This window comes from Trichoplusia ni, chromosome 8, assembly GCF_003590095.1.
Source record: "Trichoplusia ni isolate ovarian cell line Hi5 chromosome 8, tn1, whole genome shotgun sequence".
NCBI lineage: Eukaryota > Metazoa > Arthropoda > Insecta > Lepidoptera > Noctuidae > Trichoplusia > Trichoplusia ni.
In genome coordinates, this window is record NC_039485.1 from 9,866,808 (window position 1) to 9,938,896 (window position 72,089).

General features: G+C 35.8%; 5 protein-coding genes across 6 annotated transcripts in view; 4 read left to right on the forward strand and 1 right to left on the reverse strand.

The window, feature by feature from the left end:
* The first annotated feature begins 8,053 nt into the window (after nucleotides 1–8,053).
* On the forward strand, nucleotides 8,054–10,509 carry LOC113496586 (protein bunched, class 1/class 3/D/E isoforms-like). Its single transcript, XM_026875858.1, has 2 exons — nucleotides 8,054–8,518; nucleotides 8,752–10,509. The coding sequence occupies exons 1-2, from the start codon at nucleotides 8,420–8,422 to the stop codon at nucleotides 8,965–8,967; spliced, it is 315 nt and encodes a 104-aa protein (XP_026731659.1). The 5' UTR covers nucleotides 8,054–8,419; the 3' UTR covers nucleotides 8,968–10,509.
* A 1,811-nt stretch (nucleotides 10,510–12,320) lies between these two features.
* On the forward strand, nucleotides 12,321–20,064 carry LOC113496363 (conserved oligomeric Golgi complex subunit 3). 2 transcript variants are annotated; one of them, XM_026875550.1, is made up of 12 exons: nucleotides 12,321–12,519; nucleotides 12,709–12,897; nucleotides 13,664–13,790; nucleotides 14,326–14,474; nucleotides 14,872–15,131; nucleotides 15,568–15,786; nucleotides 16,059–16,198; nucleotides 16,544–16,704; nucleotides 17,154–17,798; nucleotides 18,191–18,373; nucleotides 19,005–19,236; nucleotides 19,794–20,064. In XM_026875550.1, exons 1-12 carry the CDS (start codon nucleotides 12,370–12,372, stop codon nucleotides 19,796–19,798), a joined length of 2,460 nt encoding a protein of 819 aa, XP_026731351.1. In that variant the 5' UTR covers nucleotides 12,321–12,369; the 3' UTR covers nucleotides 19,799–20,064. The 2 variants fall into 2 exon arrangements, with proteins under 2 accessions (XP_026731351.1, XP_026731350.1); XM_026875549.1 differs by having other exon boundaries at nucleotides 19,005–20,064.
* A 34-nt stretch (nucleotides 20,065–20,098) lies between these two features.
* On the reverse strand, nucleotides 20,099–21,681 carry LOC113496365 (mitochondrial-processing peptidase subunit beta). Its single transcript, XM_026875551.1, has one exon. It carries the CDS (start codon nucleotides 21,577–21,579, stop codon nucleotides 20,179–20,181), a length of 1,401 nt encoding a protein of 466 aa, XP_026731352.1. The 5' UTR covers nucleotides 21,580–21,681; the 3' UTR covers nucleotides 20,099–20,178.
* Nucleotides 21,682–22,288: 607 nt separating this feature from the next.
* LOC113496897 (mitochondrial folate transporter/carrier) lies at nucleotides 22,289–43,768 on the forward strand. The gene is made up of 6 exons (XM_026876281.1): nucleotides 22,289–22,715; nucleotides 24,008–24,161; nucleotides 28,976–29,225; nucleotides 38,114–38,227; nucleotides 39,952–40,097; nucleotides 43,286–43,768. The coding sequence occupies exons 1-6, from the start codon at nucleotides 22,568–22,570 to the stop codon at nucleotides 43,428–43,430; spliced, it is 957 nt and encodes a 318-aa protein (XP_026732082.1). The 5' UTR covers nucleotides 22,289–22,567; the 3' UTR covers nucleotides 43,431–43,768.
* A 15,138-nt stretch (nucleotides 43,769–58,906) lies between these two features.
* Nucleotides 58,907–72,089, forward strand: part of LOC113496898 (ras-related protein Rab-44-like) — a 13,355-nt gene continuing 172 nt past the window's right edge. Inside the window, 5 exon segments of the mRNA XM_026876283.1 lie at nucleotides 58,907–60,178; nucleotides 69,457–69,670; nucleotides 71,526–71,570; nucleotides 71,573–71,706; nucleotides 72,069–72,089. The exon segment at nucleotides 72,069–72,089 is cut by the window's right edge and continues 172 nt beyond it. Of these exon segments, the coding sequence (XP_026732084.1) occupies nucleotides 59,306–60,178; nucleotides 69,457–69,670; nucleotides 71,526–71,570; nucleotides 71,573–71,706; nucleotides 72,069–72,089 (1,287 nt within the window). The 5' untranslated portion in view covers nucleotides 58,907–59,305.

Below are 72,089 nucleotides of genomic sequence, written 5' to 3' on the forward strand. Positions count from 1 at the left end.
CTCAGGGTAATCATTGCGAGCAGAGTTAACGAACTCTGAATACAAATCGAATGTAGGTGACGTGTATTACTTAGGTACGCACCGTACAGATTCCGCACTCCTTATTCAACGATGTCTGATACATTCCGTGTATACACAACTGTGTTTATTGATATTCGATATGCGTTACTCGAATAATATTACATTGATAATAAAATGTGCGCAAAAGTGTGTTTTAGGAGTTTTTATTCGGTTCTGTCAAGATGTTCGCTTTTATATGCGCCAATGAAATAGGCAGTAGGTATCAGTTACCATTGTACCGGTGTCGTAAGCTGTTATGTTTATTTTTCCTGCTACGTCATTTAATTCAGGAATTTTATAACATTGTCAAGTTGGTTCTGAAATAGAATGCTACAAGTGGTGTTAGAAAGAAAAATATTATTTACTGTAGTCATAGCTTGTGTTGCTCATAGGAAAATACAAATTTTGAATGTATTTTTTGTCTAGTGGTTGCAAGTTTGAATGCCAATGAAAAGGAAGAAATCCAATTAATACAATATACCAATACAAAGATATCCGCTTTTGATGTAAAAAACACTAAACCATGTTAGGAAGTTTGTTTTGACGACCTCCGTGGTCGAGTGGCGTACGCACCGGTTTCAAGGTGTCGCTATCTCTGAGGTCCCGGGTTCGATCCCCGGTCGGGTCAATGTAAAAATTCACATTTCTACATTGTCTCGGGTCTGGGTGTTTGTGGTACCTTCGTTGTATCTGAATTCCATAACACAAGTGCTTTAGCAACTTACTTTGGGTTCAGAACAATGTATGTGATGTTGTCCGCATTTATTTATTTATTAAGTTTGATGGCGTGTTTATATACTCGTACCTTAAAAATAACGTGGAGACAGATGTGCTTGGCGACACCAATGGGTCTATAGAAGTGCTTGTGGTTGTATGGAAAAACATTTACGTACTCGAAATATAATTAAATCATCAGATAAGTCATTATATTCTAAATGTAAGTTTCAATTAAGATGATGTATTGAAGAGAGCACGTAGTGTTTACATTGAATGTTCTAGCAAATTATTTCCTCTGTACGAATAAAATACTTTGAAAATGAACTCCGTCGGGGCCCACTGGAAATGCCGTTCAGTAGCAATTAAAACTTTCTTACTGATCAAACTTTTACAGTCACATCTTCACGAGGGCAAGTTGGCCGTGGAGTCTGAAGGAGCGTAAATGTGACTACAGTTACCTAGCAAAGTGACGTCACTAACATAACTTACTCGACGTACGCGCAACTACTAACTGGCTATTGTACTTCTTGTTCGTGAAGTACCCGCACCTTGTATATTATGGGTACATCGCATTTATTTGTAAAGACCTGAAAAATAAAAAAGGTTTTATTTAAAATTAATACGTGACCAGAATGTTTGTGCTCATCGTATTTTTTTTTAATTTAATGTGTCGTATAAAAAGATGCATCTGATAATTTATGAATACCGTGGTATACGTGCAAAATTTCATATAGGTACTCAAACGTGATCGTAAACTCTCCCCAACCAAATTCGACGAATTATATTGATTCCATATTAAAATTTCCTGTGCTCGCCGAATTGTCATGCTATAAATTAAATTTATTCGTTTATGTGAAATAATTTAATAACTCAGTTATAAAATGCGTATGACGATGCTTGAAACTAGCATAGAAACTTTAGTTTTACGAACTTCTTTATTATGTGTGAATACCGGTATGAAGTGTTTGCTTCATGCGTGCACACCAATGAAAATAAACACTTCATCATGCATGAGAATTCGGGGAGATAATAGAGTCGCATAAAATGCTTGGATTTTACGGCTGCGTTGTTTTCAAATCATGTTTTATTCGGTGGAACGTGAGCTCGTTAAAACTTATATGAAATAAATCCTCACTATATTTTGAGGTAAAAAATCGTTAGGGACGTCTTTGGGAGTATTTTAAGAACGTGACATTATACCAGATAACCGCTTTGTACTTATAAAACGTGGTGAGAAGTTCTCTATGAATACAAACCCATAACTATGTTGTTATAGTTAGGCACCTAAAGCAACCTTTATTTGAATATGCGAATCCCTGAATTTTAGTAAGTGTAAATAATAATTCAAGTTTATATAACTTGAACATCATAAAGTTCTCAAACTCAAAACTCAGGGGTTCAACTTTTACAGACTACGACAGGAACAAAAACTTTTCAACCCATTAGCGCAGCTAAAATAAACTTTAAAAATTCTAATGTAGGGTAATAAATAGCATGACGTTAATCGGCAAGTCACCAACTTAATTAAACGGGAGAAGAAATGTGGTCGAGAATGGCGCATCAGTCAAGTGAGGCGGAGCTGGTAAACCCCCTGAAATCCGTGTAAGCCCGACGTCGCTATAAGACGCGGCGCAGTCTCTGACAGATCACTTGTCAGTGTCCCCTGTTTCACTCGCTGCAATAACAATCCCATCTTTTATGCAGTCCTTTTGATTCTTTTCTGCATTATTCATTGTTATAGCTATTACGGTACTTTGCTTCTTTCGTGTTTTTCCTTGTTTGTCGACATCAAATCATACTTATTGGCTGAATAACAATATGTTTCTATCAACCAGTATTATGATTTCATTAGCATACAAGTCAATTAATAAATACGAGTTCATATTATGCACAATAACTGAACTGCAATGGAGCCCGCTATCGGTTCAGCTTATGCAGTATCTAGGCTGTTAATTAAGCAGTCTGCATGCAATTTGCATCTAGGCGGATTGGAGTCGCGAACTTCTGATTATTTGAATAAGATTTCGCAGAGCAATATTAAGGAAATTATTCGTGCCACGGAGCACTAAGTAGACTCGGCGCAGAATAAAGTAAGGTGCCTACTGTCGGAACTATTTAACGAAGACGTAAAGTGCTCTGTTTTCAGCATTGTATTAAAATAATACATGTCTTACTGTAACCAAGAACGTTAGGAGTTTATGCAAAAACAATGGTTGTATGTTAATTCATGGTTGGGCATGAGCAATGGTTAGCTTATTTCGCGATTTATTCCTATCGAATATGTTGTTCTGTATAAATAATTTATTTAACATAAATATTGAAGACGTAGTCAAAGGCCGGCCAAAACACGATACATATTATCCCGGTCACAATCAAACGCTTATCTTTGTTTTACGAGTGGGCGCCGTTCCTATGTTTCATGTGAGCTCTCGTCTCATTTCGCTTAGCTTGACATTTTGAGTGCCCCTGACCATTCTCTTCTTAGATATAGGCCGTCATAAATATAATCTTACTTAGGGGTGACATTGTGTGTTCTTTTTTCACTTAATATTTTTCCTGCTAAAGGTCCCCGGCGGCGATTACATAAACAGGATTCAACCGCGACCTTAATGCGCCTAATAAAGTTTTACGATGGACCCTTGGCAAAAACGTGAACGTTTCAAGGCGACAATGCTTTTATCTTTTCTGTTTTACTGATTGTTTTGTTCTTTACAATTAGGATTAGATATTGTATATTGCACATAACGTATAATATATGGCACACAAAGTTTCCAACGAACAAAAAACAACAATACTTTTATTGGTTTTATACGTCACTGTCCTTTGCTCTGTCTGGAATGTTTTTGTTTAAAGTTAAGATACAAAGTTTATATTGCTGAAACAAAATTGTTGTTCGTATATCGAGGCTCAGAGCTGCAATCAATTGTCTTTCTATCTGACTTCAATCAACGCGACTGTTGCGGGACACACTTCATCAACAAATGTCTACAGCTCCCGTCTATCGAGCGAATAAAGAAGTTTTGTTTTCAATTGCTAAAATGTAAACTGGCTCGGCACAAAGGACTGGCTTTGTATATTCTATTTTATAAGAAAGTTTATGCAATGAGTGTTTCTACTTCAAGATTTTTGATTATATTTTTCTAACTGGAGAACATTTCTAGAAATCTAAGATGTGCCGTATACAAAGTTTGTTAAAAAACATCAAGTCTGTTGGAAACGTGATCTACGTAGAGAAGTTGAATATAACATAAATTACCGCATGTTGTAGTGTGTTCTTGTGTTACGTAACTTCCAGTAATTAGTTGTTACACGTCTCTGATGAGCGAGCGCCGTGATCGCAGTTGCTTTACATTCCTGAACGCCGAGGTTCGTTCGGAAATCACTTCTCAGCTTTCCTGCTTCTCTGACGTTGATGTATGGTCCATTTCTTTCACCAAAGTTAATGTCATCGATTTACCGTACCGTGCAATAGCACCATGTTAAAAATGTTAGAACATTAACGAAAAATAAGTATGAGAGCAGCTTTACGTGGTGTTCATTCCAAAAATAAAATAAAAAACAATTTTATAACACGCAAACAAAGTATTTAAATCACACAATTTCGGGCGTTAATATGAAATTAAGTAAATGCCTCCCTAAAACACTTTTAACAAATGCGACGTCTACGCATTTTATAAACATTTGTTACAGTTTATACTTTATTCATGCAATTCACAGCGGTAAACAATTTTATTTACTTAAGTGATTTATGTAAACACTTGTTTCTAAATGATTATGGCCTGGAGTCTGGAATTAATGCAATAAATCAATGTCAGGACATGTTTACGAGCTAACAGAGTTAATTCCAGTGTGACATGACGTTTATATTCGTGAATAATTGTTGATTGCTTGTACCGTGATGCCACATCTAATGCAATAAACTTAATATAATTATCATAATCATGTTTATCAGCGTATTGCCAGTGATGCGCCCTTAATTTAATAATTATACGATTTATGGGGTGGGTCGTACTAATATGTTTTTTTGTGGCTTAGATTTGTTATGGTCTTTAATTTTTAGCTCAGTCTGTATTAAGAGAATGGACCTCACCCTTCTCTAAAGTGTCAGAAGGAAGGTAACGTTTTAAAAACCTTTTACACATTACCTTTTAAGTTAGTGTCATATGACTGCAAATAGCAGTCATGGTCCACCATTCATCACCATGTATGGTGTATTTTTCCTCTATAACAAAGATCGAGGTTAAGCTAAGGTCGAGGTCATAAATTTATTGAAAAATAAATTTGTCGATAATAATCAAATATTTTTGTTACTCAACCGATTTGTATTTATTTCTTTTACCGATTTGTATTTGAACCCTCAGTCTTGCGAACCCTACTCGCACTTGACTGATTTGTAGAGTGCTACTAAGTCACTATAACACACATTAGCATACACATAATCGATTATACAGCAATAATTGAAATGAAATTAATTATGCTATTAATGCTATTAATGAGTAGTAACGGGGACTCTCGCTGGGGACTACACTGTTGAATGAGGCATATCATCAGAATGTCGGGAATGTTTAATGAATGTAATGGAAAATTATCGGTTAAAAAGATTTATTATGCATGAAATCAGAACAAAAGTACAATGGAACTTATTGTTTGCTTTATGCAATTGATGATCATTATCAACAAACTGACTAAACAAACTGTTTGACTGCTTCTGTTGTTGTTGTGTACAATGACTAAAGTTGTTATTGTCACCTTTGCTGCGTGCTTAGAAGGTGCGAATTGAGGAAGTCGTTAAGTCCTTAATTTATAGAGTCTTTTTGCTGTAAATGGATTCGAAGTGTTTTTAGTCAACTACCTAAACCAGCTTATTCACTTTTATGTTCCTTATTTTTAGATAAAAATGTAGGTGAGAGGCAGTATCGGTTTCCATGTTTGTTTTTTTTTTAATAATTTGATATGTTAAATGTATCCATTAACATTCAGTAACATTCTTATAAATTTACATTGAGGAGGTCTTAAGAAAATATACACGAATTAGGGAAAAACTTATGTTAAAAATAAAAGTCGTAAAACTTCTTGAGTACGCCATAAATGATTAAATTACCAGCTAGTTTTAGGATTTTATCTTTATTTAGACTAGGTTTATGTAATATCCTGCCTGGATTTGAAAGGACATTACAACTGATCATCAGCATAGCATGTCAAAACTGGGGGCACAATTTATCGTGCCTTCCTAAACTCGGAGAACCTAGTTATGGCATTGTTGGTCACCCACCCAGGGAAGGACCGTGTCAACCGTAGCTTAATCTGTGATCGATGAACTTCTGCAGTAATAGATTACCCACGAGCTTCTCTGAAACGACATTCCAAGTAAATACTCTACATTTTAAACATTTTGATGTGATTCTGATTAATTCAGTGATTTATTTAAAATATTTTGAACTCTCTCATACTTTTCTTATTGAACCTAACTAAAACTTAAAAAAAATACCATAAGTTTCTCAAGGAATAAAAAAATGCGATTCTCACAAACAGCCTTACAGATACTGGTCAACAAATCTGTAGGTGAAAAGTGAAGAACCTTAAGACACATTTTATGAAGTATTCAGTAGAGCTCATTAAAGATGTTCATACCCAAATTCATGTCTAGGGACATAATGTTATTTAAAATTTTACATCTGCGAAATAAGCGGCTGTTGGACTTAATGTCTTTTACCATTTGATAAATGCTGGTTTCCTGAATAAAAATAATTTAAAACATAAAAATGTCAAAAAATTGACTTAAGGTCTTTTAGCTTTCACCTACAGAAATAGCTTATTATATATATTTAAATATTTTCTGTTGTCAAAGCAATGACAGCAATGTTTCTCTTTATAGCCAAAGAGATAGACAGTAAATAAGGCAGATTCTGTAACATAATAATATAGATTTTTGGGCTTTAGCGGAACCGACGCGTGACGGTACAAATCGTTGCAGATATTTAAAAGTTTATCAGTCCGTTCACACGAAAGCTAAATTATTACACCGTCAGATATCACCCTGAAATCAGATCGATAAAAGCTGTGTCGTGTATAGATATTTGTTGTTATATTTATCTTTCGTTGACGTCACAATCATATCAATAAACACACCCCCGATACCGATACTTTTTTGTTATTCTTTAAACATCGGAAGTAAAAACAAAATGCTACGTAGCGATACTAACTTGTATGACGTCACGGCTCGATATGTTGGTTTGTTTAGTGCCTACCCTACGACGCGGCCGGACGTTCTGTCAGTAAGACTAAATCAATGCTGTAGGTCAAACAATTATCTTGCGTCTCATTTCTCGCTTTAAAGTAAACGAAGCCAAAGGTCACATCGATAAAACTTTATAACGTTGACACAACACTTTTTATCGGAATCGCGTTTTGTAATTATCGAGACACGAGTCGAGCGTTTTTACAATCAAGTTATGGGAGTTCTTATCAATGGAGGTTTAATTTACATAACATTTTAATTTGTCCCCTTTGATCAATAGGATGATGAAATAATGATGTGATGCAAGCAACTGAAATGACCAATACATATTGTGCTATAGTACCTACTTATCTACCTATAGGTATATATATATGAGAAACTAATCCATAATAATAATATCATTCGAGAAATGAGTATCTAATGTATATCATTAATAATATGCCACTACTTTCACACAATATCTCAAACTAAGCACTAAGCAAAGCTTGTATTATGAGCGCCTACTAACTTGCATTATGACTTTGTACTAATAATAATATTCTGATTATACTGACATATTTCCAAATACATACAAATTCATGACATAGATACATACCACCCAGGCATAGAATCGAGTTTAATCGAATGATCGTGCTCACCACACAAACGTTTGCTCTGGGTGGACTACAAAGTCTACAAACCACGACCACCAGTATAGCAGTCAGCGCCACTATCCAATGTACTGGACAACATGTTAGTCGCTAAAACAAAACAGATGTGTTTTCGAAAATTAATTGGTGCAAAGACATTAACAGAGAGATCGACATTGATAGCTACGTGATGTTAATGAGATGGCTTAATGAGCTTGTTGTTCTTATGATCGACAGACACAATCGTATTAACTCCTTGTTTTACGAGCACATTGTTCCAACATTATGCATTCATCTTTAATTCCTATCCATTTAGTCTCGAAAACGAAGTAATAAAAGACAAACACTTAACATTGAGCTATTTAACGCGGAATATGGCAATTAACTTGTTAATTGTTCGTTGGTCGTATCATAAGATCGATCAATTGAAAGTAATTTTCTTCTTTAACTTTTCCTTCTTCTTAAACCAAGTTTTCTTCTGGTTTCGCATGTATCAGAGTAAAATCTAGAAAATAAGGGCTATGTTGATATAAAGTAGGTTGTGTCGTTGAGTTCAGGGTGCACGGTCGGCTCGCGTGGCGCGGTGACGTGTTCGCCGCCATTTTAAATAGGGCGAGCGCGCGCGCAGACCATCAGTCGCCTGGTAGGACGCGAGAGCGCAACTTGGTCATACGAGTTCGCGAGCTTTACGTTATCGTCAGTCGAGTTTCAGTCGCCGTCGCCGACGCTCATACGTTTAGTGACCCTGAAAATAAGTTTGTTACTCAGTTTAAACATGATCGACGTTATTCAAAAACCGAGAGATGGCTGCCTGTACGAAATCAGACAGAAAGGACATAAAGATACCTGTTACGTGGTCGTGCCTAATACAAAAGTACGTTTTGTTTTTAATTCTTTACTTTATTTACGACTTAGCCTCGTGATAACGCAGTAGCATATTATTATCGCTTCGGCTTTTGATAAAGATACCATCGCGTGTTATTTAATTTATTACAACCGGTTCAGTGCGTATTGTAAAGTACTATTTGAATAGTTCTTCAGAAACCTGTAAGATTTTCCTGATTCTCTATGAACACTGTTTAACATAAATATTTTGCATTGTTTCAGGATCTGGTTAAGAGCCACTTGATGTTCGCGGTGCGCGAAGAAGTCGAAGTACTAAAAGAGCGCATCGCCGAACTCATGGAGAGGATCAACCAGCTCGAGGTGGAGAACACATACCTGCGCGCGCACGCGAGCCAGGACACGCTGGCGCAGCTGCCGGCCGCGGCGGGCACGAAGCCGCCGGCGGCGCCGCAGGGCCCCCAGCCGCCGGTGTCGTAGGGCGGCGGCGCGGCGCCGCTGAACACGCCCGCCGGCCCCCGCCGGCCTCGGAGGTCCCCGGCCTCCCCTCGGCGCGCGACCCCGCCGCCCGCCCGCTCGGAGTCACTATGGCTGTGCTATGTTAATTCGTAGGTTAACAAGGAACGAGTGTAAGTACACCGGTCGAGCGCCGAGGGACGCTGCGCGCGCGCACCGCGCCGGCGCGTCTGCTGTCCTCGTATAAATCACACAAGTGTCTAGTTAGAGCTGTCCGAGCCGCGCACCGCACCACCAGACATTATGCTTCGGATTCATACATATTATATATTTTTCTGTTAATAATGTAAGGGTGCAGAATTTCGTGCTAACTGCCATGCTTTTGCTACGCATCTCAGCAACGAGTCTTAGTGTTTTGATGTACGTCGTGTATATTTTTTATTTGGTTTGACGTTTAGATATCGCTATCCACGTAATGTATTCCATTTAAGATAACTATAAGACGTGTGTTAATATAGTAAAATGTAATGAAATAATTGAATATTCCTATGCATTGAACAAGGACTGTGTGTTAATTTATTATCTATCTATTTTTTTAATTGTAATTTAAGTTATTTATCACTATTCTCTGTATGTATACTGCGTTGCATTAAATTGCAAGTGTTCCTGTAGGGCCGATAATAATGATCTGTCGATAGTAAGGTAACTGAATGCATCGTGTGCAGTTTTCATTTAGTTGGTACTCTTAAAATAATTACATATTTACGATAAAATATAAATGTTGGAATGTATGTTATCCGCAGTCGTCATGTATAATGTTATACCGAGCAGTCGTTTAGAATTAGAATCGTTGCGAGAATGTGACCTCGTGCGATGCTGGCTTTAGTGGATTTTGCACGCTGAAACCGAAAAAAAAATACTATTTTTATTCCAACCCTATGATAATGGAGTTATATAGTAATTTAACATTGTATTTTTTTAATAATTAAATTGTTTGTATATAGTACAAGTTGTAATAGAATTGTGAGTCGGAACGATGTATATAACGAAAGAATGTGATTATAGGAACCGATTCCGTAGTCTGCCTTCAAAGGATGGTATCAGATGTTATCGCGAGAGGTATATCTAAAACGTTATAATTTAAAATATTCGCTGTATTTAAATAGCTTGGTTGTTTAACATTAAACAAGCGAACAAAGTGGCTGGTGACTGATTGTATGGATTGTAACTAGTGGGATGTGACGTGATAGTCAGGCTCTATGTTTGTTTCAAAGCCAAAGGTAGGAAGGCGTGTCCCAGCGACTGAAGTGTGACTATTTTACCTATAGAGTAGTATTTTGTACAACGCTACTACATATGTATGTGTATAGACGATTTTTGTTAGGTCTTCATAATTATTGTGAATATACAGTAATTTACTCCTAGACGCATTACTCTAGACCTAGATATGATAATATGAACTATATTATATACCGAAATTTGTAAATATACTGTAAACAAAAGTCCATTGTAGCTTATGTTGACCAGAAAGGTTCCTCATACCCAATAAATGCAAAACTACTCAAACTTTTGGTGTTATTTGTTATACCCTTGTTACTCTCCTGAGGAAATGAAGCAGAGTTTTCGGCCTTATTATCCCTGCCTTACCGGTAATTTCACCAAACCTGTTTTACGAGACGAGAGTCTGAGAGAAATATACTAAGAGACAAGGGAAAATAATGAGTAAACGTAAGTATATTGAGAGACAATAAAAAATAATCTAAAAGTAAATTGCACAAATCTTTAGCAAATCGCAGGGTTGTAGGTGCAGAAATGGTATTAATAATTGAATATTAAATTGAAAAAGAGCATAATTATAAGAGTACAAATACCCCGAAAGTTTTTGTTTACATTGTGGTATCAAGCGTAACACGCTTCTCTCTGTTTTGGGACAGAAAAAAAAAAAAAAAAAAAAAAAAAAAAAAAAAAAAAAAAAAAAAAAAAAAAAAAAAAAAAAAAAAAAAAAAAAAAAAAAAAAAAACAGATCCTCTGTTGACAGGACCAGGATCACGATTCAAGGTTTCAATGTTTATTGGTTTGATTCAATGTTTATTGTTTACTATTTTCCCTGTCGAAACGTTGAGCGTAACAGCGCCATCTAGTAGTTGTCAATATTTTGAAATGTCCACGAAAATTCTGTATCCGAATACCCAGTAGAACTCACTTCTGTTTGTGAGCGCCATCTGTTGTTATGGTAAAGTAAATACAGATCGGGCGAAGACCTTTAGCTTAAAATTGTTAGTGCTGGTAGCAATAGATGGCGCTGTTTTCAGTTTACTTTCGATATTCTCAATAATGATTTTTGAGAACTCTTCTTAAATAATATAATAAGTATGAAGACAAGTTAATTCGCTTTTATTCTCACAATAATTCTGGATATTGCTTTGGTCACTATTTTCTTATGGTTTTGCTTCTGTCTCTTCCGCTACTCACCGAGAGATGGCGCTATTAACTATTTATCGTCGTTGTTTCATTCCACTTCTTATTCATATAACACAAACCCAAACAAAAAATCTTATATCGTTTAAACATAAAATCTTATTTTAAATAAAAGATTGAACTACAATGTATGCATAAAAATTTGTCTGTTTAATACCTAGATCAGGTTCACTTAGTTCCTCCGCTTGCAATGTTCCCGGACACAAACACAAATCATGCTAATATCAAAACCCTATTACTTTTTAAATAGGTTAATCCTTTAAAAATATATTATTAGAAATTTATAACTGTAAAAAGATGTAAATAGCATTAAGTTTAATTAGAATACCGGATGTATTGCTTGTGTGAATGCTGCGATTTTACAGCAGTGTGCGAGAATATTGTAAGCACCGCAAAGCTTTCATCTGCTGTACCACATTTTAAACAAATAAATACTTGATTTGAAGCTATGTTTTGTAGTCATCGTATAAAATTCCTAACCCCTTTGTCTTCGTGGTTTTCAACTACATAATACATACTAGAATTATTCTACATTCGATAAAATCGTAAAAAAGGTAGAAACTTTAAGTACAATGATATCACTTTGAAGAAGTTTTGTAGTCAATAAAAGAAAAACTTAGCATTTTTATTTATTTATAGCCTATTGTAATAAAGATAGAACATAATATAAAAACTATACCTGCTGAGACAGAAAAAGTTTTAAAACGAATAGTGCAAGTGTCAGTTGTTTTAGCGTTTCATACCTGATTCACGGTATGTCATGTATTAAAGCATTGCTGTAACCGATCGAGTTCTGGAATGAGCTAGTGTAAACAAGATAACTAATTCTCACATGCTACAAATGTCATATACGCGTTCTGGTTACGTGGATTTGATTTTATCTGTCACTTCTCAGTAATGTCATAAGTACTGAAAAGAAAACAGAAATTTTATAAACATTAATAAATAATGGATAATATGAGTTTAAAAGAAATACAAAGCAAGCTATTGCTTTGGGAGGCATCGGAAAATGCTCTAGCGCCTTTAACATCCGATCAAAGAGAAGCAATACTTGATTTAGAGTCGTTAATACTAGGCGGATCAACTGACATAGATAATGTTTGTATTATTCGTCTTATTATAAAAATTTGGTACAAACATACTTATGAACTAAATTTGCTCCTTGATTTTGTTTACGATGTTCAACAATAGTTTTATACGTTTGTCAGTTGGCATCAATTTATTTCTCTCATCATTGTAAAAGTTTGTAGTCAATAAAAATACTGTAATCAGATTGCATTTTTTTAGGAGAAAGCACAAGTTAAAGACTCTGAAGAGGTAGAGAGAGCTATGCCCCCTGTGGACACGACTTATGATTTCCTAGAGTGGTATGAGAGCCTCTGTGATGGTAATCTGAAGGCTGACGATACACCGTATGAAGCTTATCACAAACAACTGAGTGACCGGCGAAATGAATGTGTAGCTTTGACTGACCAGGTCTGTTACTTGTTTACTGTTTGTCTTTAAACCTAGCCTTCTAATAAATTTCATAAAAGTCAAAAATAATATATTGTACATACTGTATATGACCGAGTGACCGATAGACAGCTGAGCCATAGTTATAAGGGCCTGTTTCACCTTAAAAAGTGTAAATATTAGCAAATGAACACTTGTTGATATATGTGGTGTAAACAAACTAAGAGTCTGAATTACAAAAACTGTTAAGAATAGACTGTATTGAGTTGACTACCAATGTACAATGATAGAGATGTACATTTTTCTGGAACTACCCAAAATGCATCCATGCATACTTATACTACTTAAAAAATCTCATCCTACTACTATTATAAAGGCGAAAGTTTGTAAGTATGGATGTATGGATGTTTGTTACTCTTTCACGTAAAAACTACTGAATGGATTTTAATGAAACTTTAGCACAATATAGCTTATACATCAGAATAACACATAGGCTAAAATTTTTGAGGTTTCTAATGTGAGGTCGTGAAAAAGCACATTTTTTGCGCTTACATTGCAAACGCTGACTGAATCCTACAAGATAGATAGAAGGCAGATAGATAGATAGAAGGCAGGTATAAATTATAACTTATATCTTCTAACCATGCGGACGAAGTCGCGGGCAACAGCTAGTACAAATATGATTTTACTATTTGAAGTGCCTAAATAAGTGAAATACAGTTGACATAGTGGAATGGCTAATATTGGCTAAGATAACTAAAGCAACATTATATCAAATATTTTCCAGATCGGTGCCACCATGTCGGATCTAGAGAAACTGTCAGAGCAATACAACTTTGTATCAAATAAAACAAATGCATTACACATGATGAGTGAACAACTGCTCGCTGATCAGAACAAGTTGTCCAGTATTGGTAATAAATTAATGTTTTTATTATTCTTGTAGTAATTAGCATGTTATGTCTGTATAATAGTCTGGTCCCTTCTTCCATTCATTTTTCGAAGAAATTAGCGCTGTTTATGTAAGTTCTTATGTGTAATATGATTTTAAGGATATTTTGGATATAATTATGCTCTCTTTATAAAGACACATTGATGTGTGGCTAAAAATTCGTTTTCACAGTATTATTATTATTTCTGTAGTATGCGTGTTTGTATGTTTGTTACCACATAACATAATGGCTGGACCAGTTCCATTAAAATTTGGTAAACAGAGGTAGCTGACACCTGGGATTAAAAGATCTCTTACTATCCTTATCTTAATTTTATCCAACTGCATTTAAGACGGGTAATGTTTTTTTGTAGCAATAAACAACTGCCAGTAAAATCCAGAAGCCAATGACTAGACATAAATAATAAATAATATGAATTTTATATTATATCTAAAGAGTATAACTTATATAACAAATTATAGAAACTATAATTAAATATAAAAAATATATATTCCAGGTGACGAAATCAAGCAGAAGCTGCACTACTTTACACAAGTGGAACATTTGTCACAGAGGTTGAATAGCCCGACAATGTCTGTGAACAGTGAGACATTCTTCAATGTGCTGGCTAAGATTGATGAGTGCTTGGAGTACATGAGGAATAATGTAGGTATTATACTCGAAAAACTTGTTAGTTTACAAGTTAACATATTGGTTTTGAGAGATTTGGAAGAGAAAGGGGAGGCTTTTGCCTAACAGTAGTATCTAAAACAGGCTATATAGAAAAATAGAATGAGTTAGGTTGTGTTTCTGACTTGAATGTTTGTTACCCGCTACACAAATATTCAGTTCCTAAATGTAGCAGTTGTCTTTTCGAAGAATAGTACTACACGAAAGGTTAAGTGGTAACACTTTCTGTTCTTCAACTCTCTTAGTCCGTTAAAATGTGATATCCGCACCAGAGAGAGAGCGTATAAAACCCAATTTTGTCCATTCAAACACTAAAAATCAGATTCAAACCAGACATAGTTCATTCAAACAACATATCATCCTCACCTTTCAGAACAACTTCAAGGAATCCCACACATATCTGGTAAAGTACCGTCACCTTCAAAACCGCGCCATCTCTCTCGTCCGCTCCTACGTCACACACGTGCTGAACCACGCCACGGAACAAATGCTGGCGCCCAAGGAAGACGAGCAGAACGACCAGGAGAGCATGGATACCGCTTATGCAGTGTATTTCGGTAAATTTCAAGCGGCGGCACCTAAACTAAGGATGGTTATCAGTGAGATTGAAGCGAGGGCTGAGAAGAATGATGAGTGAGTTATTTATCTATTCTTTTTTGGTTTCTTCAACTTGTCTCATTTTATGTAAAGGACTTGCTCAGAGAACTGAATATTCTTTCATGATAATTCGCTCATTCAAATTACACCTTTGAAGAAAAACTTTCTACAAAATAAAAATCCATGTAGTATACATTTAGTGAAAGCTGAATTTTTTAAGTATTCATTTCAAAATTTATCAAGGTAATGTTTCAGAAGTAATCTATAAACTGCATTTTTTCCCAATTTCCACCTTTATCCGTTATAAGTCAAAGATCGGATTTAGGTTGGACATCAGGGTGGATTGCAGGAATGAAATGACGGGCATTCTCTATATTACTTTAAAAGTAAATATTAAAGGTTGACCTTATAGAGAAAGTCGTATAAATATTTTGAAAAACTAATTTGTAAACCCTTTGCAAACCATTTCCAGCTACGCTTCCCTTCTGAGCGACATCCAACGTGAGTACGCCCAGCGTAGGTCTCGCGTAGCGGGCGCGGCTACGGGCGGCGCGCTACGAGCGGCCGCTGACAAACAGCTACGCGACCACTGCTCACTGGCGCGGGCCGCCTGCTCGCTACTGGCTCATGCCTGCAGGGACGAATGCGCTTTGTACAACCACTTCTTTTCTAACACGTCACCGGCGCTAGAGTAAGTAACTTCTATAAAGTTATTAAATTGTGTGATAACTGGCGGACATTACATTGATTCAGACCGTCTGTTACCATCTCATAAACAATGAAATGTGGCCGCTGTAACAACTAACAAATAATAACTGATAGTAAATATTTTAAGTCAATCTTGTACAGCAAAAGTTTCCTTTTTCTTTCGCCTAGATGGATAAGAAAGTATTGTGCGCAAGTCCGATTCGTATTTTGGTCGGTTTTTATTTATTACTAACAAAATTTGTTCAATCATTACAGTGAGTACCTGCAATCACTCTGCACCGGGTTGTATGAAACGTTACGGCCTCACATCATACATATCAACCACTTGGAGACCCTTGCAGAGCTCTGCGTCATACTCAGGGTAGAAGTCATTGAAGAACAGGTCAATAATGATCGTGAGTATATTACTGATATAACATACTTGATCAGAAGCATGTTCAAATAAAGTGGTTAAACATAAAAAGTTCAAACTTCAAGTACCCCATAAAAAGAATCTATTAGCTGATCCAACTTTTGATTAGAAATAAGTTTAAACCCCTGACAAAAAGAGAGGGGTGTTATAAGTTTGACGCGCCTGTCTCTGGCATCATAGCTCTCGATCACATCGAGTCATTTTAATGTAGCTTATTTTATACAAAGACATGTTTGATAAAAAGTAGTCGAGCCAGTTATAGAAGAAGTTCCCCTCCCTTGCACGGTCGCTGAGTAAGGATCTCTGTTGCCCTCTGTCCCGGCCGCAGCGGCGCGGCTGTGCGCGCTGGGCAGGTGCGCGCGCGCGCTGCTGGCGGACGCGCAGGAGCGCCTCGTGTTCCGCGCGCACGTGCACCTGCGCGCCGACGTGCTGCACTACCGGCCCGCGCTCGGGGACCTCGCCTACCCCGCCAAGCTGCTCATGATGGAGGTGCGTCCGGCTTGCATACTCATTGTTACGAGAGGATATCCTCATGTTTTTGCGTCTTGGAGAAGGCAGACTGGTATGCTTCGATGAGCAAACTTAAGAAAGAAGCTACCCTGAACTGGGAGCTGTGTATGAGAAGCTACGAAGAATATGATCGCAAAGTCCTATATGTTCATCCTAAAAAGTAGTAAGGCCTTCTTACCCCCACCTTTTTAGGAGATATCAACCAATGATCGAGTCCAGTTCGAGCAACTCAGATATATACACAAACAAAAACTTAGCATAGCTCTACATGACCTAAAACAATGAAAACCACCCTACTGCTATGAAACTTGTTTCAAGCTTAAACATATAGATGGCGTTGACAAATAATAGTACTCGGTTACTAATAATTCTTCATTTTTCATTATTTCGATGTAATTTTGATAATTTCAACTTCATTCCATTTACAGCAAATCGCGATGTCCATCCAAGAGCAATCACTAAAGCGGAGTGACTCCCGCAACTCAATGGTGTCCGATATATCAGCAACATCGCAAGAGGTGGCCAACATCAACGTAGAAGCCCAGAGAAGGCCCCAGGCCTCTCCTGCAGACCTGCACGGGATGTGGTACCCGGGCGTTAGGCGAACTCTAGCCGCACTCTCCCGGCTCTACCGCTGTCTAGAAAAGAAAGTCTTCCAAGGATTAGCTCAAGAAGCGATATCCCTATGCATCCAATCCGTTGATAATGCTACCAAACAAATATCAGCCAACACAACTAGTATCGATGGCGAACTCTTCCAGATAAAACATCTTCTGATCCTCAGAGAACAGATTGCGCCTTTTCAGGTTGATTTCATAGTCAAAGAGACAACTTTAGATTTTACAAATATGAAAAATGCAGCGTATGGCTTGATGCAGAAACCGCGGCAAATATTTTCACTGAATAGTAATAATGCGCTCTTAGAGTTCTTGTTGGATGGTACCTTGTTGGTTCGGGAACATCTGCTAGATTCGAGGAAGGAGGTTGATAGGCAGCTCAAGTATTGCTGTGAACTGTTCATCAAGGATGCCACAGAAATCCTGGCTGGGCCTATGATCACTTTTATTGAGAGGGTGAGTTGTTTGTATTTATTATTACTGCGCAGTTTCTACAGACCGGTCTAACCAAGGGGTATCGAGTTGCCCAAGTGACTTGGTTGAGGAGGTCAGATAGGCAGTCGCTCCTTGTAGAACACTGGTCCTTGGCTGCATCTGGTTAGAATGGAAGTCGACCCCAACATAGTTGGGAAAAGGCTAGGCAGATGATGACCAGTCCAATTATTAAAAAAAAAATACTTTCAATCAAAGAACTGGTTGTTTAGCGTGTAACAAACCTAATTCAAATATCAAATAATATAAATTAAGTACAGAAAAATAATTATTTTTAAATCTTTGATTCTATTGCGGTTTCTGTAGACACTCGAGAACATGTCATAATGTTAATGAAATATGCATCATCTTTCCAGGCCCAAGCATTTACTCCAATAGAGCAGCTAAAGTCCCAGCCGTGGGCAACGCCTGAAGAAATGGCGGTGGTCGTGAAAGAAGCGCAAAAGAGGATTCGAGCACACCTCGCCCCGCTGCAACGGTCCATGCAGCTGTATCTAGCGAATAAAGAGACCGAGTTCATACTATTCCGACCTATAAGGGTATGTATAGCAAATTCTATACCTCTAAATTTCAGATCTTAAGGGAAAACTATAAAGCTGAATTTTTCAAACAAGTTTGAAACGCACTTTAGCCAACTGCAAGAAGGTAAGAATACATGAAGGTTAAATCTAATTCGGGAAGTGGACTTTTTTTCATTATTTATGACATCATTAATAGTAAGAAGTAGGGTCTATGTTTTGGAATTAATTTAAAGCGAATGTTATAAAATTTGAATAGATAGTTTAATACAATAACTTACATAAAGAATACGCCTTATAAGTTTTAATCTTTCTATTATACTAGAGATATTCATGACCAAATCTTATCATATCAAATTTATACTATGATAAATTCTTAAATGTTTTCGGTCGACTGGTGTCACACTTCAACACAGTTATTTTACTTAGTATGCGTAGATCCAAGTGGTATAGGTCCACCAAATCCAATGAAAATGTCGCGGGTTCGATTCCCGTGTAGGACAAGCATTTGTGTGATCTACTAATGTTTGCTCTCAGACTGAGTTTCTTTGTGCATATAAATTGAGTGTTTCAGAAACCCTCCGCGACATGGAAAAATAATTCCCTAGTGTCTTACTTCTATTGTAAGATAATAAAATTCACCTTTTTCCAGAACAACGTGGTTGGCTACTTCGTACAAATTGAACAGCTGATAACCAACGCGGGCTACTCCTACGAGGACACTCTTATCGTGGCCTGTCCTACACCAGAGCAAGTCTCCGTCTTCATATCCTCAGCCAGCCTCATCAGCCACAGCGAGCCAGTACAGCCGTACGGCACTAAGACCAAGCCAGGGGTTATAAGGAAACCTAGCGTTACTAGTGTACCCGAGAAAGAGGAGACCGGTAAAGACTCTGCCACTATTACCGTGTAGTAGAGATATGATAAATAGAATACACTTTTTGAGGCTACCTGCCCAAGGATCAGAGCCCGGTGGGGGAGCGGAATTATAGACCAAAAGGGTTACATAACTAGTTATTTGTACCGTTACACTGTATGTTATTAGTTTCGCTGATTTAATTATATGGTGTAGAATAACGAATATATACTATTCTATAATATAATTCTGTTACTTCGCTCTAGAACCTTGCTTTGGTTCCATGGACAGCTTTAAAGTTGCATCAGCCATATTGGTTACGTCACTGGCGAAAATAGGTCGGATATCGATTAAGTTTTCTTTGGGCATGGAAGGATCCATGTTGGATATGTTTCATTCTATGCTCTAGTATTTTTTTTGAGTATTTAAAGTCTATTCTCCACCACTTCGTAATTTGATGATGAAATTAAGAAAAACCTTGACAAAAACATTGTATGTCTATCATGTTCATTTTAATCCTTTGAATTTTTCTTAAAATTAGTTTTGTGAAAAACAACCAGCCCACATGTAACATTGATTTCACAGACTGATTTCAACTGCAACACGATTGAAGAATGCTTTTTGAAGTCTTCTTTGGTAAGAAGTGTATTCTATTATTTTCTGTAGGACATAATGTTCTGTAACTATATAACTATGTATATACTACTCTTCTAGTAACTATAATACTATGTTTTAGCTGTTACTTAGGTACCTATGCTCATGCAAATAAAGTAAATAACATATATTTAAAAAAAACTCATGTATATTTACATATTTATTTTACTTATTCGCCTATAATAAATACAGATTCAACCAAGACATTGTGTTTTATTATAATAAAACGACAGACATTGGGAGGAAAATGTTTAATTTAATCTGTTCCGATCTTAACTGATTTAAATAATGTTTCTAAAATGTATACTACAATTGTTTACACCCTAAGCCAGTACATTCCAGCGCGGAGCCTGGTGTAGTCTGGCAGACCCTCGGTAGGTCCGACGGCGGCGACAGCGGGGCAGCGGTCATACAAATACTTATAGCACACATCACGAACATTTTGTACAGACACAGCTTCAATACGGGCATCTAACTCATGGATGGGGATACGGCGGTTGTAGCACAGCATTTGGCGACCAATGTCCTCACACACTGGGGTGGTGCCATCAAGCTGCAGGAGCATGTTGGTCTTCAGCAGGTTCTTGGCACGCTCAACCTCACCATCAGTGACTGATGTGCAGAGCTTCATCCATTCCTTCTGGATGTTGTACACCATGTCGTCTAATTGCAGAGGCTCGGCTACAAAGTAAATGCCCCACAGTCCAGTGTCTTTGTAGCAGGTGTTGAAAGACTGGAAGCTGTGGCACAGGTTGCCAGCTGATGCAGCGCGCGCCAGGAATGAAGCATTGTTAACGCCACCACCCTGAGAGCGGTCCCAAGCTCCAATAAGAGTGTTAGCAACCATCAGAGGAATGTTGTCAGCATCAGTCCAGCCTGCACCTTCAACAGCGATGGCAACATGAGCAAGAGGCATAGAGTCGTCTCTCACTCTGATTTCAGAGCCAGTGTAACGGCATGGGGTCAACTGCACATCTGTCACAGTGTTTTTCAGACCACTGAAGTTCTTGTTGGCAAGGTCAACTAACTTCTGGTGGTCAACTCCACCTGCTCCAGCAAGCACTATGCGTGAGGGCTGGTAGTGGGTCTTGATGTAGTTCTGTAGGTCGGCCTTGGAAATTTTCTTAATGTTCTTGGTGGGTCCCAGGATAGTCTGGCCTAGGGGTGTTCCTTGGAAGGCAGTGGCATGTAAGTGGTCAAATACAACTTCCTGCAGGTTACTTTCTACATCCTGCATTTCACGAAGAATGACACCTCGTTCTCGTTCGATTTCGGGCTCTGCGAGCGATGAGTTCTGAATGATGTCAGCAAGGATCTCAACAGCGGCGGGGACGTCGTTGGCGAGGCATTTCGCGTAGAACACGGTTTGCTCTCGAGATGTGTAAGCATTCAAATGGGCGCCCATGTTCTCAACAAGCAGTTCTAAGTCAGTTTGAGACCTCTTGCTGGTGCCTTTGAAAGCCATGTGTTCTAGGAAATGGGCGACTCCATTGTTTTTGGAGTTTTCGTACCTGGATCCGGCATCAATCCACAGTCCTACGGTGGCTGTCGCAGAACCGGAATCTTCAGACGCAACGCGGATTCCATTATCTAACACGGATAGTTTTGTTGGTGGGACGTTTACTAGTGCCTCTTTGTAACCAACATTAGTGGCCAAACAACGAACCTGATTGCCCTGTTTTGAGATTAATCTCAAAGTAGTCGCCACCTTCAACATTTTTGCCGTGTTTCTGATCCTTTTTTATAAGAATATTTGCTTGCAGATTTACGTAATAAATGGGCAATAGTTCCAAGATGTCAAAAAAGGGTAAAGTAAAATGTTGCAATGGTAAAAGTTATAAATCCTACTTGATAACGACTTAATATAGATGTCTTAAAACTGAGATTTAACATATCCAATTGATCATGAATATTGGTTTGAATTTTAAATCATGGGCATTTTAAATACTATTGTAAATAATTATGTAGGGAACCAATTTATTCTATTTTTTAGGTTTCTACCAATACAAATATTTTATTACTTGCAACTTCGTCTCCATGACCAGCCTGACTAAAATTGCTATAGCTGAAAAAAATTAAAAACACATGTTTTGAGATATAACTTTTCTAACTATTTAGTAACATACTATATAAATATATTTTATTTAAAGTATTTTTAATTTATTAAACTAAGCCGTTTAATAAAATAATATATAAAATTAAATTTAGCTGTATTTGTACCAAGTTATTTTATGTGGTAAGAACCATAGGTCTTACGTCATCTTTAGACGTTCCAGTTTACTTTCACTATTTCAGTGAGCAATCTTTTCAGTTTTTTCTAAGATTGATAATAAAGCTATTCGATTTACTATAGAAACTTTTTGGTACCCTACTATCACCAGGATAAAATTTATTTTTACGTGACAAGCATGTCAATGTCATATCTATTCTATGGCCGTAGATTTATCAACTCATCGGGTAAAATTTAAAAGTCACATATCATTCTGTAGAAAGGAACGGTATGTCCAATTACTTTGGAAATCGTTCATTTTTTATCGCACGTAATTCGTGGGATTATTACGAGAGCAACGATGTTTAGTGAAGATTGTATTATATTCAGTTTTGCTAAAGATTTCTGGGAAAGTGTGTGCCGGTAGACATAGGTGTCAACAGGGGGCTCCGCAAGATGCTATCAAAAGTTTTATCTGTGATTTAGTAAATTCATCATGACTACAATGAAGAACCCTAATTCGTCGTCTACAAAGGCATTATTTAGCCACATTAAGTACGAGCACCTGGTAGCTGGTATATCAGGTGGCGTGACTTCCACACTCATATTGCACCCGTTGGATTTAATCAAAATCAGATTCGCTGGTAAGTATTGCACTATGTATTCACGTAATTACCATGTGAGATCTCGTGATTTTATAAGGTTAATTATTATCGTTTGACTTTGACGTCAGGCTTAGAAAGTTGTGAATAGACAGAGAATAAGATAATTAGCAGTGCCCTTTATAATTAGTGTCAGCCTTGAACTTCATGCAGTGAAAGTAACACAAGTCCGCTTTGTTTACATTGCACAGATAACTTCCCTAATGATGCAACGTAAAACTCGTTTGTTATGGATCTGTTGCTTAACATGTTTTGGTCTGAAGAAGTTTAAAATCAATGGCAAGGTTGAAGTTTTTCCCTTCACAATTTCGACACTTCTTAATGGTACACCTGGTTTTGATACTAGTTTTTCTAGTGACTTACTTATCTAGGCAGCAATTATTTCTTAAAGGTTTACAAAACTAAGGCCTGTAACTACTTTCTCTATTGGCTAATAAAACCTTATAGGTAAACCTGGGTAGTTCAGCAAGGAGGTTCAATTCACTGGCTGTATGAATATTCTGTTGAAGTAAACACCACATGCAGTAAACAGTAATTTGTTTACATAATGCAAAAATATTTAAATGCATGCATTCTTTGTTGATAAAGACAAAGAACAAATTGACTTGGTAATATTTTTTAGTCATGTGCTGTTAGAAAAAGTGTGATGTGTTTAAGTAAATTCTGTTTGGACACATGATTCAATCAGCTGCTTTGATCCCTGCCTATTTGAATCCAGATATAAACTTGAGTTTGTGTTAAGGAAAAAGTAAATGTAAGAAATCATTGAAGGAAGGTAGGCATTAGGCAACAAAAAATTACACTAGTAACTGTTATATGTGTAGCAAATAAAAAAAATATTCCGGGACTATAAACTTGAAAACAAGAATAAAGAATACAGCCAATGTTATTCTCATAGTTAGTCAAAACAATAAAACTGTTATTGCTCATTATCATAAAGAGAATGCATGTTAGGTTCATACCTTTCCTTTATATATAATTTCCTTATCCATTGCTTCTTTATGTCCTATTGTCCCATCCCTGAATAGTGACTGAGAAATATTTAATTTTTGTCTTTTATTTATTGTACGCAACAATAAATATACATTGATTTTAGGATATCCAGCCAAAAACACTCCACCAATATACAAGTAATCTAACATATAGATATAGTTTTTGGAGTGCTAACTAGAATTTGACCCTTGTGTCACATCATGTACTTATTCCATGCAAGTATCAAACCATTGCCCCAGCAACCACTAGGCTTGTATACTAACAGAATGATTATTTTCCAGTTAACGACGGCAGGACCGCAACAGTTCCTAGGTATGATGGGCTCGGCAGTGCATTTGTCACCATTGTGAAGAAGGAGGGAGTCAAAGGACTATACAGAGGAGTCACACCTAATGTTTGGGGCTCAGGCTCCGCTTGGGGCTTCTACTTTTTATTGTAAGTACGCTCAGAACTACTACCTTCAACATTCAATGTTGTTTACAATTTCAACTCAATTTCACAAAGCTAATAGAATTATTCTAATATGGAAAATTGCAATAAAAGCCATAAAATTTAGAACTAAATCATATAATTAGGTAAGACTCATTACGCACTGTTGCCATGTGCGCTGATACCTCTTATCGGACGTAGCGTCAGCTGCGATGCATAACATGGGGTTTCAATGAGCGCACGCGCAGTATTAATTACCACGTTTGACAGACGGGTCACATGCTGATAGCATTTCGTACGGTAAATAATTGTGTGTTTTAGTTTAGACATCCAAATTCCAAACTGTCAATATTTTATATAAAATGAATATTTTATGGGAAGTTCTAGCCAAAATCAGAGGTGAAATTAAGATTAAGTCGCTTTGTATATTTTAGAATAACGTTTCGTAATGCTTTGACTTTGCGCAGTATGTAACTGTAAACTAAGATCCTTATATGAATGTATACCATAGAACCTTGTTTAATAAATTTTCGTGGAAAAACTAACTTAATTGACTAAATGATAACAAAAGTGACTTGCAATCCGTCCCACGCTTAATATTCACGCCAAATATCGAATAGTTTCTAATATTGCTTAGAAACGCACTCTTATCAACGATACTTTTTATCAATCTGTCGATCTGGGTATAATGGCACATTCTGGTACGTTATCACACTTATCACTCGCCCACGGCACGTCGATGACGTTACTTGGCCCTTAAGTAACGGGGCCGAGCCAATCGCCGATCACCGACTATGCAAATATGCCATGTTATGGCATTCTATTTCTGATTCGTACCGCAACGTGGCACTTTACCCTAAATGCTTTATGCGTCCGAGATAACTGTAGTTTAGACTGAATGTTTTTTTTTGTAAATGGCTTTGTTGAATTATAAAATTGGGTTCCTTTAATAATGATTGTGACGTGAGATAAATTCCCATCAATCGCATATGATTAAAGATTTTTTCTAAATATTCTTTTACTATTCTGTATATTCCCATTCCGCCCGAAGTGATTAAAATTTCGTTGCATTAAAGCGAAATTTCATTCTATATAATAAGGGGATCCCCTTATCGGCCAAATTCCCTTAATTTTAGGAATCTCCCCTTATTATCGAGAATAGAACTTCTCATTTCACACTACATCTACAATTTACGAGTAGGTAAAACACATTGTGGGTTTACCTCTCAAGGCTAGCTTTCCCAGCAATGACCGGCAATTGTATTCTCAATCGGTCCCCCAGTCCCCTACACAAACACATTACGAACAGAAAATAAACCATGCAGTTTATACGTCACCCGCACTCACATAGAAAACTGGAATTGTGCCCGGTATCGTACATACTCTACCGGGCACATTTCCAGATAATTCAAGTATCGTGCATTAAAGAAATCTTAATGAAATTTCACCTCATGACACGATGATCGGTTAGGTCAAAGTCTGCGATGTAACACTAGCCTAATAAAGGTTGGTATATACTGAATTTTCGAGAAAAAACAACAATGTCATAATTAAGTGGCACGTGTATCGCTTTTGTTTCATTGTGCGTCAATGTTTATTTTAAAACCTCTTAGTTCTGTTGCGTTTGAGCGTTTAAGAACTGCGTTATATATATTAATTATATAGTACTTTTTAATTGTTATTTTATGCAATCATCAGTCAAAAGCTGTTCTACGGTGTTTTCTATACCTGAAATGTTTTGGATTTTGCTATTATGAATGACTGAGTAGAATGCGGTTTTTTTAATTGGCATGTTTCCGACTTTACGGATATAAATACTCTGTATTGTGTGGTTTCCGTTAGTGGTAGTTATTTGTACATTTTGCTCAGTGTTTTTTAATGATTATGTAAACGAGTACTATTGCACCCTATACCTATTTATATTATTGAATTATGTCTTTATACTTTCATAAACCCATATTATCTTTGATTTTGGTTCTTTGAACTGGAACCTCAAGAAATTTCCATATTTTATCAGTACAAAACATTTAAGGTACATAGGTATATCATTAATAAGATACGTTTATACACACCAAACCAAAAGTCGAAGCTAATCATATAACAAAATGAAGCTAAGTACACACTGTTTCACTGATTTCCGTATAACAGTTGCCTAGCAACCTTACAATTACGAATAATTTATCATCTGATTAATATATTACTGAGAAGATTGTCATTGTTCGTCTCTGGCCGAGTTACACATACTGCCATCATACCAGCTGTGTGCCCATAGCTTTATTTCCATATTTTACAGAACTGTAATGTTTGATAATAAGACGTGGAATTTACGGAGAAAGGCTATTGTTACGATGTTCTCAAAATTAATTCAGTGAAGCTGTGATTAAATGATGACAAGCCTGCTTTTTGCAGGCGCCAATGTGTCATGGCTTCAAGTTCCTTATTAAGTCAATCAATACTTCTTTCATACAGTAAGTATTAGCTAAAATTGCCATGCAAATACATATAAAAATATGTTGCTTTTTTCATCAGGGATTATTGTCCTTAATCCCTATTGTTTCGGTTTAGTCCATTTTGAAACGATAATCGTATTTGAGCAAATGGATCAATTAATGTGAAACATCTGAATGACTTGAATTATGTTAGTGTGTACTCGAATATTGTTAGTTTTAATGTTAGCCCGTAACGCTGGTGATCGAACCCGTGACACATCGCGCACAGTGAGTGACTACTACCACTCAGCTATCCGATAATTATGAATATATATGAATAATGGTATGTTGATGTTTTCAGGGGTGTCTAGTGATATAATCTTGAAACACGTTTTTTTCGTCAAAAAAAAACGCTTTGATAAGAACAATCATTCATTTATTATTCTTACATAACATGTTTGGCAGAGTTTACAATGACTTGCTTTTTAAAGTTTTTCTTGATTCAATTTACTTCCATGAGATCTTCATGAAATAAATAGATGCTTAATGTTGATAAAATGTATTACTCATAATTATATCACTATTTTTTTAACTTCATTGCCTCCTATTGCGAAAATAAATTTATGTTATTTTACTCAAATGGTTGACTTATAACTTTTTTTTTGGCGCCGTGGCATCGCAACCAATGAGGCTGATGTACAAACTGATAAAAGATTTTTTTAAACTAGTGATGACTCTGACCTGATTTACAAACCTTTAGTTTTTGTTCATTATCATTAGACAACCATGTATCTCGATTTGTGTTTTGATAAAAATTCTATTAGTCAAAACAGAAACAGAAAATTCAACTAATTAAAGATCATTATAATCGGTCTTTCCGCTGTAAAAATTGATAATGGTGTTAACACCTTAGCCTTTTAGCTCGTGTATTGTTTTTTTTTTTTAATATTTGAATCAAGAACACAAAATTTAAATTACGAATTTAATCGCTAGGCTGTGAGTCAATGTATGTACCTACACTTGTACAGCCGTAGCTGCAAACGTGACTTCAGACTCACGTTTCCCCGAGCACCAAGTCAATTGTTCCGCTGAATATATCCAGTTTCTGATCAATATATTGCTTTATAAACATTACTGTATTGTGTCCCCATCCATGTGATCGTTTCATATAAACTTTATACTAATTCCATCAATATAACCTTTATAAATGAAAGAGAACCTCTTTGTTGCACTTTCACAAGTAAATACGGAACCAATTTTGCAACGTTGTTTAGGAGGATAGAGGATATAGGGAACAGGTCAAGTGCTATTAAAAATAATTAACATGTTAAAATTTGCAGACTACCTTGGTCGGGTAATAAATTGATATGCTTTTATCCTTTAAAAATTCAACTGTCTTAGTAAAAGGGTTCCTTTTTTATCCTTTGGGTATGGAACCGTCAAAATAACATAGGCTGTTAGAATAGGATAACTTACTTCTCTATTCAATAAATATAGTTATTTCATGATTACGTATTGTGTACAGAATCCCGTCAGTACTATTTATAAATTAGCTGTTTATTTGCGCGTTTTGGGGAATGCATAAACTTAAACAATTATGAAATCCACTGACGAAATATGCAATGCACACATTCGTTTTGACTATTTTATTCATATTTTAGCTGGATATTTTTGGAACCAATGTAACATGTAAAACGATAACTTTTTTAACCACGAAAAAACAATTGAGATGACTCCTTCAAATCGTTTTTGCCGTGACATTAACGCTGATATTGCATACTTATCAAGTAATTTATGCTAATTATGTGTCGCTTTTCATATCTACGTAATTGTCATCACTTTAAAAATGTCCATTCTGTTTTTCATTCAGTCGCTCTTTAGCTCGTCTCTTTTAGTAGACAAGTTTGTCGTTTCACAGATATCTTCCACTTCTTGTCACTTCTATTAATAAATTACTGGTTTTCAGTGAGTTTATATTTTGAGGATAAACATCGTATACTTCGGTAACTGTTTAAACCATAAACTTAGCTAAATCCATCTGTTTGAAATCTGGATTAAATCTATCATTCATTGTCATAAATCCGTTTATGAGTAAGTCGTATAGACCTAAGAAACCACTAACTGTGTTTATTGACAAATTGTCTTAGATGTCGACGATTGTAGAGTCTTTAAAAAAGTTTAAGCTTGCATTCCTCATAAATACTTATTCGTTGAAATTTAGACTAGTGGCAAGCAAGGAAAATGACTCTTGTACTATACCGTTCATATCTCCTCAATAAAACCAAAAAGTTTTATATCATATCAGCTAATTGCAGTCCACGGCTGTGTATGTGTGGGCCTACCAATGAAATGGCCATTATAAATAGTCATTTCTTTTTCTTTTTTCTACAGTTATAACGCAATAAAAACATGGATCCAAGGCGGGAACGCGCGCACCCCGCTGGGCCCCGGCCTGCACATGCTGGCGGCGGCCGAGGCGGGCGTGCTGTCGCTCGTCATGACGAACCCCATCTGGGTGGTGAAGACCCGCCTCTGTCTCCAGTACAGCGACGAGCATGTGTCCGACAACAAGCGCTACAAGGGCATGATCGATGGCCTCATGAAGATCTACAGGACTGAAGGGATCAGGGGTCTCTACAGGGTATGTTACACTTATGTCAATCTCCATTTCTTAATCACCTTTTAGTTGAGGTATTTTTGCGGCAGTGGGATCTTTCCAGCTAGGTAATAGTCGCGGTCCACGTACTACTGTAAAAACTATGACCAAAGATTAAAGGAAGAATAGTGATGTAACTGAGTCAAATGTAGACTATTTAATTTCCTTGCCGATTCCATAGGGCAGACACCGAGTATAAGTGTGCGGTAAATATGCACTGGTTCTCATTGTAGGTCTCATCTTACAGAAGTTGCAATCAAAGCCCTGGGTGGTATTCTAGTAAAAAAGTAGGGTAATTCCTTCGATTAGAGCGCTCAGTTACCATTTGAGTTTCGTCTGATTTTACCGTTCATTTGCTATTTGAGTGTCTCGTTATATTTTTAACTTAAACTTTATTGATATGGCCCGATTGCTTTTGTCATCAGTACATATTTGTTTAACATAATTCTGTAAGCATGAATTATGCTTTGCTTTATAGTTTAAACAACCAATATATTTTAGTTTCCGTAATTAGGTCATGTTTTGCGTTTGTATGGTAATATAGCAAAACATTTTACTCGTGTTTCTTTAAAGGCAACAAACCTTCCTCTTTCCCTGCAATATAAACTACATATGATAACATTATAAATTAGAAATTTTTTATAGAAACTTGTCATATAGTACATGGATCTAACTAATCATAAGTACTTATAACAAATATAGGTCTTACGTGGTTTCAAAATGTCATTCTTATGGAGAAGAACCGGCACGAAACTAAGATGACTCACCCATAACATAACATAAAAAGTTGTTTACGTGTTTATATTTTAGAAGTACGATACGATATGATATACATTCCATAAAAAAGACACACAAATTTTCCATAACAGTCGCCACATAGTGTTAATGTTCCTGCTAATGTGTATGAGTAGATAATACGTTTTAATGCAGGATAGAGCTTGTTAATAATATTTGCACCATTTAACGATGACGTCACTACAATAGCTATTATTAGCGATCGCTATCGATAACAGTGCGTTAAAGAGTGCAGAGATAGTTTTAACGGAATCTGTTTGAAGTAAATATTATGTTTTGTAAAAGAAGACTTTGTTTATGTCTTTAAGGGTTCTAATTTGTGAGACATAACACTTTCAGACTTCAGATAGACCTTTAGTGCTTTAAACGTTTTTGCGACCTTTTCTGACAAATTTTACGGGAACTTTATGAGTGTTGTTGCTATTGCAACGTGGCTCCAGTTACTTCCATCAAAGATACATTATAGTACGGAAAAGAACACAAAATGATTTGTTTAATAAATGATTGTAAAAACGTACCTACTTACTGAGTAATACTTTCGTTATAAATCTCAGCGCCAACAAACAGATGCAAACAGTCGTAAATGTCTTGTTTGTTTGCATGTTTTTTGCATAATTTACGTAACCAAAGATACTATATTGATACGAAACAAGATTGATGTTGTAGATTGATCGCTTAATGATTCGACACACACGTGAGGCGATCGGCTTGTTGCTTTATCGCGTAAATACGATATTTTGAATGGAAATGTAGAATGTCACTATTTACAATTAGTTTTTTGCTAGGAGTAAAATGTTCTTTTGCATAATGTTCAAGCAGTTCCCAAAAAAAGGATGTGGGCTTTGCTGCTAGTTGCAAAATACTAGTATTTAGCAACTAGCAGCAAAAAATCTAATTACTAAACAACATAATGTGACAAAAAAAAATCAAAATTTATTGAAAACAAAGACCCTTTCCATAATAATATCAAAAGAAATGAAATTAATTAAACATACTGTAATTGTAATAATAAAATATTCAACACCTTGAAATTGCATCTAAGTTTATATTATACGTTATAAATTGACCATGAATTATTATTGTAATAATAAATAATTGACGTCAACAGTAAATAGTGTGATATGTAACAACTGTCACGATGATTAAACAGCAACACCTAGCATGAAACTACTCTAGTTGTGACGTATACTTTCGTATAAAACCATCGTTACATTTAACAGAATAAGCCCATGCTGTGCAGTACAAATACCATAATTATTCGTTCTTTTTATACCTAGTGGACGATCTAGCCGGTTTTGATCAAAATTGCCTTACTATTGACGTCATAGATCACGCTATAAAAACTAACTCTTTTCATTCTAAACTTGTTTCTAATCAACCTTTTTCATCCGTTTTTTTTTATTTGGAACAATTGTTTTCCAAATAAATAATACCATAGCTGGGTATAGGCCTTCCTTCCTTTCTCATAGTTTTCTATGTATTTTGCATCCTTTAGAATAAGAATTAAGAAGACCTCATATAATATTTTATATTCCTATTCATCCGGCTCACACCAGTATTGATTGCCTTGCAATATATTATTAAGAGGTAAACACTTCCCGACAACCAGAGAAATGTTTTCCGTATCACGGATATGATAATAATCAACGCACTATACCATGTTTTTATAGATAAACCGTCATTATCTTGCAATTGCAGTAAATGTGTATATAACATTGTGTTCCGAAGAAGGATTTCCGCAACCCGTTCCAATATTCCATCGGTAATAACACCAGACAGCCAGTTTATGATAACTGCGATCGATGAGATTAGATACTACATATATAAGGCCATATTTAATGAAAAATTGTCTGACACAAGTTATTTCAACCGATTCAAGTCTATTTTCGTAATCAGATTAGCTGTTTCTTACGTAATTTGCACGTGATTTAAAGTATTGTACCGGATTACTCCGATTTTTAGATAACATAATGCTTTCACAGATAAATGAATGTCAAAATACGATACAATATCCAGAATTGGTTCGTTCATATTTTTCAGTAATAGCTGAAATAAACGAATTTAAGGCAGCTAGTTTTTATGAGTCTGAGTCACGGTAAAAACGTCCAGACAGAAAATAAATGTTAGTATCATGATTTAGATGCTTTAATTTTACCTGAGACCACTCGGTTCAAGGACATTAGAATGTTTGACGTCACAAGGCACAATGTTTATAGAAACACGATGGCACTTCATTATTGATTATTACTTCTGAGTCAGCCGCTTGCTGTTCTAGCTCTAATGAAACTCGTCCTTTCTGTAGGAAAGCTTGTCTTCAAGGAGGTTTGATATATTAATAGTAGTTGAGGAAGTTGCTTGTGAAACTGTTGCGAGAATATTAGTTATTATTTTTCAGAATGTGTACTGCAACTGAGCATGACCGGTTTGATCCCCGCGTGGGACAAGCATTTGTGTGGTCCAGGAATGCTTGGCTTGAGTCTGGATATTTGTACATGTGACTTAAATGTTTGTGAAACCCCCTGCCACACAAGGACTAAAAAACTTAATACGACAGCAGTTTAAAAAAAATGTAAAAGAAGATAACCGTCCATTAAAATCATCATGCGGTATCGCCAGTACATAACTCCTGTGCACTGCCTTAACAAAGTCAAGAAAAGCTAATCGAAATTCCATAACTCAGGCCATAACTACATGTCTCTCGACATATGTTAGAAAGGTCACATTCACACTATTGCTGTTACTTTGTACGAAGGCCAACATCAGACCTTCGTGTCTTCATCCGAGGTCATTTAAGGGAACACACATCTGTGTAGAAAGTTTGATGATGGTGTTGCAAGGTTTTATGTACTAGTGCTATTTTAAGGAGATGTTGTAACACTGAATGACTCGGTGTAGGTAAGAATTTATTTAGAACAAGTAGAAAGTTCTATAAAGATAAGTAATTTGTAGTAGGTATGCCTTTCCACTGGTTTGTAATAAATCTTTAATATCAATGTTATAATATTAATTGGGACTGTTTTGAATACCAAATGTTCACACCAGTACGAACCGGACAGATGTTATTGAAGCCCGATCAGAGTTCACGAGATATGGAATTCGGATTGCGATACGAATTCGTAATATGTTCACTATATTGACTAATACAGTGCATCCGTTGCAAAATGGGTTCTAGTCAGTAAAAGATAAGCTTCAGATTTCGTTACCAGGGTTATAAGGTATTAACTTTTTTGGATGGATTCATTTTTGACCAAAACGCGGTACCTCGTTAAAACCTTTGAGATATTTTGTCAACAGTAATAAATTAAGTATGCGTTGAAGTTCTGCAAGGTACCACAAAGTTATGCAAATATAGGTCTTTGAGTTTTATAAAAATTAATTGCTTTTACGTAATATCAGCTGTTTATACGTAGGTTTGATTAGAGTGATCAGTTTTAACACTTGATACTAGTTTTTATCAAATAAGGCGTGTTTAGACCAATACTGATTTAAATCAAGTTCACGACATAGTTTGGTATACAATTATCATAGTTAAAAGTTCGGTAGCTGTTCAACATTAAGTTAATTTCGAGCCGGTCAAAGGTACCACAAGCTGGCCACGGGAAAAGACGTTACTCTTGGTACTTGGTACTTGGTGATGGGCTCCTTTTTCCGCACGTAGGCTCTAAGTCGGCCCATTGTGCGTCAGGTGTCTTTGGGAGGCTGTCAGTCCAGCCATCCCAACTCCCTCCAGAAGCGCAGAAGTCTCCTGGGACGTTCGCAGGCTTCTGTGACGGAGCTCGGTGAACCGAGGATCCCTGCCCGGCATTCCGCGACCCCCGTGCACTCCAGGAGCACGTGTGCCGCTGATTCTTCATGTTGAAGACAGCCTCTACATAGTGGACTATCTGTAACATTGATGGTGAAAAGGTGTTTATTGAGTGGAATGTGCCCGGTCAGCGAGCCCACCACTATTCGTAAGTCGACCCGCTTTAGCCCAATCAGGCTGCGAGACAGTTTCGGTGAACGGATAGGGACCGCCTCCCTTGACTGTCTGCAGCCGTTAACTGTAGCCCAGCGATCGTTGTGATTGTTAGTAGTCTGTCGCCTTAGCCATGACCTGCACTGGCCAAAGGGCACAGGCAGGTATGGCCGGGGGCCAAGGATCCGCGTGTCCGATCCCCTCCTTGCTAGCTGATCAGCAGCGTCGTTTCCTAGGGATCCGCTGTGGCCTTTTATCCATTGCAGGGTCACCATGTTGCTTGCAGCAATGCGCTCAAGTGCTTGGTGACACTCTTGTATCAGCGACGATGTGATGATGTAGTTGTCCAGTGCCTTCAGAACCGCCATGCTATCGGAGAGGATCCTGATGGCTTGGTCCTGGATCCCTCTTCTTTCTATAGCTCTGGCCGCCTGGGTGATGGCTACACACTCGCACTGGAAGATCGAGTTATCTGCACCCAGAGGTATTGATATGTTGATGTTCAAGTCCATTGAGAATACTCCTGCGCCCGTGCTTGAGTCCGTCTTTGAGCCATCTGTGTAGACGCGTACCTCGTGTATTCCCGAGGAATCTTGTTTGTTTTCTGTAGTTTGTATCGTGTATGCTTTGTTGAAGACATACATCCTAGGTATTCGGTCACATGGTGCATTCAGCATTGGTATGGACTCAAGGCTTTTGTGCCATATGTCACCATGACCTCTAGATTGTGCGCGCCACAGTCCCGAGTGTTGTAGTCTTGTAGCAGCCACCGCTGCCTCTTGTTGTATGAAGAGATCCAGCGGTGGCAGTCCAAGCAGCACTTCCAGAGCCGCTGTTGGTGTTGTTCTCATGCATCCTGTGACAGCACAGCATGCTAGCCTTTGGAAGCTTTGTAGTTTATCCATGGCGGTGGTTAGTTTGGTCCTGGGCCACCATACTACCGCTCCATATGCGATGATTGGCCTTATTACGGCTGTGTACAACCACAGGGTAATCTTGGGTGAAAGGCCCCATCTTTTCCCCATTAGTCTTTTACATTGCCAAAAGGTGATGCAGGCTTTGTTGAGTTTTTGTTCTACATGTTTATTCCATAACAGTTTGTTATCCAGGGTCACTCCCAGATATTTGACGTCACTGGTCAAACAGAGTTCGGTGTTGAATAGTTTTGGTAGTTTTAGGCTTGGCAGTTTGCGTTTGTTGGTGAATAGTATGAGTTCCGTCTTCGTTGGATTTACGGAAAGCTCGTGGTCTATGCACCATTTTTCGACTGTCCTTAGAGCAGAGCTCATAAGATTGCACAAAGTACTCTCACATGGTCCGCTGATTAGGACGGTGATGTCGTCCGCGTAGCCCACCGTGAAATGGCGTTGTGCGTTGAGTCTTGTGATGAGCTCGTCGACCACCAGGTTCCACAGAAGCGGCGAAAGGACTCCACCTTGAGGACAGCCTCTCGCCACCATGGCCCTGGTTGTGTCATTTACGGTGAGTTGTATGGCCCTGTTCCTGAGCATGTCATCTATCCATCCGGCTACCGTTGGATCAACGCCATGTCGTACTAGAGCCTTTGCAATGCTAGTAAAGTTGGTTTTGTCAAAGGCTCCCTCAATGTCTATGAAGACTCCCAGGGTCGACTGCTTTGCCGATAAGTCTCTTTCGATCGTGCTGACCACACGTCGTTACTCTATTCAGTTTGTGATTTTTGGAGTTGTCTTCAATAATGCCGTATGTCGAAAAATGTATTGTTCGCTATAATCACTTGCTTAGGAATTTACACATTTGTTTTATCAGCATCGAATGATATCACACAAATCTGTGCTCATGCCATGAATACGGAAATAAGATCATCACAGAGATGTCTGGAATTGATTGATTGTTATGCGATAGCTACGTTTCTTGAATTAAGAATGGTGCAACATCACCATGTCATTAATATTCCTGTCTAACGCTGCATTATTTATATTATCCAAGGCATATGTTTTAAGCGAGAATCATATTAAAAGGTGACGTAGATTGATTTCCTGAAAACTAGGTCTTCGCATCTTGTTACTTACATTACGATGCGTACAGGCTTGCCATTATCAAAGAAATACATTATCAATTTAAATAGTACATCATTTTTACGACGGTAAAAGTTTTTTTATGGTAGTTTATTTTCTCAGTAAGTTAACACTTATTAAGTATTAATAAACACTATATTGAGGTATTTATTCCTAAAGAACAATTGCATTTCTAAACGTCTATTTTGCGTGGTCGTCTAGCTGGCCTTTCCTTCCTGAAGGCTGTTCGCAATACCGCGGCTGCCTTAGCGGTTACGTGGCCAAATTCCAGTTGCCAAACTGTCTGAATCTATGCTGTTGTTATTACCTATTATTAGCTATAGACTGACTTACATACATAGCTGTCAAATGCGGCCATATCTTTAATCTATATGGGTGTCGTATTGGGTTTTGACTTCTTTGTATACTTGAAAATATTCCTTTTTTTACCTATATTATAATGTCCGTGACGCCTTGCCGTCTAAAAAAATAAGTAACGTCAATATTTAATATCATGTTCTGTACATTGACATGAAAACAATGTATTATTTTGTTTATTTTGGTAACATTCCACATAAGTTTTAATCTTTTATTTGGAAAATCTCATCACTTATCAGTTATGTAGTGATATCATTGATAAAAGTTACGTTTTCACAAATATTTACATGAAAATCAACGGGAATTTGAATGTGACGCCCTATTGCAACATTATTATTGTATAAACATTGGCTTTTTAATACTTAGTAAGTATACATTGTCAACAGTCTCTCAGTTAGCAAATTATACCTAAAATTATTGTTCCTTATTGTATTTATTAAGACAAATAATCGATTTACGATAAAATAGGATTACCTTCTTTTCCAATGCAGGTAAAATATAATTTTAGACCGAATACGAATGATGCCAAAAATTACATCCATGAAACGGATGTTTCGAGCGCAAAATTATTATTTAGAATTCTCTAAATGCTACAAATATCGATGTAATTGCAAAACACATGTTTGATGTTTTTTAAAGGTGACTTTTCATATTTGTCTGATGATTTTTATATTGTTGCATATTCTTACCAAATCGACTAAAATGTCTTTAACTCATTGTGTTAAAATATTTTAGTATTACGGTAGGTAAAAACTAAAGTACTTCACATACAGATGAATAATGATTGAAGCAACCTTGACGACGCATTTACTGCATCATATTAGAAGAGCACTCACACCAATTTACCTTAAATATTATAATGTCGTATGTATATCGTACGTATATTACGTTTCTGGAGTTATGTGTTTAATTCTATAGATATCATTCAATATTAAAGCAAATAATGCTTCAAACTACGATAAAAAAGTATTCACAATTGTCATTAATAAAATAAATGAGGTAATTCAAAAAAGTATTTAAATCGGTACAGTAGATAAAATTGTTTTGCGATCGCGTATTTCTGCAATAACGTTTTCACACCTCATAACATTGTGTAACCTACATGGAAGTTACACTGTAAAATCTTCTCTTAACACAATAATATCCTTTGTTCCGAACCCAACAACAACCCTTTCAACATAAACAGTAAGCAGATGTTACAACAGAGACCGCGGTCCGCAATGTCCCAGATTCCGTCTGGAATACGGGCACGATCAATACTTGTAACAGCTGGATACAACGAGTATGCATGATAATGTAGAATGAGTAAAACGTTATAGTACGTACGATTGTTTGTTTTCTTTGTTCGATATTAAACCTTTTTGGTGGACGTAATGCTAATAATGATGAATCGATTTCGCGATTCCCGGTAGTTGTCTTTTTAAAAAAGTGCATTTTTTTTGCAATGAGAACACATAATAGGGATATTATGATGTGTTTGTAAAAGTTTTGCTACTGTTTACTTGTAAGTCGTTCTAAAAAAACTGCAATCGTTTGTGCTGACACCAAACATTTTCTCAAACTTGACTATTGATGTACGTCACTTCACGTCTTTCGGACTTCTTCACATCGCTTCATCATTAAAAACTAAAGGGACAATGCTGAAAAGATTTTCTTTTATAATTTATGAAAAGTTTTTATTTAACATACTATTTGTCACGTTCCAGGGCTTCGTTCCCGGCATGTTCGGCGTGTCGCACGGCGCCCTGCAGTTCATGACGTACGAGGAAATGAAGAACAGGTACAACCAGTACAGGAATCTGCCGATTGATATCAAATTGGTGAGTTTATTACCGATTAATATAACCGCGTGTTCGAAAGGGTTTGTTGATAAAAATACTATAATTATATACTAAACAACATAAATATATACTACTAATCAAACTTTATGCAAGACGCATAAAGTTTGACAGCTCATTTTTATTAAATCAAGTAAACCGTCTGGACGTTATTAAGTGGCAAGAATGGCGATTCTAATATTTTTAGAATATATCCCTATCACGAGAATCCGGTTTTATTCCGAGGGTCTTTTACCCAAAAATATGGCTAAGGTTCCGATTTCTGTCCGTTCAAATGCCACCAGGCCCATGAACTGTGATGTCAGTCAGCATGGCGTACATATCCGATAAGCCCACTGGTCTATTCTTCCTAAAATTAATTTTATGATCATGACTAATAGACAGTTTGGCTATTATATTATTTTAAGTAGTTATCCATGTTGTTTTCTTGCCATTTCGAATATATTAAGGAAAAATCCATACCAATGACCTAGAATTTCGTGTTTTGATTCAAATCTGTCAAGGACAACTCACCTCAATACAGTTATCTATATCAACAAGCCGAATTGTAATTTTCCTTTTTCCATAGAGGTAACTTATTTTGTTTTGAGGGTATTTTCCTATTTACTATACACTAATTACCTTTAATTAATTTGGTGCAAAAATACGTATACGCATTAAACATATATTTCTTGGAAATCAAACATTTTTAAATTAATTCCATATCCGTTTGCAGTCGCTCTTACGGCTGGATATTTTTTTTAAATCTTTCTTTGCCCTTCGTAGACTATAACAAAACCTCATAACAATTATGTGAAGTCCTAGAATTAACCTTAGTAAATAATAAAATTAGTAAAATCGTTAAGGAAAATTACATGTCACATGTCCATACAAGGTCAATGCCAGAGTTGCCATGACATCGCGTTGCACCGTCTGGCTATTGTTTCTAACTATATTGCATATTAAATGTAATAAATGTTTTCTATCGCATTTGTTACCTATTGACCGAGTAATGGAGACTGTTTTATGTCTCACAGTTCAGTTCCATCTTAAAACTAAATTGTTGTATTGTAGACATGACAAGTAATGTGCCTTCTGTTTCCCTTTATTTTGCTTTGAAAATGAGATTTTATTTCTAACAACTCCTTTCTAGGTATTTAAAAAGCTCAACAATTGTGTGTCACACACTATGTCTAAAAACTCAGTTAATAAAATAAACGGAACTAAAAAAGCAAAGTAAAATAACAATAAAGATTATCAAATCAAAGATACCACTGAAATTATATCAGTTGTTTATTTATTTAATATGTGTAAAGACACACCCAGATGGTTTATCTTCTTTATGTAGGCCTAGACTTTAGAATGTTTTGAAGTTTAATGCTATTGTTTCATTGAAAGACAAAAACTTGTGATGGGTTTATTAATGAAATTGTGGTGACACTTAAATGCAATATAAATAGGGAAAACTAAGTGTCTGTTAAAGACGCTTGATTTCTAAAAAGCAAAAAATATTTGATTTAACCTATTGTATTTCTTAAATTAATCAAGTTTACTATTTAAATAACTTATGCAAAGCTTTGTGAAAACCAACCACCGTCACAGCAATATCGCTGCCAAAACCCTTTTTTTTTTTTCAATGTTCAAAAGCTCAGTCCCTTTGGCTTTGAAAGTAACCCCTTTAGTACCTGTTAGTCGAGTTCCAGCGTGTAACCCGTTGTATATCGCAGACGTCGCTGGAGTACCTGACGTTCGCGGCGGTGTCGAAGCTGCTGGCGGCGGGCGCCACGTACCCGTACCAGGTGGTCCGCGCGCGCCTGCAGGACCAGCACCGCAGCTACCGCGGCGCCTGGCACTGCGTCAGCGACACCTGGAGGTACGAACGCCTGCGCGGCTTCTACAAGGGCCTCACGCCGTACCTCCTACATGTAACGCCTAACATCTGCCTCGTCATGCTCATATGGGAGAAGTTCACTAATAACGATATATAATGTACCAATCCAACTCTGATGGGAAATTACGTACACAACTATTTATTTTTATATATATTAATATCCGATTGCTCATGCCTTTTGTTTGATATTGTTTTTCATTTGATTTGACAGTTCGCTCGCAGGGCTTACCGCTGATTATCGATATAAATTATTTTATTTATTATTTTTCGTTTGTCTATGGAGTGTTTAAGGTAAGCGTTTAGTATTAAGCTGGATAATTTATTGTATAGATTAGTTCATATTTGTATAATTATGCATTTTTTCGTTTGTACTTTGTCTGTTAACTTTTGACGTAACTAAGTCAGTTTTAAATGGATATTCGATTTCTCGTATTCTAGTTGACGATTCACTTTTATTAATAGTGATGACTTTAAAAGTTTTTGGCATAGTTGCCGGTATATGGATAGTAGTTGGCACTACTTCAAAGCGAATTTCGTAATTTTAATAGATAATTATATGTATTTGAAAATAATATAGTGACTGTGAAATGTTTTGAGAAATTGTAATCCTGTGTATAGAAGTTATGAAAGAAACTCGATATTGTTCTACAGCCAGTAATGTTGTCTACGTTGTTATTACAGGGATGTGTATGTATTTAACCTAAACAAAAAATAAATCTATGAAAGAAGGTAGTTTGACGCTGCATGAGACGGTGTTACTGACTGTACAATAATAAAGGTTTTTGATGAATTGTGAAATCTGTCTCACGACATATGTTGTGTTTTTTGTTTTTATTTATTTATTTCTCTAACAATGTAGTAATCTCTTGTAAATAGTAGTCGTACTCTTTCCCATCAGAACGTAACGGACATTAATTTTAAATCTGGCAACATTTAAAATAGAAAGTTGCCAGATGTAGCACAATTTAGTTTTAATTTATCAATTTTTGTGATAATAGGGTATGTACTTAAAATGTCGAGTTTCCCGAAGTATTTAACGATTAAAGTAAAAGACAAGAACTTTCTTTATGATATAACGTTACATGTGTGGTGAGACGACGTTAGGTTCTTAATTGTAAGATAGTTTCGTTTCAGCTTGCTCATAAAACTATAAAAAATCAAAACAAAAATAGAAAAAAATATTCAAGTGTACATTTCGCAATACATATACGCAAGGGTGAAGCTAATCTGTCTTAAAATATTAAATGTAACCCGCCTTTGTTGTAAGTCGAAATCGTTTTCATCTCTTATTATAATATAAAAGTTATAAGAAGATATATATCACCCCCTTTTCGTTATTAGTAAACTGTAGTACAATCACGCACAACAATAGCTCGCTAAAGATTTCCATAAGTAGGGACATTTAATATTAAATACTCTATTTAATACACGATTCACTCTGTATCGACTAGAAAAGTTCAAATTCAACGACTTTATAAGTTAGTTAACGAAAAAAATAAAACATAGAAAATAATTGATTGACTTGTGTGAATCGACAAAAAATACGTTACACCAAATAAAATGTGATTAAATAAGTAATCTGAAATCATGATTGTTTTAATTTACGGTTTCAACGCTAAAGGTGCGATTCGTGATATTTCGTGTATGTGAATAGGAAAGTATCGCACTGGGCATAATGTAAAAGATTTTCAACAATTTTCTTCTGACCAGTCCCTGTACAGTAAGCTCTGAAGTAAGGCAGTGTGGAGCGAGATAACGCACATTGCGCCTCGTTTACAACGTACACGTCAAATCCTAAGAGTTTACAGTACAGGCAGATAATAAATAAAATAAACAAGTGATACATTTATTATTTTTTCTTGGTTTCTGATAATTGAATCACGAATGATAAATTGTATTGCCGCCGAGTAAGCTGTATCAAATAATTAGATATCTAAATTAAAAAGTACGTAAAATAATAATAATATGTGTCGCTTTATCGTTTGTCCAGTAATGTCCATAGTTTGTCCTTTTCTATGTTATCTGTGGAGTCTTTCAATTTGTATGCAATTTATTTAATTTTATTATTATTTTATTGACTGTCTACTTAAGTCAGTTTACTGATGTTTACGTTTTTGTTAAGTGCATATATTTTGAAGACTGTGTTCGTTAGGTAATGTGAATGTTTTGCTGTGAAAACTCAAACAGTGGTTAGTACTGAGTCCTTGCATGTAAATCTAATACATTTTAAAGGAATTATTGTGTGAAAATATATGATAAATACAGCATTTACATTTAGGCCTAAATTACTTAGAACGGTCTAATTGTTGTGTTTATAAATAATTAACTGCCGCATGAAAAATAGCCTTATGTTAAGCAATACAAGTCCTAACTTGCTTTGAGCTCCTCAATTAATTATTTAATATTGCTCGTGAAATATCCAGTACGTCAATTATTTCAATAGACATTGAGGGACCAAAGACCTGTCATTTTTATAAACAGTCATTACAGTTCTTTTTCTTATCGTAAGATGTCGCTTGATGTACCAAAAACGCTACAGATGGCGTAGTTGTTGCGAATGTAATTGCAAGACCAAAATTATATTGTTCTAACTTGGTCTCATTTGCACTCATTTGACAGTAGTGCGATAAAAAAAGGAATAGAACCAAGTAGAATAAAACGTATATTGGAGTATTACTAATGTTTGAGTTTACACACTGGCGGAATATATTGAATAAACAATAATGATTAATTTAACGAATGTCTTATCGCTGCCCGTACCTGTAGCGTTGTTACCGATCTGTTATGATTATTGTCTTGTACGGTGGCTGGCCACATAGCAATTTGTAAGACATATAAATAATCAATTATTATTATATTTTTATATAATCACTTGAAGTTCAATTGTTTCAATTCGTCTTTTCAATTTGTGTAATCAATAAATGATAGCAAATTGATTATGAGTATGTTATTTCATTGAACTTTTAGTATTATTGCTGTATTGTAACCTCGTTTTCCACTTAGCAACAGAAAAAATATCCAAGTAAGTAAATTATAAACAAAACAGATTCATTTAACATTGATTCTATCGTTAATTAGTGTTGCCATTTAAAATATAAAATTAAGGTAAGTTTTTACAATTAATCCAGGTTACCATTTCATGATACTAATGGGTGTCTCAACGATTCCAGATACGAGGGTTGGCGTGGTTTCTACAAGGGCCTGAAGCCGAGTCTGACCCGCGTCATCCCAGCCACTATGATCACCTTCTTGACATACGAGAATGTATCGCATTACATGTTGAACAGATCGAGAGAGCTCAAGCTGCCATCTTAAGCGATTAGTACATAGCTGTCATTGTACTGGGCGTTCATTTGATGTTTTATAGTTTTTATTATTGACTTACTGTTTTTTTTTAAAATCAGATAGTTGTAGAGTTAGTTTAAAGATGGTTGATGAAAGATTGTTCAAAACAGAAATTGGATAATCTTTTGTCGGATTATCCCTCTTAAGAGGCCGGTGTAAGCAGCGCGCAACTGCAATTCGACGCGAGCCAAAAATCGGACGAAACATTGCTATCTCTATCGGACTTCTCGCGGCGCAGCGCGTAGCTGTGTGCGTGCGTGTAGTACTTTTGTAGCGAGTCATTCATAATGACTGATAACCACTGCATTGTACTAATTTTGTTTAGTAAATGCTTTATTTAATTTTTGTTATTTAATTTTCGGAACCGTTGCTTGGTGAACACAAAAACCAGTAATGCTTTTTTTGGAAATTATTGTACGATGTCTATATCAGAAGATTTAATGATATTAGGTATCTTAAATCTAAAAATCTAATAAAATAAAACGTGAACGAAAACTTTTCAATACAAACGTAATACCAAAAGACGGTATTTAATTTATCTAGGTTCCTAATAAACTTTTAGTTTAAAACGTTCACTATTACGAAATGCCAGCGAATTGCATTTCGCATATTTTAACACCGCTAACAGCATGTTTTCAACTTATTTTTTCTGTAATTTAATTCTTAATATTTAATAATAATTAGTCGCAGTGTGATGATAAAATAAATATTTTTCAATTTGGACCAGTAGTTCCTGAGATTAGCGCGTTCAAACAAACAAACAAACAAACTCTTCAGCTTTATATATTAGGACCTATAGAAGTATAGATAACATTTATGAGCTTAAATATGATAGAAAATACAAAAATTTTGCTAATATAAAGCGCCTTCTCGTTTATAACCACAACAATATCATAACGGGCCGTGCAGCAGAAATCGTAATATTTTAATTTCGCTATAACTTCAGAACCAAACGTCCAATTTTAATTATTCAAAGACCAAATATTATCTACATTAACTGTACATAGTGATGAAATAATTAATTTTGATAAGGATTAATAGCATGAGTAAAATAAACGCGTTTAAATGTAGTCCAAAAAAAATGAAGATTTTTCAATAAAAAAAAATGGTTATTGTACCTCACTCGACATAGATAGGTATAGTGTGTCGCGAACTTTTTTGTAGATATTTATAACATCTACAATTACTTAGAACATTTTATGGTTCTATCTTTAATAGTTTAGGCAGGGTACGCAAAATAAGTAACTTTTTTGGTTGATTTTTTACACCTTGTGTTCGAAAAACCCTAATATCTTACGGAAGCCTATTTTTGTGCAAAATTAAATATAGCCTATATTACTCGTGGATAATGTAGCTTTCGAATGGTGAAATAATTTTTAAAATCGGTCCAGAAGTTTATGAGCCTATTCAATACAATGAAACAAACAAAGTTTTCCTCTTTATACTATTAGTGTAGATTAAAATTCGGTAAATTTAAAATGATCAAGAGTATGTTTTCGTTATGAAACTTATTTTTTGGTACCTAATAGGTAACAAATATTACGTAAGTAATCCAACCCAAGTTTAATTTTTTTTTGCAATAAGAAAGAGTACCTATTGTTTTACACTATGCCATTTTTCCATTAAATCTTTTTCCAAATATTTCACTCCCACCACATCCATGTATTGGCTAGAGGCCTCCGTCGACTCCGTCCTAACTCGCCTATACCTACACGATAATCACCTACAGCGAGCGACAACTGTTACCTACTAAGTTCCGTTTAAAATTTTAAAGTAGGTATGCTAGAGGCGGTTTAATGTTAGGTAATATTTCGTAAGTAAATAGTTAGTTAATAAAAAATATATTTATTACTAGCTTTTCGCCCGCAGCTTCGTCCGCGTCGATGTCGGTTATATCGCGTTTCCAAGAAAGAGAACTCTTCAAAAGTCCGGGATAAAAACTATCCTATGTTCTTTCTCAAGGTCAACTCTATCTCTGTACCAAATTTCATTAAAATCAGTTCGGTGGTTTAGACGTGAAGGCGTAACAGCCAGACAGACAGAGTTACTTTCGCATTTATAATATTAGGTATAGTAGGGAATATTAGTAGGGATTAAAACGTTTTTTTTTTCATACCTACTTTGTTAAAATTTTACTTTGCTTGTAGGTACGTACTACGTAGTAGGTACTGTGCCAAATTTCATTAAAATCAGTTCTTCGTCTTCTTAAAGTGCTTACAAATATAACAGATTTTTTTTTTCTTTCTTTTTTGTTAAAAAGCTACTCCCGCACTAAGGAATTTAATCCATGTGTTGCGGGGCTTTCACAAACATACAATTCACATGCACAAAGACACCTAGCCTCAGAACAAGCATTCGTGAATCACACAAACGCTTGTCTTACACGGGGATCAAACCCGCGACACGTCGCGCCCAGTGGTTTAGGCGGGATGACCTCAACCGCTCGGCTATCCGTGTAGTCAAATTGAATGAAAGTGTCAAAAAACCTTGACAAATATATATTTTTGCTATTTAGTCTTGAAACCATAATTTCAAATTCAAATGCTACAACAAATACATTATAACACTCAAATTTAAAGTAAAGGAGAAATCCAATTAACATTGACAGAGTAGGTATTAATCTAGGCGCGCTATACCAGAGTAAAGCAGACAAAAAGTAAACAAAACCTATGTGCTCGCCCTCGCTCTACCCCATCCAAATTATTAAATTTATTTAACTATTAATTTTAATAATCACTTATTACGTCGTCGTCAAAAATGAATACTTTATTTAACTATAAACAACAAAACAATCTTTTACATCGGTAAACTACCTAATAGTTATAATGTCGAACCCAACGCCAGCGCATGCCACGAGCAGTGCGTACACGCACACAAACATAGCGTGTTGGACGTTGGTGAGACATGCGACAGCGATAATATGGTTCCAGATTTGTGATAAATTTGGTTGTGTTCCGTAATACCAAAAATTATGAATGAAAACTTATTATATGTCCACTTTTTTTTTGATAAATTGCAACAAGACTATATAATCTGTGTTCCTATTAAAAGGATATTAAGAATATTAATGTTTTAAGTACAGAAATATTAAGTTGAAAACATGCTGTTAGCGGTGTTAAAATATACAAAATGCAATTCGCTCGCATTTCGTAAATAGTGAATGTTTTAAACTAAAAGTTTAATAGGAACCTAGATAAATACCGTCTGTATCCGAATAACATAACTTTAAGTCGGTGATATGTTCGTAGCGACAATGATTTTGGTATTACGTTTGTATGGAAAAGTATTCGTTCACCGCACCCTTAAACACTACCAGCTTTCCGTTGACGTCACGTGATTTTTTACAGAGGAATGCCATTGGTCCCTTTGTCATTCACTTACATTTGAGCAATTCGTTCAGAACGACGATTGTAAACAAGACACTTATCTACGGGGGCTAAAGTCATACGCTATGTTGGTTGTCAGTCCTATCCTATCATTTTAAAAAACATGAATTTTAATCTGAAACCCAACTCTTCAACTGTCAGCTTCTTATACCAATACGATCCATTTTTAACGTTTTACTATGCTCAAATTGATGCCCAGCAAAACCATTAATTACTAAAGTTAATGATAGGATAATGTTCTAAAGTAGTTAGTTCTTAATTGTTATTAAATGTCCTACTGTCTAAACTTGTCTATTTTTGTTTGTAGACATTCTGCCAAATTTGCTTTTACCGTCTTTAGAATAATTTAAATTTTAAGTAAATCTTCAATGCATGGAGTCGCAAAAAATGCACACAAAATAAAGTTTTAATTAAAATTAGTTCATAAATTAATCTTCACCAAGAAGGTATAAATTTTTAGGTAATAATTAGTTTAATTTAGTGGGTGGTTTTTGCTCAATGAGCAATACTCCAGTAGAATTATTTATTCAAAGCAATGCAAGGTTTTCGATTTGATGGTGTCATGTTGTATTTTGGGTGAAACAATTCAACCGGCTCCATAGTAGACCATAAGCCGTGTAGAAGCATTAAAAAATCATTAGCAGCAATGTTAAGGCCAATGATACTATGAGTGTTAGGAAGCGCATGTCTCTTTAATAATGGGATGTCCGACAACGCTCTTGGTCAAAAATTCGATCGATGTTGCTTCGAATGTGAGCGACTGACGAAGGTATGGAGCAGCGGCTATAGTACTTGTCTCGAGAGATTAGGTACTTTTATAGTTATTAAAATTCCGTCAGGGGAAAATGTCAGGTACAGATTGATGTCAAAGTCCTATCTCATATCTTGAGTGCTTCCTACCTATATTACTGGTGCCTTATAATTTTGTGCAAATATATTGAGAATAGAATAGATCCTATATACAAGCTGACTTAATCGTTTTGGGACCGTCACATCTATCGGTATTTTAAGGCGCTAAAAATATTGAATACAAATTATTAGTACTAAGGATTTATGCTAAGTTATTGAGTTACGTGTCCAAATCGTTATTAAAGTCATCTTGTATCTTCAAATAAAGTAAATCTGCCCGCCGCCATAAAGGAGTTTAGATATATTATATCTGGTGATGGTGTTTAAAATGTGTATGTTTAAAGAGTTTTGCTAGTATTAAGGTCAATTCAGGCTGTGTCCGCACCTAGTTCCTTTATGATTGCATTACATATTATATTTATATACCCAAAGAACTATTTTTCTGTAAAAATATTGTTATGTGGAATACTCTATCTAGAGTAGTAAATAGTTTTAGCTCATTGGTAGAAGCTGGCGTATAGTAGTACCACGTATGTTTCAACTTTCAATAAAGCCATATTTTTGAGCCGTATTCACTATTCTTGTAGTATATTAAAAGAGTGAAATAGCAATAAACTCTATCGGTTCAGGTACGACAGGTACTTAAAAGAAGGTAAATCATCTGAGTGCGCTTTTTTATATTAAATAAATACAAGGTTGACATATTTGAGAGGAAAAAACAGCAAGATTGTTTAAATTTTGAAGGACTTAAACAAATAGACTATTTTGTTCATGCATTTAAATCTTAACGCATGTTGATATATTAACGTGGTACTACTACAATACCAGCATCAATAGTTATTTCCGGGTTATTTGTCATCGCGTCCCATGTAACTAGGGCCCATAAACGACGAGATGAGGAAAACTTAATCACAAATTCGTCAACAGGTCCCACGTATCTTTTTATGATTTAAACTTTATTGACAAATGATACAGTCGTTAAGACAAAGTTTGGCAAATTAAAATAATAATGATTTTGGTTTTCCCATCTCGCACCATCGCGTCGTAGGCATATGGGTCTAGATGGCGAATCACTCGTTTTCCATACTTCTAAAATAAGCATGAAAATATAAACCCACAAGCGTTTGACATCCAGCCAGTTACTGTTATAGTTTTCCAAGCAAGCGACTGCGCATTATTAGGAAAAGTTTTCACATTGTTGATGTGAATGAACGAGGTAAAATAGAAGTCGAATCCACTGGAAAGTTCTCGAAGTTTTACTGGTGTCTTTGTCTTTATTTTGTAACAGAGTAGCGTGCACTCAGATCACATACTACCATCTCACAAATAAGATGTTTGTGGAAGAGAGACGCCAATATAAACTGTGTACTATCCGTCTTACTTCCACAATAACAGGCTTAGTTTATCAGAACGTGGTAGACGCTTAGTTCAAATCTTTAGGTAATTGTTTCTTAGGATTTATATTTTTAAGGTTTTTGTTGGGTTTTAAAACGTTCAACCGCCTGCATGATGTATAGGAAAATAGTAAATTATTGACTATTTTCATGATCACAATTCCTTTTCTTGTATTAAGACGGTACAAGAAACACAATTTTCGAATAAGTATTTATTGTTTATAATATTTCTTTGACATTGTTGATGAGTTTCAATAATACTTAGTGCAGAACTTTTTGATTAGATTTTGAATGCTAATACCTACAAGTAGGTCCTTTGCAGTACCAATAGGAGGCAGTAGTACTGTTGCAATTGTGGAAAAGAGATGCCGCTCTACCCCTTATAGTGCTATCTCGCTCGACCCAGACATTTTAAATAAATGTTTAGTTTTATTCGCATTTAACAACAGTTCTGGCCTCTTTTATAAAATTGTTTTGATGTTTGGAATTGAATTAATTTATTAATTGGTATTTTAATGATTTAATATGAAATTATATTTAATTTTGCTAGATCATGGACGATAATTAAGACAATAGAACAAATCAAAAATAAAATGCCTATTGATGACATAGAGTTAAAATTTAGATTAATCATGATCACAATCTTGACTTTAGTATATTAATGCAAAATGCAAAGAAAATTAATTAATAAGGTCCTTTCTTTCAAAAAGTGCCCATGGTTAGTATCACATTATAGATTTGAATGAACACATCACAATTAATATTGCACATTGTTACCAATGTAATTAATTTTGTTTGTTTTTAATAAATTAATTAAATTTTATATGATGTTTTCTTATCCCTATTGCTTGTAAGATCTGCTGCGAAAGCGATGGTATGATGTGGGCTAAGGTTAAAATAAAACAATTGACAGCCAAAAAATCCTAGGCTCGAATCTCGGGGTCTTATAATGAACATATATTTACTATTATGTTCTGTTTTTCTACTACTTTCTCTGTAGATGAACTATTAAAAAAATATTAAGGAACTGTGCAGTGCTTTTCAAACGAAGAAAAGTTCCTGACGTTAATAATACATGTAATGCTAACAGCGAATTTGTATAGCGTAGCGTGAGTACCAAGTCTGTGGTATAGTCTAGACTAAAAAAAAACCATTAAAATGAACAGTCCATCGTAGACACAGAACAATCCATTCATCCTCAACATTTGAACTCATGCGACAACTCAATATGAAAATTGTCTCAACAATCAACCCACTGACTTATTGCGAACAAATTAATCTCTCTACCTACAGTACTATCTTTTGTTGTAACAACTAATTGATTCTGAAAATGCAATTCTGCACTTAAGGGCTAAGACGCTAAAGTTGACATTGCATTGAATCTTTATTTGTATGCTTTACTTATTTTGTTGCTATGTCCTTTCTTCATTGTGAAGTGGTTCTTCATAATGGAGTATAAATACAATGCTCCCTTGTGTTCTAATCTTACTCCGTTTGATACTCTCCGAAGAATTTTCAGACACGTATTTCCTTGTGCGGTAAAAGTCATAATTTTATTTTAATTTCGCGAGTGCTTCAGTTAAAGTAAGACTGTTGTCAGTAAATAAAATACTATTGCGTACTAAAAACAATCAAATAGTCTTAAATCTAAAAAGAAAAAAGCGAATTGATATTCAATCGTTGTGACGCAAAATTTTTCAGATAAAAAAACATCAGGAAATAAAAACAAGTGACACGATAAGATTTCCAGTAGCCGTATTACAACGCCACATGCCCTAAGCCCTGTAGGTAATTAGAAACATAAACATAATCGTAGCGTTATCTAAGTACGCACAAATCATGTGCACCGCGGTCGCCCGCATCGCGGCAGTAACCTCGCGTGAAACCGACAGATGCCTACGTAGGCAGGACCCTCCCGCACCGAAACTACAGAAGCCAGAGAAAAAACACTCGACACACTGCCCCAAGCACCGGTCGACGAAGAAAATACGCTTTTCCGATATGGTAAGTTAAAGTAATACGTCTTTGTCCGTTTTAGTTACGTATTCAGGCCATAGATGGCGTGGAAACTAATTCCTTTTGTTTTTCTTCGCGATGAATGCACCGCAGAAATGTGTCATCCTTTATAAGCGAAGGATGTACCTAATTACTGCTTGTTTTAAGACGATGTATGAACAACCTCATTATTACAGTATTCTTGTCTCAAGTTATGGTTTTCGATGTTGATAAACGTTGTATCTTGTTCTAAATAGGCACTCGTTGAGGATTAAAAATGTAATGTATCTATCTACCTATTAAATTGTAGATGTTATCTTGTCATTCATATGCGTGATACAGATAATAAACATGGCTTTATCGTGACGCAGATCGTGTTATTAGTAACCGATTATTTTACAATAGTAGATGTAGGGTAACAAAAGGTTTAATATACATTGTAATTAACTGAATCGAGGTTCGAAAAAGGTATCTATTTACCTGATGTATTGGTTTGCATTGAAATTCAACCACTGAAAAAACAAATTAAAAAATAAAATAGTTTGCTTTCAGAAGCCGGCACGGCAGTTCTAAAATCAAATTTGCATCATAAGGTAGGGTCTAGGCGCCAACAAAATGACGGAAGCAATTGGTGTTTAAGCAAATGACTTTTTCATCTTTAGGAAAAATAATAGGCCAATATTAAATTTCCTTTTATAAAATATCCTATCCTTGACCTACACCATTAATGATAGCACTCAACTGCATACAAAGTGTGCATTAATTAATTATTTGCGTTGAAATGGCCCTCATTGTATTATGATACTGTTCTTATTTAGTCAACGTTACAATGTATCAACTATTGGTTTTAGGATTAGGTAACAGTCTAGAAATATTCCACACAAAATGTTGACGTATTCTCGCTAGAATCCTCGAACATTATTTATGCTCTGTTCTGGATGAGGCTGGCACAGGTCCGTAGAAAGTGGCCAGACAAGTGGAGGTCTATGTCCAGCAGTCGAAGAACAAGGGCTGTGAATGATAATGTTAAATTTCTCTGAGAGTTCTTCAAAATCAGTACAAATCAGAATCTATGTGAAGGATTTTCGGCTAAGAATTCCAAAATATCGTGTCTGTATGTTAGACTACATTTTTTTAAACTATCCTGAAAATGTTACTATTTTTATAGAAATATATTTTTTTATTATATAAATTGATGACCAGTGGCAAACTATTAAACATCAATCAATCAAAGTCCCCAGTGAGTCGATAGGTGGTAGCCATGATAAAGTCAAAAGACAATTTTAAAAATAGTTTAATATCGATCTAACCGTGTTAAAATGTTTACAGTGCTAATCTAAGTAAAGCTTATTTTCTGCAATGATTAATTAGATAGTTTATAATTATACTGTTGGTTCATAAAGGTGCATAATCATAACCCCTCGGTAGGTTTCCGCGGGTCAGCGCTATTTGTCGCGACATCGACATGGCCAATTAATTCCTGTAAATACATTGGTGACTGGTGTATCTACGGGGCAAAGTAACAGACTCACTAAGTATCTTTAATTAGAGTTGATAAATACATTTCTTTTTTTATGCATCTAAACAGTATACTACTTACTTACCTACATTATTTGCCATTTTTGCAGGAAAAAAGAGATATTTCTTATTATGTACCTATATCAAAAATAGGTACTTCATCTTCCGAATCCTGTTGTCTTTAAAATATCGTTGTATTGTAACATAAACCGGCTTCCTGACAATGTTTTATTTTACCGCTTTTCAGCAAGTGAACATTACTTCGTATTTGAATTCGAAGACTCAAAAATATATTTTTCGGATGTTACCGAAGTGTACTTGAAATTGTAATACTTGTTGACGGGTCATCAACTGGTTATTCCTCCCCACTTAATGTGTTCATAGATAAAATAATCAATATCTACATAATGAAAACGTGGAAAATCACCGGCTTCAGTGAGAATGAAAGATAATTGACCACTTGTAAATATCACCTAGTTTCACGGTAGGCGTAACGAAAGCCCTACAATTACATCATTATGTATTTATAGTTTTCAAGAGATTCAGGAGTTTTTATTATTTAAATTACCTTCTTACTATTTGACTAAATATGCTACGAAGGTCTAACTAACGTAGCTTAAAAACAAGGTCTGTATTTTCGAGCGATGAAACGAATTACGATAAGTATTTTTCTTATTAATTTAAAGTCTTCATATTATGAGATGCTTTCTTATTTGCTTTGCTCTCACAAAATAAATAACTATGAATTCATATCCATCGGTCGATCAATAGCGCCATTTCAAAGTTTAAAGTCACATTGCATTGACCATTACCACTAGAATTAAAAAAAAAGATATTGTTCGGCGGTCACGGTGACCTACGCAAAAGCAATGTGGCTATAATTAGCACATGGTTAAGTACTACATGTCGCATTTGTTGCATTTGTACTCCGGTAAAAGATAGATACTTCGGTAATTACAGTTTGTAGGAGTATGTAGTAGTCCTTAGTATAAAAAAAACTTATCCGCGTGGATGTCGGTAAAGGCAGCTAAGCTATCACCTACGCTACCTGCAGAAAACCGGAATATTTTCCCACGCCTTTAAGTCTGAAAAAGGAAACACAATCACACTATTTTTACATTATTCATATATCTTTCGACGTAAATTTTCTTTTCATGACGATTAGTAGCTTGATATTTGGAAAGTCTGTATATGAAACATTCAAACAATGAATGACTTTAGATAACTGTGTCAGAACACTACTACTACACGCGTATAACAGTTACTACCTCAAACCCACTATCAAAATACTATCGTTGGTAGCGAGTAGCGACAATAGCCCACCCAGCGTAAACCGCGGCAATTTAAATCAATGAGTGATTTATAGGATATAATAACAATGTTGTTATTGTTAACTGCACGTTGACCCGCAGTTACCAACCGCGACAAACAAACTCAAAATTAATATAACATGCAAATAGGCATATAAAGTTATTCTCAGTTTTATCTTGAGCAGAGTATGAACGCTTAAGTTTATTTCACTGCGTTCGATTGATAAAGACACTTGTGCGTGCTGCCATTGTGAATTTCATTTTCCTTTTCGCGCCAATATTTGACGTTTAACTTTTTTTTAAACGAGATCGCTAGCGTCGGCGATTCGAGATAAAAACAATTGCGTTGTAGTTTTTTTATGAGTGCATTGGATACTCGTAAATAATGTTAGTGATTAATTTGTGATGTTTTAAATACATAAAAAATATCGTATAATGATAAAGCAATTGGATAAACACAAAGTACATGAACATTTGCTGCAACAAGAGAAATTGCTTGAATCGAAGACGAAGCCGAAATATAGCGGCAATATGTCCACGACTAGGAACGGAAGGTGGCTGTCACAGGTGCGTTTAATTTACGACTACCCTTTTTTTTAATTTGCAACCTATCAAACCTTTTTAGACATTTAGATCGTCACAAACATTTCAGCCAGTCGCTACAGGTAATTTGGAGTCACTATCACCTATAATATGCAAACTCCTTATCGATACTGATAACCAGCCGATAGTTAGATTGATACACGTGCAATACCGATTAGTATTACACTATACTTTGTATTGAAAACTCATAGTATTGTGTCACAATTTATTACAAGTGTAAAATATATCGCTCCATATCCGTGTGAAGCGATAAATATGAAATAAATGAAGACATTTCAATGCCAATAACAGCTTCTTAGATAAATAATAATATAAGGTCATCGACCCCATTATAAAGTGTAGTTACGTGCGTACATTTACTCAACTTAGGTATTGAATGAAAATAAGAGTGTAAATTTAAATAGTGATGTGAAAAAGTTATCTAACTTAAAGAAGAAGGAGTAGAATGAACGTGTGACGTATTAATCTAAATAAACTAATAGAATAATTAATGTAATTATGTATGCTGAGGAAGCGTATACCGCGGAACTCGGGGGAAGGCTACGCTCAGATCATATTGTAAGTAATTCTGATTAAGATAAAGATTTTGATTATTTAATTTAATTTGGAAATTTGATAAAAACGTAATTTTAGTCTTCAGGATAACGTCTGTTTAAAGCATGTTCTAAATCGTTTCGTGAATGAACCGCAAATCCTTATCGATAAAAACTAGATACTTAGTCTGTGTTCTGCCCTATAAAAACTTCAGTGTTCGTAACATAAATAATAAACTCTCTGCAAAACGCATTAAGGTGTAAGCAGACAAACCGATAAACTGGTTTTGTGGAAACTATGTTAAAGATACAATGTAATTGGGCAATTAAAAAAAAATGCTTTTCGTGAAAAAGGATATCTTTAATTCAAAGCCACGCTCTTTTTGAAGTATCAATGTTATGGAAATTACCTGAAAGGAACTCAATATTGTTTAAATTAATATGATTTCAAGTACATGGATATGATTATGGATTATCATTTAGATAACGCTTAGATTATGTAGATATACGCTATACCTACACCTGTTGCGATTCTATGAAATCAACACAAGAAGACGGTCGTTATTTATTTTGGTGTTAAATTGGATGAATTAGGTTATTACATAGATTAAAAATCTAATAAGTTTGTTGTATGTATGGCTCTCAGTTGTAGTAATTTGTTATGTTAGGAAAATATCACGGATGCCCAAAATTTCAACTCCTTTAAAACAAGATCAATTAACAATCATAATCAACGCAAACCACTAACACTTTGGAAGGTTTGGAGGGTCCCGGGTAAACTATTGACCGTATTTGATTTTCGACAACGAAATTTATCAGAGTATCAAATAGGAGGACTGCCATTCCGGTATAGTTGTAAAACATGTCACTTTTGACATCTGTATCGCTTTTGCGATTGTTTTGCTTACATAAGACCTCTACCGATCCCGAAAACGGAACCCGCGTTCATCCAAGACTGACTATTACAGTCTTAGATACAGCTTAGTATTATTATAGATCATTTTCATATATAAAGATTTCTATTCATGCGTATTTACGTATATAAAACTCCCATTCATCATGGGTATGTGCGGTAGTGTCGGCACATTAAACATAGTTAAGATCATTGATACTTCCTGGATCTATCATTGGGCTATTTCACCATATTGGATCATACCTAACCAACAGGCCTATTCATGGTTGATTTTAGACCTATGGGCCTAAGAAGTTACCATTTATTAGGGCCTCAATTCCGCTATTTACAAGTGCCAATGAATGAATGGAAATAGGATTAAAATGACACTATTCGTACATATTCTCCTAAGCATTTTTCAAACACAATAATTAAAAAAGTCAGTCCGGACGGAACAGTTACGGTCAACACAATTAATTTAAAATTATTGTTTTAGAAAAATACTTTATAAATAATGTCAAACATAATCCAATTGCTTTTCATTCATCGGCCATTGTAAATAGCGGAATTGGGGGACCGGTGCGGCAGCTTCAACTTTTTCCAAACGGTCCGAAGAGCCCTATATAACGTGGCTTTACATCTTTGAAAAAATCTCAGGTTTGCTAGTTGCTGCCAAGCCATAATGACGTTTCCCTTAACCGTTTTTAGCAAGTGATAATGACTTTGTAATACTCACATGCATTCGAAGTGACATTGCTGCATTGGTGAGTGCCGTGATACGAACCTACGATTCTTTTGATCTGACAGGCTAACTGTCATCTTACTAGGCTATCACTTATTTTCTTCTTAAATAGCAATATAAATATAAGTTACTACGTATAACTACTTGGTTCTTCACAAAAGCAGTCTATGTACATATATAATATATGGATAAGTAGTAAAGTATTTCATGAAAAGAATAAAACACTTTTTATAAGTCTAACGAAAATAAGCTAATATAATATGAAGAAACAGACTTTCAATATAGTAACTAACAAATACTTTCAAATTGCATGATTGAACTGAGTCATGGCGAAATGTATTGTTGAGTTTATTGGTAGATGTATTTTTTGTGAGTTACAGTGGCATTAGAAACGAGTACGTAGTTAGTCTGCCCGTGACCATGATACCTGCAAGAGTGTCGAAACGTCGGGAACTAAAATCTAAAATTAAACCGCGATAAAATCCGTAAAAGTAGTTTTATTTCAATGATTACGTAGTTAATTTAGGTTTACCCATTGACCTAAACCGAAAACATTTCTTTCTTGTTTATATGAGTTCATCTAGCCAAATTTTTTACGTTTTATTTTGAAACAAAAAGAATTTTATGACTGCACTAACTAGGACAGGGACAGATAACCGAGTGGTTGAGGTCACTGCGCGAAACACACTGTTCGGGACGCGCGACGTGTCGCAGGTTCGATCCCCGCGTAGGATAAGCGTTTGGATGATCCGCGAACACTTGTCCTGCTGAGTCTGGGTGTCTTTTTTTATTCCTTGAACGTATCTTTGTGTCGTGGACACAATCATTAATTGTTTAGTGTGGATGTTTTTTTTTAATTCTTCGCTTTTAAAATAAAATCAATTGGTCGTAAAAATTGGAAAATTTAGTTATTTACGACACTCGTTATTATAGTTATGATTGCAAAACTTTGGACCTAGTTTGAACCGCCAATTTTGAAAGCCCAGCTGTTTGTTAAAAGCGATAAAAAAAATAAGGCAAAATCAACCAACAAACATTATAGATATGTATGTATATTTAATAGAAACTAATGTTGAAAATGTATTTAATCTGTGAGTGACAATCGAAACCGATACCCTGAGGTGTCAACCTTAGGATATCAGTATCCGTTCATTATGAGGACGTGAAGGTCGAATACCATTCATTCAGGTCTGTAGTCAATTTGTTTAGTAACCTTAAAAATAATAGTCATAAATAAATATTAATCATTAGTAATATGAATGTTGTTTCTAGGTGTGTGTCATTTAACACAAACTTTTCGTTCCTATGATGATAATTGCTTCGGACATAATTATAGTCTGTCCTTTATACGAAATACCAAAGATCTAAGCTATTACCAAGTATTATTCTTACTTATTAGAAACATAATAGCGCATTATACATCCCAATTGCAATTTAATAGGGAAGACGAAATAGTTATAAGCTATTTACGAACAAAATCAAATTATAAGGACTTATGTCCTACTCGCTGTCCTACAACAGAAACAGTACCTTCTGTTCATACCAACACCCTTATGCTCTAAAATGCTCATTTCTGCTTGAAGGCGTCTAATCCCCGAATTTTCCACTAAACATTAGGCAGCGTCAGGTCTTCACCGACCCTGTCCCAAGTTGCTGAACCGTGTAGAGACAACTACCGCACTTCTATGGACTCCTAGTAAACGGAAGAGAAACCTCACAACTTACCTTTGATATCGACTTGCGACATTCAAATGTTACGTCACAAGTCATGAATTACTTGGTCACTAGATTAGGGAGCTTCTTGAAAGGAACTCGGTACTTAGATGCTCTCTCGACTGGTTTACAAGGAGAAAAGGACCTGCTTATGATGTTTAACGCGTACAAGTACAACCGTGTGAGTAATGTTTTTTTTGTCGTGTTATTTTAATATTTTTTTAAAAGTAAATAAGCTTCGGGGTTGGTTAGTTGGCCCAAGTACATACCTTTATGTCATAAAATTAGTCCAATCGCTACGCAACATCTAATTGTTATTAGATAAACATGTTATCTGCGTATATAAATGCATAATATTTTTGCAATGCTAAAGATAAAACACATGGCCTTCAAGATAAGTTCACAAACCAGAAAACGAACGGTCTCTTGGTATCTAATTTCGCTCCCATATCTACATATTAAATTAGTAGAGTATTTGCCTTTCGATTCTTTAGACGCTTTTTTAGACACACACATTCAATATCTGTATCGCATTTTCTTGGAGCAAGGTCTGCGCGCCTGTAGTTCACGGACCGCCGATATGCGCTGGGTGAGATGACTCAATTTATTTAATTACATTAAGATTACAGAACACTGCAAACTTTGTTTCTCATTTCGTATCGGATTCGGCAGCTAGCGAAACGTGAAAACGCGAGCAAAACTGTGGCAAAACATCAAATAGTAAAAAAACGCCAAAATAATCAGTGCTATAATTTAATTAGTAATGAACACATCGTAGCTTAACAGAAGTTCGTTAGTGCGTAACGTGCCTCTAGGTATAGGTAGGTATCAGGGAACAAGGCCAGCGGGCAGGCTGGAGCGGCAGGCTCGCGGCCCGCGGCAGTCGTCGCGGCGCGGCCCGGCCACCAGCATGCGGGACGAGGAGCCCCCCCTGCCGCCCCCCTCGCCCTCCGCGCCCTCGCGCCTCCGCCGCACACTACACACGCTGCGAACACCGTTCCGCCCCGGCTCGCCCTTCCACATCGGCTTGATCAAGCGCACAGGCTCCTCCAAATCGGTTGCCTCAGACGGCGAGATCGCCCGCGACGAACGCACGATGCGTAAGCGTAACAAGAAAAACCGCGACGCGGCGGCCAGCGACGCATCCCGCGACGCATCCCGCGACGCCTCCCGCAGCACCGACAGCTCGCCCAGTGTCGACAAGAAGAAGAAGGAGCAGGGGGGCAGCTTCATTCGCAGGATGGGAAGTTTCGGTAAAAAGCGAACCAGTGAGTCTCCTCAACCACCGTCACAAACACCGTCACAATCACAGCCAGGAACTGCTGAGTCAACCATAGAGAGTCCTCCGTCACCGAGCCCTCCAACGCCACCTTTGGAGAAGGATCCGGTTACTCCTGAACCGGCGAGTCCCATTGCGGTAGAGCATCCTGTCGCCACGCGCTCTTTTACCAAGGCCGCTTGGAAGCGGAACAGTGAACCGGAAATGGAAAAGCCAGTGGAGGAGCCCAGTCCGGAGAACGCTCTTCGGAGACGGATTGCATTTGTGGCACAAGCTTCAGCGGCATTGTCGGAGGACCACGAGGACGGAGAGAGGGGAGGCGCCGAAGTGGGGTCGCTGGAAGAGGCGGTGGCGCTGGCGCGCGTGCGGCTCGCCGTGCCCGCGCCGCCCTCGCCGACACAGTCGCGCGACGACGACACGGAAGAGGAGGGGTACACAGACGCGATGCCCGCGTACGGAGACCTCATCGAGCCCGAGCACAGCGCTGGCGGTGACGGCGCCCCGGTGAGTGTAGCGCGGCCGCGCAGCTCGCACCCGCCTCAGTGGCCGAAGGGTCTCCGAGCGATGCGCGCGCGCCATGACCTTCGAGGAGGCGGGTGACGACTGCTATCTAACGGTGTGCGAGTGCTGCGGCTTCAGCGCCGAGACGGCCGTGTTGATCCCAGTACGTTAAGTTTCACGATAGTTTACAGCGGACGTCACGCGGCGCGATGCCCTTCGTGAGTACGACTCGCTTGCTCATGTGCGCTTGGCTTTCACTAAATATTATAATCCTCCTTACGTTTTGTTTTGTTTGTACAAGTGCAAGCTTCTTTATTATGCGCTCTGCTAGTTACAGTCAGGTTTAAAACAAATAGTTTATCATTTATGTGCACTTAGTGACTCAAGAAACGTCGCTGTTGTGGATAATATTTACAAATAGCGTTTCGATTTTTAATTTAGAAGATTACACAATATTTCTAAATGTATCAAATTTGACTATCGAAACTAAAACGAGTTATAAATGACGATGTTTAGAACGTTTTTCTATTAATTACGAATTATGGTAAGTCAATGCTGTTTCAAGTTATAAAAATAATACTTTACAACATTGGCTACTAAATAAACTCGACTGTAATGGCTTCATAATATTAATATTTAAATAGTTTTGATATTTAATTAATAGTTTTATTATAAGTTGCGGTTGACATTTTGATTATTATAAATTCCTTATTGATGGCCATTTTTTTTAGAAGAACTCACTTTGAATACTCTCTCTATAATCGTAAACAGGTATCAAAAACTTAGAATTAAATAGGTCGAATGTAGCAGCTAAGTTATCTCTACCTAAGTTGATTTATAAGCAGATACATTCAACATCTGATGAAAGTCACATATTTGTAGATTAAAATATCAAACGTCTACTAGTTAAGATTTCCTTTTTATTAATAACATTTATTAATAAAAAGGAAATCTTAACTTACAAATCGTAGTATCACAGCTACTTAGCATTTATGAATGCAATCTAGATTTTTTACTTGAATCATTAAGTTCTGACGTCATTGCGGTCGTGTCTCTGGTATTTAGAATGATTTAATTGCGTAATAATAATTAGGACTGATAGCTTTAAATTCCTCTTTTACCAAAAGTCCAAAAGTCTAACCAAAACCGGTTTGTTGTCTCAAACTTCTTTTTGTTCATGTGAATGTAAAACTATTTTTTGTGTTGTTTAGTTCTATGAATTTATAGCCTATCGGATTTTTATTCGTTTTGTCTTTATCGGTAGAGTTATTTAAGAGTCTTGTTTAGTGTTGGTTTAAACCTAGATTCTCTTTCGTAATCTTGATTGCTTTACACTAAATCGATTCTTTCGAAAGTAAATAAAAGAGGTCGTTGTTACTTTATCAAATGCTATTCGATATTGACATGAAGTAAAAGTTAGAAACACTCTTAATGTGAATCTGATTAGTTAACATTGTGACGTCACCAACTCTGGAACACTCTTGATATCAGGTCTTCATGAATAGTTGATTGTTGATAACAGATAGAACGGTTGTGCATTCGTCGGTAGCAACAGAACGCCCACTACCATCTTATGTACAAAGTAATGTTATTGTAATTGTGGAAGGGAGATTGGCATCACACGTCATAGAGCGTCATCTCTTTTCCACATATGCAATAAGTCTAATCTGTTATCTTTATATGTGGCGATAGGGCCTTTGACGGTAATATCAAACTTTCTGGTTATTATCTTGATAAGGTGTTGTTTCACTTGTTTCTGTCAAAATGACAGAAGTGTTGTGAGGTGTACATTTCTAAAGTACTTGTGATTATCAAGCGATTGAATTGATATAGATTATAAAAGTTATATCACTCTTGATGCCATAATAGATAGGAACGTTAACTTTTTTTATATTGTCTTTCTCTTAATACTCTGTTTTGTTATCCGTAACCGTCACTTAAGCGAATTATAAACGAGTTAGAATAATGTTTTTTGAATCTAACTTGAAAGGATAACAGCCAAACTCAGCTTCTATAGTCTAACAAAAAAACATCAATTAATTAACAAGGAATCTAGAAGAGAGTACGTAGATCTCATACTAATATTAATTTCAGAATGCTATTGAGCAAATGAATATTGATTGAGCCATAAGCGAATATCTAAATGCTAGCAAATATCTTAATATGATAATAACGTCTAAAACATTTTAACAATTTAAATGCAAAACAGAATAAACGATATCCTAAAGTAAAATGACACAGATAATAAAATACCACACAGATAATGAAACTTAACTTTTTAATAAGACAACGGGTTATGGTAATATCAATACAGCCAAGATGGATACTGTTCAGCCATCACTTTACACAACTTGACCTATGACAACTGTCCTTGTGTAAAAGGCGAATTGATTCGCCAATTCATGATTTGCGCCAGTTTTCGTCACGTTTATTTTCCGTTTCAGTAAATGTCTGTAAGCTAACTATCATGCTAACTTAGTAAATGTAGCGATAATCTTGTTTTTTTTTTAATAATTTAGAGCTCTGCTTGACTGGCTATACAATATGGTGATTTTAAGAAATTAGTTCTTGCATTAATTAATGGTTGCATTTGCTTAGTCAAACACAGTTTAAAAAAACTTGAACTGTCTTTGACAAGCGGCTTACTTTTATTTATTACAGTTCCAATAAGGCCTTACACTTTGCTTAGTTCTAGGTCCCAGTGAAGACTCAATGTTTTGAAATCCCGTGAACTTGAATAGATACTCGTCAATGATTTTTACCATCCACCATCATTCCTCATTAATTGCTGAATAATTAATTTGAATACAGCAATTATTAATGAGTACTAATTTTTAAAGTTAGGTTATTAGCAATTAGGTTTATTTAATATAGTTCATGTTAATTGCAACGACGTAACGTCAAATGTAGTGAAGTGGCGCGTAATGAAGCCTTCTAAACGTGGGGAAAGTATGAATTAATGATCGGATAATTTGATAGCTTAATTAGTGAGGTGATATGGCTTCTTGATATCGATACTGTTACTGTCACTGTTACTGGTAATATCAGATGGATTCCCCGAATATGTGTTTAGGAGCAGGATAGTACAGTCAGAAACAATAGCTTACGAACACTAACTATGTAATTTACAATTATGTTGACACACTCGTTCTTTATGATTTTTTAGCTTTATGAAAAAAATGTTTAGAGTTTGTAACGGTAGGAAAGAAGTAAAAAAATAAAATTAGACTATGTGTAGGCCATAAAAGTGAAAGTGCTTATATTACAACGCATTTGGGACCTGGGTAAAAAAGAACAGAAAATTAATTCGAATTTAGACCTTCAAATACTTGCTCTCCTTTCTGTACAATTACTAGTCTACCTACTTCATGACAAATCAAATCAAGTCAAATCTAAATTAATTTAATCAAATAAGGCAACTAAGTACCTAGCACTTTTTGAACGTATCATGGACAGCATCTAGATTTTCCTACACATCACCGCTTCCAAGTAAATGCTTTCGCTGCGAGAGAAGGCACTTAATTACTCCACTATCTATGCGTTAGTATACAACCTCATTCTCTTCAATCTCTTGTTTAGCCATATAGGTATGGCATCTTGGCATGCCAGTGCCAGTCGGTCGGAGGTCGCCGCTGATGCGTGTACGTAACCCGATAGCCTGGCTAGAGTAACCGCGGCCGAGTCGCGGTTCCAACGGTTGTGCAATGTCCAGTCGCTGACAATATGTGACTGCGCCGGTATCGGGTTCGAATACGGTATTGTAAACATTATCTATCGATGTTATAGGAAACTCTCGCGAGTCTTGTGGTTAAGTACCCTTAAATTAACAAAATGAGGACGTTAAAAGGCCAGTGTGAAGCACAAATAAAAAAAAAGCTTAATACCGATGCTCTAGGGATATCAAATTAATGACATTAAAACCTCCAAGAAGGAATGTTGTCCTTGTGGGGTCAAGGGAAAAAAACCGGAATAAATAAAAAAGGGTTTCATAACTATCAGCTCGACACAAATATTGAATCGGTTACTGCCTAAGGAGTGTAAATGACAAATACTTGGGTGTTATCAGGTGCCCGATAAGCGCTATCTTTACACTCGACGCTACTTCATAAATAGCTGGTCATCGGACCGATTCAATAGTTTGTATTCAAAGGCTGAACGATCAAGTACTCGAGCTTATAAGAAAGAAAAATAAAAAAAGTTTCTCCTATTTATAAACTTAGTTCCAATTTCAAATTGAAAGCGCGCTATTTTTGACGCATAATAAAATATTTGAGGTTATATTTCTTAATGGAGGATGTATGTATGAAGATAGCTAAAGTTATAGTTACAAAGTGAAATGTGTTATAACAATAACGAAATCGAGAATATTCTGTATCGTTTGAGTGATTTACTTTATTGGACTTATTCTTGTGTTTCTTGACGGCTTGCGAATACTAAGGAGTCACTGATTTGAGTCAAAATGTCTCCTAAACAGAAGCCCAGTGCTGTAAGTGATATTTTTTATAATTGTTTTTACAAATAAGTGCGATTTAGACCTTAGAAGTTGTGACGACTCATATGGTAAACCAAAAGTAAAAGTCATACGACTCCATAAAAGTCCTTGATTTCTGAAGTTAAAAATATTACGTTAATTGTACCGAATGCAAATCAGCCGGCACCGTAAAAAAAACTGAACTTTTTGTCGAGCTGATTCGACTCAACGTATTCATGTTTTTTTTTCAAGGCTCATTTGAATTTGATTGGGTACGAGTTATATAATGCTGTTTACATAAGTTGTATCAAATTGAATGAAACAATGTTGTTAGCGATGAGAATATATCGTTAGATCTATATTTGAAACTTACCTTTTTTCTTCAAAATGTTTTTACTAAGCTTAAACCTAGTTGTGTTTTCTTTTTTTATGGCCTCTATATTGCCATTGAGTTAACAAATAGGTTAACGTTAATCATTTAAACTTTACATCAAAAATATAATTTTAATAACTGTTATAACTCCATATATTTAGCATAACTACTAGTTTAAAAATATGATTTGTTTAAAATTGTTTAAAATTACAATGTCATTAAATGTTTTCTAGTAAATTCTTAACATTAACCATTTACATATATTATCGCATTTAATAACGCGTTTTGATACGTTAATGGCTGTTTTTTATCAATTTGAATATTAAATGTGATTTATGGGATTAAAAAGAAACAAGTTAAACCTTTAGATCATTAAGAAGCAATAAATCTTTCTTACACAGATAATAAATACTTCATAGTCGTTGTACCTAAAGCTTTGTTTTTAGAGTAAACACATTTTAATTCATTTAAAATAAGCCTCTCACTACATATACTACATATAGTTAGTTTAAACTTAAATACCATCTCTTATTTAATATATTACACAATTAATGTTTAATCGGCAAATCACTAAAAAATGTGTTTCATTAATGCGTTAATTTAAGCAACATTACAACATAGACACTAAATTGTATGACAAGCATTAAGTTGTAGGGTGAAAGCCGACGTCAACAAGAAAGGCCCAATACACCAATAAAATGCTAAACCAAAAGTTACTTAATTATAAAAGTGTCAACAAAAATCTTTATTAAATTCTAGTGAGCCCTTTTTCTACTAAAAACATAGAGGACTACAATGTTACATTGTGTTGTATGGTTAGTAATTATGACATTATATTTAAAAAAAGACGAAATGATTTTGACTTGTCAGTGCATTATATTTAAGTGATTCCATTAACAATAGCGCTTAGAAAAATATATCTTTTGTACAGTCTCTGTACGTACAACTCAAGGAAGATATTCATACTATACAGGGTGGAAATGACGTCATACCGATCCCGTGGTCCAGGGGTCCTGGCCATGATTTAAGACCCCCTGCGTTGGCATTTTTCATCAGTTTTTTGATGGATCGATTTATTCATGCGGCTAGCTCGCGACCCCGCCACTGCTTCAGCTAATGATTGAATGATGAATTGAACATTTTGACGTCACTTTCGGTTAGATTTGCGAGAGAGCGATGAAAACTATATATCAGTTGTTTTGGCGTCAACAGCAGCTTATCAAGCTAACAGTCTGGCCTTAACATGAGTGAAATATTCCAAACAATATAATATCATACTTCGATAGTAACGGACTCCACATGGCGCCAGGCGCTGATACCGGATTTAATCGTGTATAAACATAATTATGTAAAGATACATTATCGGATTTTAGTGAAAAAATATCAAAATGACCCCTCGTCTGACCTAAACAAAATTAACTGGTAATTTAGACTTGCAAAGAAATACATTATTCTAGTTGGTTTCAATAATTGAGTATTAAATAATTCGAAGTAGGTTTTTCAAAAGTAGTTCGGTATTTTAAAATATTGCATCATATACAGTTCTGTACAACTTTTGAAGTAGACAAAAAAAAGATTACAATCTCATTAAATGAGTGTGAAATCATCAAATTTTTTGGCTATGAGTTGGCGAATGACATCTTAATATCATTATCTACAGTTTGACATAAACTCTTGATATAACATTTAGCATATTTGATGAGGATTATGACTAATAGGAACTACACTTACCTCTCTATTTTATGAAAGCTTTGGATTCGATTTTAGATTAGATAATAGAAAAGGCAATAGAACATGACCACTTCGATCCATCGATGTATCAATTACAAAAATTCCCATTCATACAACATTCCCTTAATAAATAATATTTCTACATCCTATTCGTGTTAATAGGACCGGAATCACAGAATTGTCAATTTGAAAGTTTTTTAATTAAATTGACCATAACAGTTAAGTATGAAGACCAACGGGGTCTTCCACCTACTGCTGTTAAGTGACCAGGCTGTGCCTTTACAATAAAGGTCTGTTTTAAATTATTTTACCTTTAATAATTTTAAAACAGGCTGTTATATAACTTATATGAACATTTCAAGAATTTTAAAACGGAATTATTTTTTCAAATGTGCTTACAATGAATCATTTATTTTTGTATATCCGTTTAAGAATGATTCACAATTTATTTTTCACGTATACTTTATCAATCGTGCAAACAAAACATTACAATGTTTACGCGCTTATTACCGGTAACAGTTGAGCTGTGTCCTTATCAACATCAGAGGGAATAGAAGTGGTTTTACGCACAATCAAAACATGATTACCTGTACATAAGTCGTACATAGAAAAGCATTTCATCATACATTTGGTTGAGTTCAACAACTTAGACACAAAGACTCGATTTAAGCTAAGCTAGTATTTTGAGCTCTTGAAAATTGACAAGCATACTTCTCAGTACCTACATAATTTACATCTAGAAACGGAACAAATGATTGTGCTCGTCACGATAACATTTGTACTGGGTAAAATCGAACTTATGTCCTCCAGTATAGCAACCATTCAGCCACAGAACCAATGGGCCAGTTTTAAAATAAATTGACGTAAATTAACCTTAACCTAATAAGTAGATAAGACGTCTTTATGTTTTATGTGTGAGATATTTTGTAACTGATGACTGCTGAAATCTATTTTTCATTGCTTCAAAACTCTTTCAAATAACTATCCCGAAAAAATCAAACATAATATAACCTAACTAACATCATCATGATATCCTTCGGCTTTCAACATGAAATTCAAGTATTGCATTCCAATACAAAACATTGTGCCTCTGAACAAGTTTAATATTACCTTTACAGATACTAATAATATTTCTTATGTCAAAAATTCTAATTCGATTTTTCGTAGCATATGGTATACATAATGTCTGAAAAGAAATCGAAACATTTTTTTTTTAATACCTTCTTAAATATTCAAATGAACACATCTTGACGACCTCCGTGGTCGAGTGGAACCTTCGTTGTATCTGAATTCCATAACACAAGTGCTTTAGCAACTTACTTTGGGTTCAGAATTTCAGATCAATGTATGTGATGTTGTCCGCATTTATTATAAAAAAAAAACACAAATTAGTACACAAGGTAACATTACTCAATCAACTTCATTAACTAAGTCTCGATGTTTCTATTATCAATGAAAAACAACAAGAAGCGATATAATAGAACATTTGTATGATATTGTTCATTTAATGATCTAAATAAACTAGATACATTTCAAGGAATTCAATTCATCTTATTGTTCCGTTTATGAGTAAACTGATAAAATGATATCTGTATTTGCTTAACAATGTATGGCAATGAGGAACTTTCTCTTGCCTAGTTAATAATATTAGCATTATAAAGTAACTTGGAGTAGAGAGAGTGTAATATCATGAATGAAAATTAGTTATACGGCGAATACTTCTTATAATGTTCTATGAGTAAAAACTTCTGATTTGTGAGTCGATCGTTTGCCGCGATACTTGTTTTTGTTTTCGCTAATATTCAGCCACAAGGCTAGCATTATGAATGGTGTTTTATAAGTCCCCTCGATCGCAGCTTAGCTGACTGAAGGACAGCTCAATAAGTGAGATAAGGTCTATAAAAAAGATGCATCACTTCTTACGTAGCCACAACCACCAAGCAAAATCAGAAGGCATTTATTCAAATTAGATTTCATTGAGATAAATCATCGATTAACCAATGATAGAAAAACAACAAGTGTTGTGTAAATTCTCATCTAAGAGCGAAGAATGTCATAGGCGTTGACGTCATGTGAACGAATTTAATTATTCAAATTACGAAAGATTTCGATATAAATTGTAATTCGATGGAAAATGCCGGTGAATACTGATAAAAAAACAACTTGTATGTTTTAAACGCGTAAAATTTGAATAAAATTCTGAAAAAAGGCGGTTTCCTAAATGCGGTCATGTGCATGCATGAATTATATTTGTCTGTAAAGTCTGAGCTGTGTTGTCACAGATCAGGCATAGCTATAATCAATGATCAATTGAACTTATGAATGTGCTATTAAGATACAGTGGAAATATTCAGTCCTTGGACCTTAGTAAACTAATATACTAATTGTGACGTCCGCTAGTTACCCGCAAAAGAAAGCCAAGAAAGTGTTAAACAGCTACGTACGTAATTGCGATATAAAATGTTATTTTTATCTAGTTTCGGTCAGAAGTACCTAATTGATAACAAACATTCCTTGGGTTCGGGTAAAAATGCGTTCAATGAAAGAAAACCTAAGTAGACTGAATCTCACCTACGACAGTAGAACGATTACGTATATCTGGAAGCGACACAGCCTTAAGAGCAACTGGCCGGCGAAGCACTAGTAGAACAGTATCCCTAAATATCGTCTAACAAAATCTAACTAACATCCTTGGTTTATTTTCAGTCCCACGCCTCTCCCAGTTCGGAGCGCCGGGAGCACTTGTACAAGATCCTGGTGATCGGGGAGCTCGGCACGGGGAAGACGTCCATCATCAAGCGATATGTTCACCAGTTCTTCAGCCAACACTACAGAGCCACAATCGGCGTGGATTTCGCCCTCAAAGTACTCAATTGGGACTCGAATACTATCATTCGTTTGCAGTTATGGGATATTGCAGGTAAGGACCGATGATTGTATTCTTTGTTTTTTTTAAGAAACTCTTCTATGGAATTTAATTTTTGGGTCGCGGGGGGGTTTAAAGGCATTCAAGTCACATGCTCTATACCCCTTAATTAGTGATGATTGCGCTAAATCTTTTTATCTGACTTACATGATGCATGTTACTATGTAAATTACTCTGGGTTTGCGTTAGACAACTCGAGTACAATTTTATTTACGTTGTTTTTTTCTGCGTTTTATTAACACTACGAAAAGCATGGGAACCCGCGTCTACAGCGTATGCCCATTTTCTCTATTACTTGCAATTGAAAACCAATCTAGTTATCTCATTACAAATCACAGCGGATCCTAGATCTTCGTTCTGACTGTAGTACGTAGCCACAGATTACATAATTCAGTCTGTAGTAAATATGGAATACGACTGCCCTCCATCTGGAAACTTCCGTCTATTACCGACGGTGGACCTTGGTCTATGATGACTGTGATCAATTTAAAATTTCAACTGGATAATCGGCATCGGATCTATGTTTCTTGGGCTCAATATTCAAGCGATCCCCCCATGGCAAACCTTAGCTTACCAAAATGATCTTAAGGTTTTGACTGAAGATGAGTTTACTTTTGCCCATTTTTAATAATTTATCTCTGCTGTGTGGCGGCTTCCCCCAAAAGTTTCCATAATATCATCGGTATAATTTAGCTTCAGTGGAACACTTGTGTTCTTGTTATCTGTAATATACATAATATATATATCTGTATCAAGCAGTGTTCTAAAAAAGGACTAATAAAATTATAAAGAAACAACGTATCATTGTGGACTACTGACATTTAGTTACCATAAGAATATTTTAATGATATCATTATCAACGGGTCAAAGAAGACTTTTAACGTTATTTTTTATCAAGGTCCACATTATATTCTGCAGTTTTATTTTTATCGGATATAGAATATGGAAAAAAGTCAGTTTCTAATTTGAAAGAAAATGTATCAGCTGTAATAGTTTCAAGTGTGACGGAAAATGAATAAAAATCTTGAATAGTTTGTTTACTAATTTAACGTGCAATCACGCAAAAACGACCTTCTTCAATCCTCCTCCTTGCAAGACGTGCAATCTTAAAACAGAAGAAAAAAAGGTTTTATTAAAAATAAAATTATAACATTGATAGCTGTGAGCTGTGAGATATCTCGAAATAATTTTCAAAAATGGACGACGAGGGTCATGCTTTAAACATTATTTTTGCAACATGCATGATCCTTTTTGGTCTGTTATTCTTTTCATTGCTAATTAGTATCCCGTATTGATAGTGTGATAGTGATGTTTTCTCTCGTAAGCGAAGCAAATCGTAAAAGGGAAACGGATATACAAGAGCAGTATGTATTTTATTATTTGGTAGACCTGCAACTGTTACAGACAAATTCACTTACTTGTCCAAAAACTGATAGATAGATGGAATATCCTTTATTGCACACCACATAAGTACAGGATTTTATAGAAATAAATAGGTACATGGTGCCACAATGGGCAATGTTAAAAATCTAGGAACTCCATATTTGGGCCTTGTTTCTTCTGCCTACTTTAAAGTTTGCGTTAGTTGAGGAATCCCGTGGTTAAAACAATAAGACCGTCTAGGTTAGGTAAAGTCCTCAGAATCTGATATGTAGCCCTCTTCCTTTCATGACTTAAAAATATCAAAATTGGTTTCGCAAATCCAGAGATCTTACAACAAAAAGAATTACATTAAAACACAATCCCGTATTAAGTCTTTGGTAATGGTGACTTTAGGACCAAACCTATCTTCACATATTGCTTCCTTGTCATATTTGGGTAACACAGTACGTTTTTCCACCATCACCAGGTCAGGAACGTTTCGGCAACATGACCCGGGTTTACTACAAGGAGGCGGTGGCGCGTTCATAGTGTTCGACGTGTCGCGGGTCGCCACCTTCGATGCTGTTGTCAAGTGGAAGAATGACCTCGACGCTAAGGTTCAACTGCCCGATGGATCGCCGATACCCTGCATACTGTTGGCTAATAAGGTAAGACGATTGTGTGGATAAAGGTTTTTTTTAAGGTATCTTAAGTCTGACGTTTTGGGTGTGGAATTATTTCTGCAAGTAGATTTTAGTAGTGGTACAGTTTGATAATTTGGTCGCTGACTTCTATTTTTGATTCTATTTCTTGCTCTGTTGGATATTTTTAAGTTATAATGTCAAAAGTTAAAATTTTTAGTATGTAAAAAGGAATTTACTTGAAATTTTCATGTTTTAAATAGGACCATATTTATTTTCTTTGAAAGTTGGTAATTTTAGAAGATTTAAGAATTAAGTAACTCTCTTTAGTAATATTAGTTGTAATTTTATTACTTTTATATTCTCAAGCAACTACATTTTTTGTGCAGTGCGATCAATCGAAGGAAGGA

Excerpts from the sequence above, each read along its gene's own strand:
- LOC113496586 (XM_026875858.1), top strand. The coding sequence starts at position 8,420 with ATGATCGACGTTATTCAAAAACCGAGAGATGGCTGCCTGTACGAAATC. Across the intron at positions 8,519-8,751 it reads TGGTCGTGCCTAATACAAAA|GATCTGGTTAAGAGCCACTT; the intron begins GTACGTTTTGTT and ends GCATTGTTTCAG.
- LOC113496363 (XM_026875549.1), top strand. The coding sequence starts at position 12,370 with ATGGATAATATGAGTTTAAAAGAAATACAAAGCAAGCTATTGCTTTGG. Across the intron at positions 12,520-12,708 it reads GATCAACTGACATAGATAAT|GAGAAAGCACAAGTTAAAGA; the intron begins GTTTGTATTATT and ends GCATTTTTTTAG. Across the intron at positions 12,898-13,663 it reads GTGTAGCTTTGACTGACCAG|ATCGGTGCCACCATGTCGGA; the intron begins GTCTGTTACTTG and ends AATATTTTCCAG.
- LOC113496365 (XM_026875551.1), bottom strand. The coding sequence starts at position 21,579 with ATGTTGAAGGTGGCGACTACTTTGAGATTAATCTCAAAACAGGGCAAT.
- LOC113496897 (XM_026876281.1), top strand. The coding sequence starts at position 22,568 with ATGACTACAATGAAGAACCCTAATTCGTCGTCTACAAAGGCATTATTT. Across the intron at positions 22,716-24,007 it reads AATCAAAATCAGATTCGCTG|TTAACGACGGCAGGACCGCA; the intron begins GTAAGTATTGCA and ends ATTATTTTCCAG. Across the intron at positions 38,228-39,951 it reads TGCCGATTGATATCAAATTG|ACGTCGCTGGAGTACCTGAC; the intron begins GTGAGTTTATTA and ends TGTATATCGCAG.